Source organism: Cygnus olor, chromosome 4 (genome assembly GCF_009769625.2).
Source record: "Cygnus olor isolate bCygOlo1 chromosome 4, bCygOlo1.pri.v2, whole genome shotgun sequence".
NCBI classification, from domain to species: Eukaryota; Metazoa; Chordata; class Aves; order Anseriformes; family Anatidae; genus Cygnus; species Cygnus olor.
Window position 1 is genome coordinate 14,849,105 of NC_049172.1, and position 60,948 is coordinate 14,910,052.

At 44.3% G+C, this 60,948-nt stretch overlaps 1 long non-coding RNA gene across 2 annotated transcripts; it reads right to left on the reverse strand.

Annotated features, from left to right (window-relative positions):
* Window positions 1-41,457: 41,457 nt before the first annotated feature.
* Window positions 41,458-59,734, reverse strand: LOC121070033. 2 transcript variants are annotated; one of them, XR_005819843.1, is made up of 4 exons: window positions 59,652-59,734; window positions 56,603-56,729; window positions 44,983-45,127; window positions 41,458-41,743 (listed from the first exon to the last, which is right to left on the reverse strand). It is a non-coding gene; the product is annotated as an uncharacterized LOC121070033 (long non-coding RNA). The 2 variants fall into 2 exon arrangements; XR_005819844.1 differs by lacking the exon at window positions 41,458-41,743 and adding an exon at window positions 43,266-43,463.
* Between the last annotated feature and the right edge of the window lie 1,214 nt (window positions 59,735-60,948).

The following is a 60,948-nucleotide window of genomic DNA, read 5'->3' on the forward strand; positions in this document are numbered from 1 at the left end:
TGAATGTGTCTAGAGTGTATTGATAAACAGATCTATTGTAACAACCAGTGGATATTATCATCGTGCTAGTGTTAATCTTTATACAGCCAATTTTCCTCATGGTACATTGGGGAAGCCGGATGCACAAATCCCATTAACCTAAATGGGAGGCGAGGGCAGACCAATGCCTGGTGTAAATCAGCGTACCTTCTCCAAGTCAGCAGGCCTCCAGCAACTCACACAGGCTCAGACACATCCCTTGGCATCTCCTCTTCCAGACTTCATGTCTGCGTGACACAGGCGGAAGGTAGCGCTGGTGGGAACTGGGAACGCCTTCGAAGTTTACTGAGTGGTGTTAAAAGTAATGAATACACATGTTAAAATACCACAGCTCAAGATATTTCTAAATGTGTTCACTTGATTTAAAGAAACACTGCTTGAAAGGGATGGATAATCTTTGGAGAAATAAGCCTATTTTTGCCTATCAAGATATAAACGAACCCTTAACCCAGGAGGCACATAGAGTCGTGCCTGTGAAGGGCTCGTATGCCCTCTCAAGGGAGATAATGACCAAGCAAAAGTACCCGAGAGCAGACAGACACAGTGCACAAATCTGTTCCTCAGCATTTATTGCACAGGGGAATTTCCACCACTGGCACCCATGGAAATAGGGGTGGGGGGGAGTACAGGTCAGTGTTTTCCAAACTGTTCTCCAAATATTTGCTGAATCTTCATAGCTCACTAGTGGCTACAAGTGACCAATGAGCCTGCATCTCTTTGGGCTACTCATGGTAGAGATTTCTCTGTAGTGTTGTGAGGAGAAGCAACCCAGTGGTGACTTATTAACACAGCCACACAAAAAAATAGGCTGCTTGTTAGAGCAGACAAACAAGAGATCAACAACCCTGATACCATGTCTTAATTCAGCAGTAAATGCAGCACCTGCCCTGTAAAGGAAAGGAGCCTTTGCTTCTTAGATGTTCATATAGTATCTGAAACAAAAAAGTTTTCAGGTTGAGAAGTGGTCATGCCTGGGATCATCCATCACTAGCGAAAGATACGCATGAAACATTAGCCAATGGCGCTAATCAAAGTGGAGATGTTTTTCTGAGACTTCTGGAGGTATAATGCCCATGGCCAGAGAAAGCTGCCCTGTCCACACTTGTCTCTCTCACCCCCAAAATCCAGCCTTTGCTCTTCCCTAAGGAAGTGCCGTGCTGGCACTGTCATGACATTGGGACCTCCCTACCCTGGTGTAGAGACACTGTGGCCAGCACTCATGGATGTGTCCCACCACCATTCTGACCTGGACAACATTTTCCACATATCCATAAAAGGTGATATTGCATTTTCTAGTCTTATATTTTTTTTTTCAGCTACAGTGTTTGAACTCTTATTTGGGGAGGATTGTGAAAAGGAAAAGACGACAGCTCTGTTAGACATGCGATTTTCAAGCTGACAGTTTCCCTTTCATTTTAAGGAGCTGAAAAACATTTCTAGTGTCAGACAGATTGAGTTTTAACAACATGACAAACAGACCCATTTGTTGATCTCAAGTCCTCACTATCCATCTTCAATTAACATGGTAAAAAGGTGGCTTGCATCCAGTGTCAGACATTTGTGTAAGCAGCACATGCCCTCGCAGTTGGAATCAATGTTTGCCATTGATAGATTGGGAAGGATAATGTATGGTATGACACTGGGCTCACATAATCAGAGGAAATCAGATACCTTGTGAAAATCTCTCTCTCATACAATCCAAAAGTCCCTCTAAGATTTAGAGAAGAAAAAAAAAAAAAAAGAATCGTGGTATTATAAGGAAATATAAAAAAATTACCGTGAATAACCATGAAAAAGTGCAAACAATTTTGGAGCCAGAATAGCAGCACCACAGTGATGGTGCTAACGCAGATGTGCCAAGGCCATTTCTGTCCTGGACCTGTTCACAACAGCCATTCTGATTTGATTTCTCTCTTATTTCCTGATAAAATTAGGAGTGGCTGGTTCTAATTTAAAACCTCCTTACAACATGTGAGTTTTCACATAGCAAGAAAAGAAAGACAGAAAACGAAATACGTTTCACAAGAAAGAAAATAACTCATTGGGAAGATTTGGGGTTTCACACAACAGAAGCCCGTACAGAAGTTTGGGGAGCTTTGTGCAAAACATATGTTCAAAGTACAAATACTAGAAGAATGAAATATCATGAACGGTAATCTAGATAGTAACACTGCAGATCAGAAAGATGATTTTAATGGTACTACTGACTCCAAAACAACAACTGCAGCTTAAATGCCATCTAAGATTAAGGTGCTTATTTGATAGTTAAAACTGTAAATGGCCAAACTTTTCTGATGGAGACAGCAAATTCTGAAATCTTATTTGTTTTCAAAGACCTGAGGGCTTTGAAAGATAATTGGAAAGAATGCAATAGTCTAGCAACCTGTAGCAGCATAGAAGTGACAAATGCATTCTCTAAATCCTGATTTTCTGGACAAAATAACTGTTTCTCCCTCTCTGAACACAGACATTTAGGAACACTGCAGTTAGCAAAAACTGTTCTCTTTTTTGTACAATAGCAGTGACTTAACAGACATTTTAATATTAAAATCAAATTTAAATGGTGTTTAGCACATACACTTGCCAACTGTCTTATACAGCAAATTGCGCCATCTGAATATTCAAATATCCCTATTTTTCTATGCAGAAAATAAAATTTCAGACCCAAATGTCTTGAGCAGAGTCCAGGAGATGCTCATTAAACCAGCACTCCCAGTCACCACTGCCCAAAGCTGACAGTGACTGTCCCTTCAGGATCAAATCCTGCCCCACTCCATCCTGCCCCAAGGTCTGTGGGGATGATGCACACCATGCTCAAGGGTACCTGTCTCCTCCTCACCATCCAGCAACCTCATCAGGTCAAGTAAATGTCACTGTTCTGCAATGGATGGCTACAGCTGGTGGAAGGCAGATAAGCCCAAAGGACAGCCCTACAAAGACTCTTGTGATGTACATGCTTAATTATTAGGAACATAACATTAACTAAGGGTCCTTCTGACCCTGTACCCGGTCTCTGACAGTGGCCATAAGGAAAGAGTCATAAAATAAGCATAGAAGAACCTTTCCCCAAGTAGCCTCTGTGCCTCTATCTACCTTCAGCCAAAGGGATTTCCTGCCCCAGTCAATATTTCTGGTTATTCAACAGCCTCCAAACGATCTCTCATCCAATCACTTGATTGCTTCTGAAAGAAATTCTGGACAAAATTCAAGAAAGCAGATACTAAGCAGGCAGGCTGAAGTAAAGCTTGGCTGAGCACAGACTAGTAGTGACTGAGACCCTTGCGGGTACATGGCAGAACCATGAAGCATGTAAATTGAATAAATGAGAAGTTTGCAGACTGGGTTCCTTGTGATGCAAAGAGCTGGCTCGTCTTCAGAACTTGTGGTATTTTTAGACCAAAATAAAATGTAAGTAGAATCACTGACTCCATTCAAAGAAGCACACTGTCAGAAGCATCAAAAGCAATACCAAAATAACCAGTTCAAGCTACAGAGAAATAAGAAAATGTATTTTCTCTTTGCATTTAACTAATAAAGGTTTCTGACACCTATACAAGTGAAACTAAAGGACCATTGACTCAGCACAATGGATAAAAGTTCCCTCCAGTGTACCACTGGACCTCTCTTCAACCAGTTCCTCTCTATCCTGGCTTCCTTAATGCAAGGCACCCTGCAATAGCTGGTGTAAACAATACTGTTATTGCTCTTCTTTCCCTCTTTATTCTTAACTGCATTGTCTGAACTTATCCTTCCATCAGAAGTTATTAATAAAAACATACTAGGGAAAAATCTTGTTCCTACCCTATCTTACATACTTAACACAGCTCAGCTGAACACTTAATCTGGACCATGGTATCAAGTCATGCTGCGCCACCATATAATAAATTCTTATAAATTGTGTGATTAAAATAAACAACAAGCTATACATCATGCAGACAGAACAAACTACTCAAGTCAGTTTACTGATATTACACACCTAATCCCCAATTTGTCTCATCTCAATGGTTTGGTTTAACATTCAAAGGCACAGATTATCAGATTGCTCTCACTGAATTCAGTTGCAGCCCTTACAGCAGAGTGTTTTAAGTTAGTTTTGAGTAACTCCATTTAAAAACCCAGACATCACCAATTAATTTTGGATACAAACAAGCAAAACCTAGTATTTTCTTTCTGCAGAAGGGAATTCATATGGTTGGCAGCCTTAATTATCTCATAGTAATTACGTAAAGCTATTTCTTCCAAAGATGTGACCTTTCAAGAAACTCAGAACTTCAGATTTATGAGAACTTGCTGCATAGACTGCTCTGTGGCCATCACTGATCCTCCTGTTTTAGATACACGATCTCCTCTCCTTTGACTGCTCTCATTTGCTGCTTTCCACTATTGGAATGGACCCCTGTAACTGTGATTTCCTATGACCTTGAGGGTCTCCAAACCCCTGTTGAAACTGCACAATGCCATGTCTGATCACCTGCTACACCTATTGAATCACAGAAGATCGTAGAAACACAAGGTTGGAAAGGACCTACAAGATCATCTAGTCCAACCATCAAAGGTTGCTACTGCTATTGCTAGGTCTGGGCTCGTGCTGAGCCTGCTCTTGCCCCACTTTTCTTTTAGGATGTCGCCAACAGCTGGGGATGTGCATTTGTTGCACTCGGGTCAACGCCAGGAGAGCAAGTGGGAGATGGAGAGGGAGGCTAGATGAGTGCCAAGAAGCAGGGGTGCTATTGTCCCATGACAGCAGGACATTCACCACCAGCTTTTGTAACGCCGCTGGGGCTGAGTCAAGCTGCCTCTCCTTCTGAGATTTACAGTCCATAAGGCATGAACGGGCCAAGGAGCTCATTGTCCTGGGTGGCTACGTTGCCCTGAGTGAGGAGGAGGCACGTCGCAAATGAATGAGGCACAAAGTCCACGCTCGGGGGAGAGCCAGGGCTCACATCAGGTTACTTGGTGCCGCGACATAAGTTATGGGCAAAGCTCCACGGTGTCTCTTTGCATCTCCCTGGTGCTGGTTTGCTCATTAAACAGAGGTAGAAATAAAACTCCTTTTCAACCCTGGAGGCAGATGCGGGGAACTTGCAAGTCCTCCATGAATCTGACTGCATCATTATGCTAACTTCACCTTACATTTTTGACAGGAAAATAACAAAAATACATGACACACAAATTTGCTTTCCCTTAAGCAGCTCACAGATGCAATTTTTGCTCAGTCTTTTAAAGTTATCTTTTCTCCTCATTTATGGCACGGATGGCTCCCTGCTAGATACAAAGAGGACCCAAACAAAACAGATCTGTAAATCCTTTTCTACTGCTGCTAACACAAAGCTCCTATTTAAGGAAGATAAACGTAACTCCTTGCAAGCCCTCCTCCCCTCTATGCAGATATCTCCAGTAATTATGCTTAGCTTCATCGTTAAAGCCCACCTGCCATCTGGATGAATTGAGACTTAGCACGATGGTTTGTGTGCTGTGGGTAGCTGGGGAAGCAAGGGGAGACTGGGTGCTGCATGGGAATGTGAATGCTAACTCATCAGGAATGGAGCAAAGCCTTCCTTGGTGAGAAAAGCTAAGCATTCAGGAGGGATATGCTGCCTGGGATGGGGTTGGTCAGAAATAGTTCCCGTGTCTGAGGAAGGTGGGTTACAGGGGCAGGCAGCTTCACAGGGACAGCAGACAAATGGGGAAGATGTTTTGTCAGAGGCTGATCTCCAGGGCAGTAAAGGTAATAAAAAGACAGCCTTTCAGGAAGCTTGGGATCTGATTGCTGCTTTCCCCAAAGGGGCACCTCCCATGCAGCAAGGAGGGTGCAAGAGACTGAATTGGTGGCACCACTGTGCCAAGTTACAGCTCCGCAACCAGCAAGGGAATACGACCCTCATGCACTCCCAGCTGCTCACATCCAGCTCATAGCATCTTCCACCTGGGCCCCAGTGTGCCAGTCAAAATTCAATGGCTTTGTCTTGCAAAGACAAGGGCACCTGTTTCCCTTGACTTGGGGGAGAGACCCTGGCTGTTCCCTTCCCATAGTCAAGGCAAGGGGTTACCACAGCACAGGTGTGTTTTGTGTTGCATGGCACAACACGAGAAAGAGCACTACATCTATGTAAGGAAGGAGATACAGACAACAGCAGAGCCTGGCTGTGTTACAGCACACACGTCTAAATATGAGAACAAAATGTTCCAATCACAGCTGTAACATCTGGCACTTACGCTGGATCCAAGCAAAACAAAAGCAAGCAAACAAACAAATAAAAAACAAACAAATTAAGGCAAACTGACCAGGCAAAACACCTTTACTTGTGGGAATGCATTTTGCAGATTTTATGGATATGGAGAGAAAGGCCAGCTTAGAATCTTTAGCACAGCACACAAAATAAATGTACACTCAATCAAGTGAAAAAGGCATCTGTAAAGTTTCATTAGTAGTAGCTAAACCTAACAATAGATTGAGGGACTTACAGTTTAGGGCTACTGTGTCACTAAGAAACTCTTCATTTCATTCCCATCACAGGCAGAGGAACCCACCAGCAGTTCACCCATTTTGCCTAAAAACTTGTACAGACCTAGACCAACTATTTTTAAAGTAACAGGTTGTCTGTATTTAACAATTTGAAGTCCATAAAGATCCGTTGCATCTTCTGGGAAACTGTTCTGATGATTAATGTATCCCTGTTAAAAAAAAAAAATAAATAGAAAAGCATACCTTGGCTCCATGTTGAACTCCTCTAGCTTCAGCTTGCAGCTCCTGGCTGGTGTTACATAGTTCCTGCCAATTAGAAAAACTTTTAGTATCTGGTAGCTTCTCTTCCAGTGACGTGTATATAAAGTACATACACCCCAGTATCATACTGCTTTCAGCTTTCTCTTGACTGGTTTCAATCCCTGGCACTCCTGGAGCACCTCACCAAAGGATATTTATGAAGAGCACTACTGACTTTTGCCAATAGGACCTTCCAGTATGAATGACCAGATGCCAGCTGCCTTCTTTCTCCACCAGGAGAGATGGCTTGTCTTGGAGCCATGCTTCCATTTAAAAGAGAAGAGGACACAGGAGGATTTGGAAAAGGGATATTTCATAGAAGAGCCCAGGCCATTGTCCTAGCCCACCCTGAGCTATGGGATGTGGGGACAAGGTTAGGGGAAGGGACAAAACAGAGAAAACCAAAAAGCGGCAATGTAGAGAGGAGAAAGTGAGAGGCAGACTAAACCTAGGAAAGACTTTTTTTAGCGCACACAGGCAGGCAGTCTGAACTCCATGTGCTCCAAACGCAGGGCTGTTGACTGCTCTGGGGTGTAATGGGGGTCACAGGTTTTCATTTCATCTGACATCCATCCATCCTGGAGGAATCTTTACAGTGAACATTGTATCAAACCAATACATTTCATCAAAAAAAAAGTTGTTTTGACAAATCACTACTTTGCAGTGAAAAAATACCACTATTTGGAAAAGTTTCCCAAACAGCTCTTATCTAAACACAATTAGCAATAGTCAGCTACTCAACACTTAAAGACAGTTAAATTAAAAAAAAAAAAAAGTTTGATATTATACTTTTTCTCTTCTAATCAAGCCTGGTAAAAACATTCCTTTACATATATTAGTATACAATTCACATTTGCCAAGGCAAAGACATGTTTTTGTTTTTGAAAAAAAGGTGAAGAAAATACAAAAACATCCTGAAATTATTTATTGCCAAATTAATGCTGTTTCCTGGGTTGTCTGAGGGGCATTGCTCATCAGCTGATGGAGAAGATGCAATGTGGTTTTGCAGCGATCATCACAGAGCTGACAGAGTGTTAGGCATTGTCCAAAGAAGAAAAATGAAAACAAAGAAATCGCCTGGAGAATTCAGCACCTCTGTGCTTTCCAATCTGCAATAGTCTGATTTATGGGCTTTAATGAGTGGGCAGCAATGTCTACAAGCGCTGTCAAATCCTTTAGGATGGTGCAGGATGCCATGTATTAAGGTGTCCAAACATGGATTTGGAAGCTTAGTGATACCCACTTGTTCTGCAAGTTCCAGCCAAGAAATCCAGATCGCATTCTGGTAATCCTGCAGGAAAAAAGAAACAGAGCAACACATGCATTTGATGAGTACCTCTGTCCATCATTAAGCCTGGCACTTCTGCACAGCATTGCTTTTCAGTTCTCTGTCATCCACACCCTTTGTGCTCTCAGGCTCTCAGACACACAACATCTTGACTAAATTTTGTTTCCTATTTGCAGTAAATATAATCAACCCAAATGCAATTTTTCTGTACTTGCGTGACCTACTGATACAGGGAATTCCTAAAAATCATTAGGAAATCAGGCACTAGAATCCCCATGAAATATTACCTGATTTGGCAGTCTTTACCAATGTATCTCAAATTCATGTTCTGAGACTTTCGTCTCACACACTGGAATAAGTAAGCCATTACCCAAGACACACTTGAATTTTGCTGCTTCCCAAGCACTCATTTTCTGCAGGATGGATTTTCAAAACCCTTCCCTGCATTAGGAGCCTATTATCATTTCTGGACGTGACTCTGCATCACTGGACATTGGTTTCTCCCAGAACAAGTCAGAGAGGCGGTATGTGACCATTTAAAGATGCTGACAAGGGCCAAACTCAATTTGCAAAAGCAGGGAAGAAAATTAAGTCACATTAATTTTTACTGACATAAGTTAATTTATGGAGATTTAAAATCATGAACGTGAAAAAGAAAAAGGATAAAAGGATACAGAATTAAAGTACAAGCTCTGCTATAGCTAAATGAAGGTACTGAACTGGGAGTCATGGTTACTGGCTCAGTTTTCACTCATGCCCCACGCAGGGTTGCAGGGCCACCTTACACAAGGTACTCTCTGCTCCCCATTGCCATGCAACAGCCAGAAACCCCATCTCACCTTAGACTAGAAATCCCTCAGAGCAGGCATCATCAGCATGCTGGTACAGCACTGAGCACAGTGGCATACTGCCCGCTTTAGACAATGGTGGAACACAATTATAAACAATGGTAAAAAAAAAAAAAATCAGCGCCGTGTCCCACAGCCCCTCCCAAAAGCATCAATAACTGAAGAAAAAGCCCCAGGATTGCTTGTAAAAGCATTGTTTTCCAGCACAGTGTACTCCTCAAGACCAACAAGTACCTGCCAACTTAGAAGCCTGCCTTCCCCGAACCTTCCCATGGGGAGCTGTGCCCACCATGGCACAAAGACATCTTGGTCTTTCCCAGGAGAAATCCTGTTTTTTCCCTCCCAAAGCAAGCACCTTGTATCTATTCCCAGTGAACTTGAGTCCTTCTAGACACCAAAAGGTAAAGAGCTTGAATTAACTGAGCCTCACCTACAGACTTCCAAGTGCAAAGAGCAAGAAGGACATTATCCAGTGGTTGATGGAAAGGGTAGAGATTTGTTTCTAAGCTCTAGGAGTGGAAATCCACTTTCTTGATCTCTTTTGGCTCTAATTCCTTTGCCACTAGGAGCTTGCTTTGCGAGCCTTTTTATTTTTTTACACAAATCTCATGAGATCACTGTGCTAACAGAGAGGATTTTTATTAAATCTAGCAACTCACAGTAGTGTCATAAGAGTGAAAAATATCAATCTACAGAGCATGAAAGTGAGGAAGAAGGGTGAATTGGAGGCAATTACAAAATGTTAATTTGACAGCAGAGGAACAACTTTTGAAGGAAAGAACAATAAAAGGCTGACAAACACAAAAAGAAGAAAAAGCGTAGCATGAGCTTACCAAAGAGAGATCATACAAGAATTAGTTGGTAGCTTTCTCTAGAAAGATAACTCATTTCTTAGATAAAGGACATGCAAGAATGGAGTCTATTCAAACTTCAATAAAGTGTTGGTTATAATGCCACAAGGGAAATACTCAAAATGGAGAGAATGGGGATTAGCAGAGGAATTGAAAGCAGCTAAGAAATCAGCTCAAAGGAGGGACAGCAACAGATTGCACTGGGAAGGAATGAACCAGTCTGGAAGGTAAAAAACAGTTTGGGGAATCATTTTCTGTATTATTTAAATTAATAGCCTCTGCGTGACATTTGGAGCGTGCCGATCCGATTTGCTGATGATAAGAACTGCCATCCCATAGCAAAGTTGGAACATTTTGCAGCCAAAATCAATGGGGTATGCCTCGGGATGGAGCTGAGCAGTGTCCATGGTGGTAATTTGGAACTGCTGACAAAAAAATCAGTTGATGCTTGAAATGATGGCTGAAGAAGGCTCTGGAGGATAGGAGGTTTGTGAAATTACCAAGCAGCAGTCTGAAGGTGCTGTGAAAAAGCCAAATCTGTGCAGCTGACGGCAAACAACGGATGGGATTGCCATAGGGTGGGCACTGCACAAAGCCAGGGCAGGGGGGAACGGTATGGACTAGGGCTACTTGAAGGCTAGTAGTGGCCAGTCCAGTTTAGGAGAAGAAACTGAAATAACTTGCTGTGTTTGTGTAGCAAAACAACAGTTGAGAGGGTCCACAGCTTCTCCACATACTTACCTCACAGAAAAAGCCAGAGGTGGCTCATTAAACCAGCATTCACATAAGCATGGCTGGATCTATCTCCCCTATAAATAAATTTAACCTGAAAGCATGATGGTTTCTAACAGGAAAGGTGCTGATGTCTTCAGACCCCTGCAGTAGGAATAAATGGGGATGGAACAGATGCAGATGGGGAAAGCAAGGATGGCACTTCTCTTCCCCACTGCAGCATATCATTCTTCTTAAGCTGTGGAACCCGACCTGCCTCTGAATTCTGAAACACAGTGAAATCATGACTTTCTCCAAACATTTTTAAACACAGAAATTATCGATTGTTTTGAACTCAGGCTTCTGAAGACTGAGAAAGCTTTTCTCCTGTATTTAAGACTTGCACCAGCAATTGCTCAAATGACTACTCGAAGATGAAGAACATGCTGCTAAAGGGGGAAAAACTCTGACAAAACTGTCGCTCCCTCGCTGATCTCTCAGTCCTGAGCTACTCCAGGAGCTCTGCAAAACACTGTCCAACAGCGAACGTGAGAACAAGACTGATAGCTGTACTGGGAACCAGAAAACATAAAACTCAATAAAGATATTAGTCTCATGGAACAATATAATCTCAGCCCCTCACTAACCTTGCCGTGTTTCACAAGCTATAAAGGACCTGGCTCTCGTTTTCCTTCACGAGCTAAGACGCTTATCACCAGCTCTCCCTTTGCCAACGCTCCCACTATGCTACAGGCACCAGCTTATAGCATATTATTTTCTTTCAAAGATACTCTAACAGGTACACATCCAACTGAACTGTCAGCAAATGTCCTCAGCTTCGAAACCTAACTTCAAGAAGGGCTTTTGCACCCAAAACCATCCTAATTTTTTTTTTCAAATACATTAGACAGCTTAACGAAAGGTGTCCTTAGTTGCCAGCATCCTTTGGCCATCAGACAGCACTTCCAAGAAGACTTTCAGACTGCAGAAGGTGATAACTTGGGGTGTGCAAATTGAAAAAGCCACACAGTCCTCCAGACAAAGATGGCTGGAGTTTCCTCATTTATCAAAAAATGCCCAAATGCCCGGGGGAAAAGTTTTGAGGTTCCAACCACCAGATTTCCAGTAGTTCAGACAGGCTTTTACAACAAAAACTGCTTCCTCCCATTACAGAGTAAATCCTCCAATGCTGTACGCATACACTGGGTTTAAAATAAACCAATAAAAAGTGAGACAGCTAAAAAAAAAAAATCAAATGTAGTGGTTTGAACTTCACCTCTCAGGAAAGGTTTGGGTTGCTTTCAACCTGCAGTAATAAAACAGAGTAATAACCCTCCTTGGATGTGTAAAGCACCACCAAAGCTTCAGATGCCAGCATTCATTTCCTGCTTCGTTGCATAGGTGTTGCTTCATTTCTTGTTATTTATGAAATTTCCTCCCATACATTTTGATGGTTTCCTCATGACCAAGTCTTCAAAGGAGCTGGTAAAAATGTTCTGACTCAAGTCATCCTCGTGAAATGTGAAGTTTCAAAGAAAATAAATAAATCGATTTCCATCCAAGAAAATGTCACTTTTGACAGGATGTTCAGTTTTTCGATTGATTAACTCAAAAATGCTTGCAAACAGGTTCTGGGGACTTTCTGTCTTTGAAAACTGAAGAATAGAAAATAGGGGTTGTTTTCCTTCTACACATTTGTGTCTGGACCAAATTGCAGGAGGCCAAGAGGAGAAGGGGAAGCACAAACCAGCTCCCCTCCCTCTCTCACAATGGGTTTCAAGCTGATCTTGATAGAAGTCAGAGGAGGAAAAATGATTATCAGTAACTTGTAACACTCTGAAATTTCCACTATCAACCATTATGAAGGCACTTAATTAAATGGATCCCACTTATTACGCTATCCATTTTCCAACACTGGGTAAGTATTGAAAAGGCTGGAAAAAGGTAAAAAGCAGCAAAACAAAGTCACATACGGATGTCTAAAATTTCACTAAATTTAGGAGGGTGAATATCTCCAAAATGAAAGGACACAGAAGGTAACAAGAACGGGATGTCTGGGGAGAAGGAAAACACCAGCTCCTCTAGTTCTCCTTCCCCTTCTGCACACACACATTTAAGTAAGAGATGCGCCTAAGAGTGCAACAGAAGATGTGGCTATGAAGTTACAACAGAGTCCCCATGTCCTGGCTTAATTAGAAACTACAACCCAGCATGCATCCTCAAAGTTCATACCTGGACGATACTGCCATATACAGGGCAGAGAGACCTTCCAGTGCTAGTTCCTGGGGACAACCTGAAGAAATCTGTTTTTTCTCCAAGGCACAGCCTGGGATTTTGCGACACGACATTTCTGGGCATGCTGTTTTGCCAGGTTAGAACCGCTCAGTCATCCACCAGTTAAACCTGGATCAATACTAAGAGGGATTTACTACCTGCCTCAGTGCATAAATCTGCAGTCATTAGAGTGTGTATCGGAAAATCTGGCACTCTGAGTGGAGTTTTTCTTCTTTCCACCAAGGAAGTAAACATTTTCCCCCAAAGTAGCTTTTTCTAGAAAATTTAGCCTGCTTTTCTTACGTTTATCATGTAAATGTACATATATTTAAATTTCAAAAAACTTTTCTTAGTCCGGTCTGGGAGCATAGGTTGTTTGCAAGCAGCTGGAGATATTGGATAGCAAAAAAAGGAGAGAAAAATCAAAGCAAGGATAACCAAGCATCAAACCAAGCAGTTGGTGCTTATTGAACACGGTTTGCAATGTTGTAACTTCTCTTATTGGACAGATAACATGGACTCCTGCCCCCCAGAAAGCTGGACGGAGTGGCAAAGCAAGTCCCTCACCCACCCTGCCACCAGTACAACCCCTTAGGGCAACCATGATGCAGATTGCATGACTGGAAAGAGTTGAGTGAGAAGTGACTTTCCAAAAAAAAAGGGAAAAATGAGGAGGGCTCAGCAAGCAAACCCAACGGGCCTGAGAACAGACATGAAGGCAAGGTAACATTTGTCCAATGGGGGCTCTGTTTGAAGTTCACTCTTCCAAAAGAGGTCAGCTGCTCTTCTCAGGAGGAATTGCAGGGAGCAGAGTCCTCTTGGAAATGTGGCTAATGAAGCCAAAATAATAAAAATAAAATAAAATAAAAATGTGTGCATTTTCTTGTGTGCTTCCATATTATTAACAATTTCATGGGAAACATATTTAGACCAATTTTGTACCTTTTTAATTTATTTTTTTTTCCCAATTCCTACACTCTCTCTTGCCATCTAAAGGTCTATGGCACTGGTAGGAATTTTTCCCTTGATGGCAACTTGAGTCAGGATGAGGCTTTCCATTTTCAGCTCTCTGCTACTACCTTCCCAGGGAAATACAAAGCCTTACATTTTCAGTTCAGCCAGGCATATAAGCAAGGGTGTTATCAAGGAAACGAACAGATTTCCCCTCTCTCTTTTCCACCAGGAGGAGACCTAGGTAGATCTCCATCCCTTTGCCTACAAAAGGTGGTTCACTACTGCTAGCCGGTCTCAGTGGATCAAAAAGGAAAAGTCAGGAAAAGCCCCCAAAGTGGCTGACCAAAGCCCCCCTCCTCTTCGTTTAACCCCCGTGATCCTCTGCATATGGGGAGGAGGTCTTTGCTGTCATTTTAATTTCCTTCCCACTCCAAATCACTCTTAAGAGTTAACTTTCTCTTCCCAAAGTACAAATTAAATGCTGAAAAGACCGACTCTGATGGGATGGAAACGCCAGGTTTATCTACTGAGCCCCAAATGCTATTCCCCAACATATATTTGCAAACTGGCAGTTGCATAAGAGCAAAAGAAGCCCTGAGAAGTGCGTGTGTGATAATCACAGCGTAATCACTGCTGATGAAACTTGATGTTCCTTCCATAATCGCTGTAATTTTAAGTGGATTGAGTGCCATTTAAGTGACAAGAGTGTTATGATGGATGAAATATATGCTTCCAAAGTTATATCAGCTTCTTTGACATTCATGGCATGGAATGCTTAGTGGCATTTCATGTTTGTAAATCTTTAGAAATAAGTTAAATATGTTAATTACCACTGGAAAAATCTCTCAAGCTGAAGTACTCAATGACTGTATCGCAGTTGTCGCTAGTGCTATATTCTCTTCTTCCTTTTCACTAAGCAAGCATGACATCTTAGGTCAGCGATCACAGTCAGGATTTGCATGTCTTGATGTTAGCCCTTCCAGGTAAGTCAGTAAGCTGGCACCCAGCTCACACTGGCTGCTTTTCCCCCCAGCCACAGTTTGAGCACCCCGATGTGCCGGCTCATCCTCCTGCAGGCTGGGGCTGAGCTCAGCAGACAGCAGGTCTCAGCAGAGATGTGCCAAAAAGTGGCACCAGCCTGGCTGCTGTGCCAGCATGCTCAGCAAGCAAGGCAGGGGCTGCCATCCCCTCCCCACACGGTTTTTGCTGGCCATCACATGGGACAAAGATCTGGGACCAGAATGAGTGAAGTGGCTACGGTGCTTTAATCCAAGCTTAACAAGTGAGGATCAAGGCTGGGGGCACGCTGAGCATCATCTGATGATGGCAGCCTGGGGCACATCGCAGTCAAAATGGGTGACAGGACAAGGCAAGTATTACTGATGGCATCACATTTCTGTCAGGTTTGAGGTTCTGAATACAGGCAGGGACGGAGAGAAACCATCACCAGCCTTCCCTCGAGGAAGCGCTGCCCATGTCTGCTCTCCTACTGCCACAAACCCTGGGCAACGGATTTACACCCCAAAGACATTTCCTGCCCAGAAACAAAAATCAGATTTTTTCAAATGTAATGCGAGGCAGTTGCTCCGAACCAGGAACAGAAGTTACCAGAACAAGTGATGAGGACATGAAAAAATTCAGCAATATATTCACTTGTTGGCATCCTGGCAACAATTTCAAAAATGGTCCAGGTGAGATTCCTGCAAGAACTGCAGGCAATGAACAACAGGAATGGTAGGTCAAGGCAATTGACTTCTTAAAAACTTAAAAAGTCCTGACAGAAATTGACTTGGGATATTATTTAACCATCTTAAAAACAGGTAAAAATATCAAAATGAAGAAGAACGTTTTACAGATTAAACCCTCACAGACCCTCGGTGATTGCTTTACCTCCCCTCATTACTGGCTTCTTTAGAAGGCAAAATTGCTTCATTTTACAAAACTGTCACCCCCAACTTCTTATTTTTAAGTAAAGGTAACGAGAGCTAAGAGTGCACAGTCCTGAGAGTGGAGGATATCTGACTGGCATGCCAGCCTGTCAACTCAACTCTTCCATTCCTTGAGCTTTCACGAAACTGTCCCAAGCAGCATGGTAGAAGACTCCCAAATCTCCTACCAGGGCGAGGAACAAGGGAACAGAAAGCCATGATCCATTTTAAAGCAGCAGATAGGTCAAGTACTGACCAGAAACACAGCTCGCCAAAGCCAGCCCACAGCACTGCTGCACAAAGTGACCTGAAACTCATGAAATGAACTATTAATAAGTTAATGCACTCATTATTTGCTCTGCTGTCATAACTGTCATCAGTTGTTAATTGCAAATTATGAGCTGTGACTCCGATTTTTGCGCTTTGAGCTGAAAGACCCACTTGCCAGCAGCATCATTAAATTCAGGCAGGCTCCAGGCAGGCAGAAGGGCCCAGGCACGTGGCCTGAACAGGGGACAGGGCCCCTGACACAGGACAGGGACTAAAATCGTCCTGGTTTGGCAATGAAAAGCACGTGCTTCCCTTTGAGCATGAGCCTGTTCCTAATTTTAAGCATACGCTCAAGTGTTATGCTGAATTAAAGCCTTACATCCCATCCTGAAAACTCTCAGGCACGCTACATTAAAGCAGCTTCGTTGACATTGAGAGGATTTTTGTAACCTGAGGTAAACCACTCACGAGGATGTTTGCAGGATTGGGTCCTACCCAATTCTAGGCCAATGAAAGATTCGTAATGCTGATACTGCCTTCGGAATATTTCCTTTGTAGGCTGAACCCATTTCCATCAGATATAGACTACATTTTACGAGAAAAGTATTGGCCACTTTGATATGAAGAAAAACCCTCTGGGCTGTATCATTCCCTATAATAAAATAAACTAAGATAGAAGTGAGATGGAAACCTGGAATCAGTAATGTGACCGAGCTGCACCATAAAAGCTATTTACAGGCTTGCAATAATCAGATCAACGTGTAAGTCGGAAAGTTTTCCAGTTAAAGGCACAGATTTCGAAACCAGCTCTGCACCAGAGTCAGCAAGAGGTTCCTAAATGAGCTCCGTCCCCATTTGAGGCTAACGTATGAAACGACAAGATTACCCTATGGGCTCGGTACCGTGTCTTTGTGGCTCCTGGTGCTTGGCGTGGCAGCTGCTCGACACTGAGCACTTCTGAAGACCCCGAGGGGCCTGAAATGGCAGTCTGTGAACATTTTCCGCAGCAAAAACCACCCCTCCATCCCTCAGGTACAGTATCGCCCCACGCAGCAGGCAGGCAGCCATATATATTTGGCTGCACTGAACCTCATAGGAAAGAAAAATGTTCCCGGTGAAGGTTGTCCCCACTAGCACAACCCTGTCTTCGTCTGTGCTCCTAACCCAAAGCTTTGGACTTTCTAAGGCTGATGCAGCCACTTCATTCGCTCCAACCAGTGAGCAACACGCCATCAGCTCAAAAATGGGTTTAATAACATTAACAGGAACACCAGCTGAATAACCAGCTCTTTTATTAGTATTATTTGAACACGGACTCCAGACGCCAACATATTTCTGGGATGGCAGTGAAGAAATTGTTCCTGCATCTCGTACTGTTTAGTGGTTGCACTAAAAATTACAGAAATACTTGCAAGACTGAGGGGTTCATATAACTGTGTGGTCCCAGGCACCCCTTAAGTTACCCCAAAATATACTTCTTTTGCAGCATCTGACTAGGCCTATGGCTCCCCGTGCAATACCTCCAAAGCCTGCAGCTACACAACGCATAAAGGATTGCCAGATTTGGTTTTCTCAAGAAAAGTGTTATTTTGTGAGAGACAGGAAGCACGGCATATGTGGCTCGTGAGATATATTACTTTAAAAAAAAAAAAAGAAAGAAAGAAAGTTGAGAATACTTTAATGCAATGTGTCATTCTCCACAAGGATTTATCATAACTCTGCTGAAATCAGTGGGGACTTTGCCATTGACTTTAAGAGGGATAATATTTCACTCTGAGTTCTCAGATATTGATCTGATCAAGTTAAAGTTTCAATGTGTCGTTTTCCTGTTTGTAAAAAGGAAAAAAATAAAATAAAGAATTCCATTTTCATGAGGGTAGCTTGCCAAGACAATTTTCTAACTCCAAAGATTTTTCATTTTAATCTGTTTCAGAAGCTAATGGCTTCATTTGATAACATCCAAAAACGTACAAAAGAAGTCACAGAGGTAGATTCTTAAAGACATTTAAGAGCTGCACCACAATTTCTCCTCCCTACCCATACCTGGCTCCAGAGATAGGCTCAAGCACCCAAAACCAAGAAAAGAGATGATGAAAAACATTTCCCCAAAAAAAACCAATCTGCAGAAAACGAAAGCTTAAAGAAAGCAAGAATTTGAGGAAGATTAAAATGCTGATGGTTTTCACTGATAATTAAAAGTGTTCAACTATTCGCTTTTGCTATTTTTACAGCAATGCAGCTGTAAAAATGTCTGCCCTATGTGAGCAGGAACCATCCCACTGCTGGCTGGGCTCTCTGTACTCTCCTAAATAGAATCACCCATGCTATTTTTGTAGAAAAACAAGAAACAAAACAAACAAAAAAAGTACTGAGTTAAACATAAAACGATGTAACTAGTTAAGCCACCCACCAACTGATGAGGATTTTAAGAGGAAAGGTGATCAGAGATACAAAGGGAGGAAAACATAATGGCTTATTTACACCCTCTTAAACAGAAACGCTTGCTTGTGAGCCTGGCAAATTTCAGAAGCTTAACTGTAGAGAGGACAAAGGGCTTTGCTGTATAACTTAATAGTGTTTAATAAGTTCTGGCAGAACATCCCTCTTTCCCCACTCCAGTGTCTCAAACATTGCCATCAAGATAACAAAATAGGGAAGCCCATAGGAAGCCTCTAATGGTCCCAGTAAAATTCTCCCTGGTCATCGTGTGGCAGAAATTCCCAGGCGAGAAGCTGCACGAGGAGCCTGACTGAGCCATGCCATTTCCATCACAAGCAGAAGGAAGAAGGCACGAGGGTGACAGGAACAGATCCAATAAGGAAACTGCCTGCAATACAGGTAAGCCTACATTACATCCTGAGGGGACTACCATGGAGTCACGAACCACAGCCCCATGTGCCTGAACCCAAGCCAGGAAATCACCTCTTAGGGCTGGAAATCTCACGCTTTACCCTCCAAATCATACCATGAGCCATTCCCATTCAAATCTAGCAATCGAATTGGGAACTCACAGGGAAACATGAAAAGAAAGCTACTGGATGCACACAGCTCAGCCTAGGTATGTTAAAGCAGCCCCCCTTCCCATGCGCACAGACCTGCCCTGAACACGTTAGCGCCGCTTGAGGTTTGTTGAGTATTTTCCAGCTTGTCTTGTGAGTGAGGCTGGCACGTGCAGTGCTCCAGCTGGTGAAAAACCTGCAGCTTTACTTAGGGAAAAAACACCGCGGTTGGGAGATTTGCTTTTGTGGCAGGAAAAAATAAAAGGAGAGAGTCTTTCTGAGAGCTTTCATTACAAGATGTGAGGTAGAGCTCCCTGAGCTGGCAGCAGCCTCCTAATTAATCAGTGTAAGGGTGGTGGAAATTTTGGCACAAGTCCTTGCTCTGCCTTGCTTATCCCTGCAGGTTTTGACCTGGAAATGGAAAAAAATCTGAATTTCCCCCCATTTCATCCCTCCCAAGTCAGGTGAACTCAGAATAAACAAGCCATTTTTGAAATCTAACTTAAGAACATGGAAAAGAGAGAGGAGAAGACAGACGAAAGGATGGCTTATAAAGAAAGCATTTTCTGAGCAGGAAACCAAGAATCCAGCCCAAGTGTGCTACTAGTCTCCTGTGTCCACACGGCTGAGGAACTGCATTCTGGAAGGGCCAGAGCCTCAAAACATCATAAGCATTTTAATTTTGCAATTAAAAGCTTTCCTGAAATAGGCCATCGTTGTTTATATCAAAGTCACTTCTTTCAGATGGGGATTTTCTCTTGGATTTAAAAAAACCACCACCACCACCACCAACAACAACCCACAAACATCTTTTTAACCTGGCTTGAACGTTTTCTTTTTCAAGATAACACACTGTGGCATCCACTTATATACACACCCATATAACTGCTCTCTGGAATTCAGTTTAATTTCTGCCCTTGCTTTTAATAACTCTTTAGATAACAGAAGAAGTTTCTCATTTCAACTGTGCCTCACTTTAGAGTCCCATTATTTCCTCTTGGCCTTAAGACTTTTGTTTTTAATATACTGCTTCTTTTCAACCGCCTTTCTGGGCCTCGGGCTTTGGCAAAATTCGGCTGTGATTAACAATGTGCTGCTCACTTGCCCTCCGCCCTTGGATGTATCGAGCTCCGATTTTTTGTTTCCAGTCTTCACTGTGTTAGCTTTTTTATTTTTTTAAATCATCTAACTCTGCTCTGAATGCTACAATACTTTACAAACCTAGGAAGCACTTCGTTTATTTTACACCTTGAGGTACTCTTCACCCTCTGAGATTATTAAGCACGGTGGCTATCGTGCGTTTGGCTAGTGTTTGAACAACACAGAATTCAACAAACTCATAAGATTTTTCCAAGGCAAGCTGAAATCATATTGGCCTGCTCTCACAGCCTCGAACTTTTCTCGTGACTTCTTGCCACACATATTTATTGGCCTTTTTCAAAAGCAGATCAGTATCACCAGCCCTGTAATTTCAGAGAAAAATGAATCAAAGGGAAGGGGTTTGCAAGCCAGGAGACTGGAGCCATGGGCACCACCAAGATGCTGCGGTGCTGTTGGACAGCTGACCCCTGCGCTCCCTGACCAGTGGCTTGGCTGCAACAGAAAAATCCGAGCAGGAAGATGAGGAGAGCCCCCCAGAAAATGAATTAATTTACCCACCAGCACTAGGGGGTGGTTAAAAATAAATCTTGGTCCTGTTTTCTGTTTTCTCTCAGCCCCCACCCGGGTCTCGCAGCGGAGGGCAGATACATGTAAGCCCTCCTCTCACGTCCCTGGGGCCTCCTTGCAATCAGGGCAGAAAACCCCCACTTTATCGCTAGGTCGCAAGCTTAGTAAGAACAGGGGAAATCCAGACTGCCAAAATCAAAACGGGGTCTTCACTTTGGACATACTTTTGGGGGAAAGGAGCCACTCCCTCTGAACTTTCCCACCTCTACAGCAGGCTCTGGGGAGTTGCTGCTGCTCACTCATTCTGCTTCCAATAAACCCGACTGGCTTCATGTGACATCCAGTACAAACCTCTTTTTCCTCCTTTTTTTCCTCTACCCTTTCTCCTTTGCCCATAAATCAAAGAAGAAAGGATCAAATGGACAAAACAACAAAGTGGTAAAGTGCTCACTTTGGGGTTGTAGCCAATCTAATTAATTTTTCATTTAGGTCTGATGTATTAGAGGCCAATCAATCAGGGATTATGTTTACAGAGCTGTAGAAAGAGAGGAGACCAAGTCCTCATTTGTTGTCTGGGCTGTCCAAATTAGTCAGTTAAATGATCCTAAGGGAGATCATAAAGGATATGAATAGGTTCTTGTAAGTACCTTTCTTTTAATTACAGACCAAACAGTCAACACTTCCCGCAGTCCTTGACTTCCCGCCTGAAGGGCAGATCCAGCTTCTTGGAAGCCAGATGGACCATGGTGACTCCTGCCACCCACCTTCAGGACACCACAGAGTTACTTCAACCCCAGAGAATCCCTCTGGGCTGGGGCTGTGTACCCAGCAGGAGCTGGCAGCCAGTAAGTCCCCATACCTTCAGTGGGACCCAGTCCCTCTTAATTCTTTGGGAGCGCAAGAAGGGGTATAGCTGCAATCAGACCTCACTCCCAGGACCATCTCTACCTCCAAAAAGGTACAAAGAAGTTTCAAGAGAATCAGAATCAAATCCGATCATGTGGTAGTTTTACTTTGGTAAAAAGGGTGATTTAGCAGATTGTATCCACAACAGTCATGCTTGCACTTTGCTACTTCAGCCTCCTCTGGTTGACTTTAAATTACTGCATCAACACAAGCCATCGGGGTTTATTCCCCCAAAAGTGTATGAATTTGCAAGGCACCTGTTTTGTCTCTTATAATTATCTAGGCTACAGAGAGAGTGTATGGCTCTTACAATATTAATGGTCCTTAATAGCAACGAGTCAATACAGTGACAACTAAGTAGACAGATGGCTTCAAATGACCTGATAAACACAGGAGGAAGACAGGAGGAAGAGAGCGAGTCACTTGGTTATTCTGTTGTGACCTTTTGCTACAGTCATTTCATGTGGCGAGTTACCAAGGACATTTTTAGACCTGAGATGACCGGTGCTGAAAAGTCACTTTCTGTGTTCGAAAGCCAAGCCGGACATGGGGCTCCTGCTGGCACACGCTGCTCGGCCGGGGGCAACACGTGGCAAGCCCGAAGGCAGCTCCTCTGCCTTGCCACTGGTGAACCACACACCTAGCGACACCTGCACGGCACAACGGGTGCAAGACAACCATGACTAGAGCTGTAATTGCTCAGGACAGAAGCTGCCCTGATTGCTGCAAATATTTCAAACCCTTCATACTATTACGACTTCGAAATTTCAGCAATTTACTCCATTAAATCTCAAATTAGCAATAAGCTTAGTACATTAAGGCAGCTTTGACCCAGACTTTCATTCCTTAAGCTTCCTCTTCACCTGCCACAGGAATATACTTGCTTGCAATACAGTGTGTTTCCATTTTTGTAAGCTTATGGAGTGCTATCATTTTGTGCACGAGCTATACTTAGTATCTCAGGGAATTGAGGGCACAAGGAGCAATAAATAACACTGAAATAGAGAGGAGATTGGGCCTTTTTTTTTTTTTTATATATGATGGACTTTTATATATGAGAGTGCTCAGGTTTGGCTTTTATTACAAGCTCACCAACTAGCCAGCCTAAAAACATGAAAAGCAGAGAGCAGAACAGGCTCAAGTAGCTGCATCCCAAGGCCACCCACAACCTGCACAGATGCATCCAGACACACAGACACACAATGCCGCCCCCTTTCAGCCTTGCCAGACCGGAGCCCTCTGTCTTCCTGCAGGACAGAGTCCAATCTGAAGCAGTTCAAGCTGATGCAGAGCAGCTCTCCGATGGAGAAATCCTGACTCGAGAGGGTCTAAAGGTCTTATAGAAAATGCCTGGATGCCTAATTACTCTAAGTACTGTGGAAAATACAAAAACTGGTGAGATTTTCTCAAATGACCAATTTTATTGGATTCAGAACAGCTGTTCAAGCAAGGTGACTGTACCTGCTGTAAAAAAATTATTTACATTCTTTGAAAATATGGTCAAATACCATCACTGAGGTCAAGCTTCCCTGAAAATCTAATGCCTATGGACACAGCAAAACCACAGAGCTCTCAACACTGATGCTTACGAACCTAGGCTTAAAACAGAAGAATCCATTCGAGAACAGCCACGCTCACACAGAGTGCAACACACAGCACCAACACCATTGGTCAAAGCACATTTTGATTTTTAACAAGTTCCTTTGGATCAGTAGATGACATGCTCCGGTGTTTTGTGTAACTAATTACTTTTGTTTATAAGAATGAAGTACAGGCAAAGCCTGGCCCTGCTGCCCCTGAGGGAAAGCCAGTTGGCCTTTCCTGACAATTAGCCCAGGGAGGCAGATGGGGAATAGCTGCAATTATTCTGGCAGGACAAGGTAGGAAGGGTCAGGACCTGAGTCCGCTCAGAAGAGAACAGATAAAAACAGTTCGCCGTGCTTGAAGGGATGGTGACGTGGTGGTAGGATGCATTTACCTAAACTTGCAATGCTTTTGCTGTCTATTTTTCTGTTTCCCTGATTTTTTATTTTTTTTTCTTAGATGCAAAGGTGCCTCTCCAGCTTAGGTGAATGTGCTATAAAGCATCCCAGCTGGTCCCAGACTTGAGGCCAAGTTGTATCTGTGCCCTGAAAGCGAACCTTGCGTGATAAAAGAGTTGTTGCTGGTGGATTCATCAATATTGAGGCAAATACAATATGTGCTTATCCCTCTATTGTTTTATTCTGGGTATTAAAAGCTGGAGATGGAAGATCCTCTGGTGCCTACTGGCTGCTACTGTCAAAAACTCCTCTTGGAGAGCTCTTGGCTGGAAATTTTGTGCAAATGTCTGCTTTCCTTGTCAGGTTGTTTATTGGGAGTAAAGTCCTTTCTGAGAAAAGAGAGTTATTGATAAATAACCATTGATTTTAAAAAAGAAGCAAGAACAAGATAAAAGGACTTCCTGAAACCGACATCTTCCATCTTAAAGTAATAATAAAAAATATATATTTTTCCAGTCTTTAATGCCTCTCCTTTTGGATTTAAACAAACAAACAAACAGTAACAAAAAGCACTAAGATTCTTTAAATATGGAGATTACATCTTTTACTAGATTTGGTCTTGTATTTTGGTTGGCTCCAGGTTTTAGGGCACTCTGTCCAAAGCATTTTTGAAAAGCTCCCTTGGGAACAGAAAGCTGTTTCTAATCCAGCTTCAGCGTAAAAACCCAGTTTGCCACCCAAAACAAAGCCCTATTTAAACAGCCAACAGGAGACCCAGCCTCACCAACCACAGTCAGTGAACCCCCCCCAAGATGCTTAAGCAAGCAAATGGAGAAGGAGCAGCTTCTTGCCTGCTAAGCACGAGCCACAGGCAAGAGCCCATCAGTAGTTTGCTTTCCTTGCTGGCTTGTGCTGGAGAATAAGGAGGTGGGTAATCCAACCCTGCTCTGCCAGCCATAATGAACAGTGGCATGGTTTTCCTCCACTAAATGTACGTGATGCACCTGATCTACGGGTAGGAGTAAAGGCTCTGCAGCAGATGGGAATGTCTTTTGTGCTTATGCAGGTCCATCCACACGACTGTTTGTCCATAGTTTCTCTGTGCAAAGCAATGGCTACTCAAAATCATGCCAGTGGAGAGCTGTGGCATGATGCCGTGCAGTTCAGTGTCTGCTATAATAGGATTCATGACGAGATGGGTGGCTATCAGTTCCCAAAGCCACAGCAGAAATCCCGATGGGCTCTAACGAGCAATCCTCTTCCAGTCATGTTAGAGTTGTAATGCTGTATATATATGGGATTTAGCTTTTTAATTACCAGTCTGGAATAAAGCTTTAATCCAGTGTTCCTGTTCCTCAAAAGGAACTGCTTTTGAAGTGACATAAATCCACATTGTTAGGCTGAGAAAGTTACTTTAATCCTCACGCATTTATACTACCTTTTTTTATACGACAAAAATAATTGATTAAAATAAAGCACACACAAACACACAGACAAAGACGTAGTTGGCAGAATATTAACTCCCTTCCATTTGTGGAGCTATTGATCAAAAATGCTAAGGTGCCAGTAAAAAGTCAATCCAGCTCTTCCTGGCAAGAGCTGTCAGTAATGTCTCGAAAGACGGCAGTTTGTAGTCTTTGCACATGGGACTGTGCAGGATGGGAACTAAACGCAGTTGTCAGAGTAAGCGCTTCGTGCTCCTTGCTTTGCTCTGTCCCTCACACCCTCTCTTCTGGCAGAGCAGTTGGGTATCTCCCCGAAAATCCTTTCAGTGTTTTGCAGTCCTCCCTGTCTTGCAGTCACTTTTGCTGGGGACAACATTAGGGCCACAGAGGCAGGCTTTGCCTACACTTGATCCTTAATTACTAGATAGAGAGATAACCAGTTGCACAAAAACCAAGAGTGTGTCATCTGCCTCATCTTCTCTCACATTTTTTGCATGCTGGCCCCAAACTAACCACGTCTTGGGGTGCCAAGGAGCCTTGGAGCAGGCCTGGTACAGGGAGGGTGCAAGTGGTGCACTCAACTCAGAAGAATGTGTCAAATGGAGTGGTGTGGGGCTGGAGAGGCTGCAAGCTATGAAGAGGATGTCTAGAAACTCATTGGTTTGCCACACCTCGCTGGCTGGCGTGTGGAAGATGAGGAGCTGCTGGAGGTGGACCCTCCAGAAGATGACCCTGTGGAGGCTGACCCAACTCCAGCTCCTCCAAAGGTGGTGGGACACACAGTGGAGGGGTCAGCGCAGCAGGCCTGCACGTTCTCCAGCCATGAGCAGAAGAATTATGGAGCTTTAGGTGTTGTCTGAGCCCTTCTCCATCATGCACCAGCCTCCCCCTCACCCCGGGGCCTGCAGTTGGTATCTCTTCTGCACAGAGCCCTGCCGGCGAGGGGAGGAGAAGGCCTGGCTTCCCTGGGGCTGCTGCATGGGGGTGACAGCATGGGGGTCACAGGGCCACCAAGGCCCCAGCATACCCAGCTTTCCTAACCAAAAAATATACAATTAGCACTAAGGCTGCTCTGAGTCAGGAATACAAATCTTGCTGATTTGTAAAATTCAGTTTAAAGTCCAGTCAGTAGCTTTGGGCCCTCCAGCAAGCAGAGGAGGGGGCTTGCTCTGAGAGACATCCTTTACTCTCAGACCCTGTCTGAAAGGCACAGCGTGCCCAGGAACTTTTTTGTCTTGACAATAAACAAAGAGACAAGGCTCAGTTCTGAAGAATTTGAGTTTTTCACACTGGCCACGCCAGTACATCAAGCTGGGTGGCTGGTAGGAGAGCTGACTGACATCCTGACACAGCACCTTGTCAGCACGTGCCCGGACTTGGCACGTCAGAGCTCTTTAGTTATGATTTTAAGTAGAAAGCTGCACAACTTTGTTTCTCATAACGGCATCTGACACTATACAAAACTAAACTGTTTCTGCACACGTTTGCCTACCACTCTTTCATCACGACTGTTCAATCCATATGAAATGCGAACAGGAAGGAAAAATGCCAAGGAGATGAAAGGAAGAAGGAAAACCATTCCACAGCATGCTAACCCACTTCAATATGTGATATAGAAAAGAAATTGCTACCCACTAGGAGCAGATGTTCCTTACAGCTCTTAAGCACCCATCTAACATTAAGTCCCCGGTCATATACACTCTTGCTTACAGCTTTGATCTCTAACGTTACCCGTGTGAGTAATTTCAGCTACTTAAAATAAAACCTGTAAAGAAGCACCTGTTGTTATTTGCATTCAAGCAGCATCCACAGATTGCAGGTAGGGATCATGGCTCAGCAGTACTAAAGCATGCATAAGGCACCTGCACGCACACAGAAAAATGGATCGGTCTCCAAGAGCTGTGAGCTCTAAGGTTTTCTCTTCAGTTCCCATAGCAAAATGGACTTTGTCTCACATATCACAGGCTCATCCACCCTAAACAAGTTCAAAGGACCTTATATCCAATGCTACTTGAAACAGTCATGGAAACTGAAGAGCCTTCAAAACACCTTCAAGGCCTTATGTAGAATTTCCCAAAGCACCTGGTTCACACTCATCCTACTGTGTCATCTGGCTGTGGCTCTCTACTACTAATGCCTCTCTGAAAACAAATGATTTTAATTTCACCAGATCTCACATAATGTATCTGAGTGCCAACCACAGCATACTTCTTGCCTGAGTGGGCATTTGTTTGATAAGGTAACACAAAAGCTGTGCTTCTGCAGGCACTCAGCAGCACTGCAGCCCCAGGGATGTCCAAAGGATCGAGTATGCAGCAGATCCTAATATCTGGTCTGCACCTAACGGAGAGCTGAGCTCCCATGAGGCCAGACCCAATCAGAGCCAGTAGATTAATCCTCATTTCCAACCCAGATTATATGAAGAAAGCTGAACTCCATTAAGCTAGACACACGTATTTCACATACTTGTGTTTTATACATTTTTCAACAGCAGAAGCAGCCTCCCCTATTGATAAAACAGTTTTCAAAGCCAGCCTTTAAGGAATGAGAATTTGGACAAAGGAAGCACGTTTCAAGCAGTTCACCATATGCAACCTGTCATCAGAAGTGATGGATTAACCAGAACATACATTTCTTTGACAGCATAGCTTGAAGGGCTTGATGAGCCCAAGTTCTTTTCCCTTCAATCACACTGGCCTACACGAGAGATTTCGTCTTTCCTCCCTTATCCATGTTCACATCCAGCCCATTGGCAACGTGCCTCACCAACTCTGCAGTGACTCCCGAGCTCCCAGTGAATTGCTGTCATCCTCCTAGTCCAAAACCCATCCACTTCCATCAGCCAGACTGAGTGTGCCACCCAGATAAACGAAACAGATCGCTCAGCTGGGTTTGGTGGCATCACCGTGCCTTTTCTCTGTCTGACATCTTAAAGGATACAAAAGGACTGTCACTGTAAGATTATGCTGCTATCCATGTCTCATGTCAGAAAGCTTTCTTCCTGCTGGACAGCAAGAAAGTTTCAGACATAATTAACCATCTGAGGCCATCCATTAGTTTAATGAGTCTGCTGAAGAGCACTGTTCCTTGATAAAAGGCACGTGGAAGACAGAAGCCCTCATTATTTCCCAAACAGAAGCAAACTGCAACGGGGGAAAAATCCTTGCATTAATACCAGAGAGAAGATGTAGACTGCATCTGATGCATGTTTTGATCGTGTGAAGACAAGGTGATGGTAATGTTGCCATTTTCCTAGTGATGACAGGTGGAGGAAACTCCTCTCACTGTGATGTTAAAGGTGGCACAGGATCTGGAGTTACAGGCTTTGACAGTCCCCATCCATTTGCAAAAGTCATCTTCAGAGAAGAGAAAGTTAGAACAAGGAGCACACGGGCTCGCTGTCAGCAGCAGAGTTAATCGCCCTAAGTAAGACTGATTCCCTCCTCTCCGCTCCTGCTCTGTGTCAAAGACACATGCCGAGCTTCCTGTCCAAAAGCACTTCTGCAAGGAGATGAGGGAATTTCCCCTTCAGGGAAAAGGGGCCTAAAGCACAGTCAGCCCCAGTGCAGGGCACAGCAGCACTGCTCACCATCCCCAGCTGCCTAGCAGGCCTCCCACCGGGCGCCTGCCACCCTCAGCACAGGGCAGACAAACCTCTGCCAAAACCCAACAAAAGCGCTGGCTGTGGCAGTGTGACTTCAGGTGCCCTGTGCAGATGAGGAGGCGGCAAGACATGCAGCAAGAAACATCCTTGGTAAGTACAGAATGGTGGGAGCTGAGGGAGGAAAACAACCACCACAGCTAACAGCAGCATTAACAGACTCACAGGGCTGCAAAGGCTTCAGACGGTGACCAGAAGAAAGGCTCGAGGAATCTGTGAACGCGCTGCATTTAGATGAGCTGACTCTGCGTAGACCTCTGAAGTTTACCACCTCCAGCTTCCAGCGCCCCTGGGGACATCTGGCTAGCAGATTTAAGGGATTACTGAGCTACGCAGAACTCAGCAGCCACACGTATGGATGCTGTAAAGACAGTTTATTAGCCACCGAGATAAGGCCAGGCCATCCTCCACACGTGGCCCATGTTGGTAGAGTTCCTCCAGCAGCCCTCCATGGGGGCATAATGTTCCTTCTGCACCTCAGAAGCCAAGAAGGGTCTCTGTCAGTATCAGCTAGAAAGACCCAAATATCTGATGTGCTGCACCCTAAACAAAGCAGCTGGGGTAAAGGCTCTCGCGTTGGTTGCGGTTGAGGAAAGAAATGAATAAGCCAAAATTAATAAGCTCAAATGTCTGTTTTGTTTGTAGCAGATCTGAAGCGGGACTCAACCCAAGAGAGTCCTTGAAATGGCTGCCAGTGTGCCCAGAGTAATTGTGCCGTACTGATTACTGGCTGAAAGGTTAGCTAAGCAAGAGCAGTTCTGAGTGGAAGCACAAAAAGAACATGTTACAGAGGTCATAAAAGCACTAAACCTATTATCTCAGTATGTAATAAACATCATCCAAAGCAAAGAGATTATAATGCCTAAGAAGAGTGGAAAATCCTGATGTGCCAAGTTATTTTCAGCTAATCTGCATTAATACGGTAAACCAGCACATTAGCACGTAGGATTAAAGTGGAACCCCAAAGCCAGGCAGTTAGAAACGTTTTGTTTCGAGAGCAAAGATGATGGTATCCAGCATCAGAAGAGCAAATACATCACAGCCTACCGGGGGAGCATCCTGCACTCCTATGTTCCAGGCATCAAATTGTCTAAAACAGTTTGGGTATTCTTCTCAGCCATGCACTGAGTAAAGCAGGATAAGCGCAGAAAATAACGTTATGAACCATCTAGACAAAGAGGCTTCCAAATAAACTCCTCTGTAGTCCTGACCTCTGCTGGTCACTCCAAAAGTTTTTACGCTGTCAGCATGGTTTGCTCAAGACCCTGCTCCCTGCTTAGCCCTGGCCTCTCTCTGTTTTGCTGCTAAGCCTCTGACCCCTGATCTTCCACATACACACAACAGCAGCTGCCAGGCTCTTCTCCCTGCTCCAGAAGGCCACAGACTGCCTCACAGTCTCAAAAAAATTTCAAGACCACCAGAACATCACGTGGGAGCTCCAGGAGACCAGGGTCCTAGTTCAAAGCTGGCAGAGGTCGAGAAGGGAGGGTTTTAACTGAATAAACCTTGCCACTTGGTATCATGAGGTGGCTGCAGCAGTTTGCAGGGTTAAAAATCTCACAAATGTCTGTATGAAGGTAATGGGTCAGCTGCAGCAACAGGAGGTCTGGTGCAGACCCCCATGTGTGCACATGCCACATAAAGCTCTGCCGCATCTTCAGTAACAAGTCTTTCAATAAGCCCTGCCAAATTTAAGAATAATAATAATAAGGTGGGATCCTACCTTGTTTCCACGCCTAACTGACTGGAGTCAAAGTACCAGGAGCTGGAGCACTGCAGAACACTTTTTTCTCAGCTTGCAAGCCATGCATCAGGGTAGCAAGGTACAGCAGACCTCCTGCCCCCAGGGTCTACCCAGACATGCAGCATCTCCACCAGTAACCTCCACCAAGAAGAGCGCAAGGTAACAGCCAGAATCCCCTGGATTACTGGCTGGGAGTCCAACCCTCCTTGCTGCGACATTAAATTGAGGCTCTGTAAGAAAAAAATAAAATATTTGTTATGCAAACAGGATTAACAGAGTATATGACAGCCTGACAAGAATGTGCTGACTGCCTGAAGCTGCAAGAACCTACCTAATTCACTCGTGGTTTCACCGTTTGAGTGTGTTATTTTGATTTTAGTCCTATTAGGCATTTAGACAACTTGACAACATCAGTACTTATTCACCCATCCACCCTTAACTCTACGAAGAACTGAAGTTATCTTTGCTGTAAGCATGGGAAAACAAGCATAGCTAAGACAGTTTTGCACACAGACCCTATGGCCTGAGCAGCTTTTGAACCAGCTGTGGACTGCATAATCGTGCTCTGGATTCATCTGTTACCATTCAGAGTTTGTACTCTGGGAATGTATAGATTCCCTTCTGCTCTTTTGGGTTCACCTGCCTCTATACAAGCTTACAATATTTATTTTTTATGTTGCCTCAAGGGGATGTGTATGATGTCAAGGAGCCTGCACTTTGATGGTTATTCGATAGGCACACAGGAACTTAGGTCAATAGACAATACATCATTTTATTCAGCCTAGTATACAAAGGAAATACCCCTTATACTATGCTTTATATTACATTAAGCAGATGTTCCTTTTAATTAACCAAGATATATAGCCTGGCCATAGCTCCTATTCTACACGTGACAATAAATAACTGGTGAAACCATAAGCTGGAGAGGAGTTCTGATAAAGATGAGGACCACTTCAGTACAGAACTGGAAGGAGGAGTCCCCTGGGTCTTCACTCCAAAATCACTCATGGAGTTTTCATTCCAGTAAGTAAATGAAGTGCTATCAATTGGACTGGTTTGAGTGTCTTTTGTTGTTGTTTTTTTTTCTCCCCCAGGACTGTATCAGACCTTCCATCTTACATAGGGGTGGAGGAAGTCAATGTTTTGATGGGATTGCCAAGACATAAGCAAGCCAGGCAACAGTGTTGTTCATACAGTGTTCAGTGTTGTTCAAAGCAAATCCCCCTGAAAGAAAATGCTCAATCTTTTCAAAACACCTAGGAGGATTTTATTATCGCAGTACCCCTGTGGCAGGAAGATCTGAAAATTATCAGTTCCTTGCTCGCCGCTTGCTTTGACCCCTTTGCACAGGACACAGTCTGAAATAGCAAAAAAGATCTCCAGCAGATAGAGACGGAGGCTGCAGAGGTTTTCTCCCCCCCCAAAAAAAAACAAATAAAAAAAACACTAAGAACTCCTACACGTCCCTGGATGAACCTCAATGAGGCACAAGGGACAACACACTGAGCAGGTAACTGGACAGACATAGTATGCATCCATCACATCCCAGGAAACACCAAAATACCATTCCCCTGCAATTAAGTGGGATCTCAGCGCCATGCAATTTTTGAAGCTGTTTTTCTTCCTCTGTGTTGAGATAAGTGAGTTTATCTACAGGGAGATGCAAGAAATGGGAAGAAGTAGGCCTTTGAAGGCGGCCTTTGTGGCATTCTGCCTAATGATTCACCTATCTATTAGTCACCCAATTTCACAGTTCATAAACTTTAAAGGTTGCAGTTATGAACAGGTCCAGTGGTCCTGGAATAAGAAAGTACTTGTCTTCCATAAAGAACATGAAAATAGCTTTACGTGCTGCTGCTCTCAGCTGCTTTTAATTCTCAGACATAGGTATGTGTGAGAAGAGAGAAAACCCATTTAAGAAAACCCATCAGCTCCAACACTTTGGGATCCAAAAGGGAGAGATGCCGGCGTGCATCAGCTTGCTGGCCAAGAGACACGATATGTCCATTTTCAACCACTTCCAAGATAAAACTGTCCTTTCTTACAAACAATGGCCTACAGCTGCAGTGTGAGCACCAGACCCAGTACAGCTGGATTTATACGTCACCACTCCCTTAGCTACAAGACTTTTTCCTTCACTGGAAGATGACTATGTCTGTTTCCTTGCTGTTTACACTTCTACATAGATAATGGGATTTGGGCTCCACATTTAAAAACCTATGTTGCAAGTACAATGTAACTTGGAAAATGAAATCCTAACGTTATTAGTAGACCGTGATCCGATGTCACAGATGAGGTGCCCATGGCACTAGGCTTTCTATAACCAGAGAACATGAAAAAAACACAATGGGAACTCATCAAGTTCACCACTCCTATTTCTCAGGAGGATTCCTGCTCTTCTGTAATCAGTAGTTCCATACAAGCAATGATTTAAATAGGAAGAGTTAAAAGAAATTTTATTCCAGAAATGCTTTTTAAACCCTGCTAACAGTTCACTGTTAATTTCCCAGGGCACATGAACAAAATTACTTTGAAAACACAAGAATCAGCTGGCAAATGTCAATGGCACGGTAATGGATACATCCTGGAATTTACCCTATAGGCAGAAATTCAGTTGCCATCACCCCTCAAGCAAAAGCCTGAGTAAGCAGAGGGTTTCATAAGGTAAAGGTCAACACCTGTGTTCTGCTTTGGGACAAACAACGGAAAAAAGCCAAATGCCCACGTGTCCCCAGCTTACAGACATTTCAGGTGTATTCTTACCTTCAGTCCTACCTCATATCAGCTGCCACATCTACTAGCAATCTTTGTTTGTGTGACCTGCCACTGGCTGAAGCACGGCTTGATGCACTGGAGAAGCTTTAGCTCACAGAGGAGAAGGAGCCAACGAACAGTGAGTCTGCTCCATAAAAAGCACAGCAGGGCAGTGAGAATTAAACCTCTGATGGCAAGGGGTAGGACCAGCTGGAACTGAAGAAGCTTGAGACTGAAGGGAATCGGTTGCACTGAGGATCACAAAACAGAAGCCATGCTAAAAGAGAACAGGGGGTTGTTTGTTGAATTGACTGGAATGGCAGAGGCCAGAAGTATTCAAGAAAACCAAGCAGGAAGCACAGAGGCAAGTGAGTTCCTACACAGCTCAGTTTTTAGCACTGTCTTCCTCATTGACTGGGAATTCATGCCTGGAGCTCCTATATATTTGACAGAAGAGCCCCTCGGTGACTGAGCAATATACATTAGAAAACAAACCATTACAGCCATAAACTTTTACCCTCAAAAACTGCTCTCCCAATACTTGAAAGCATGAGACTGGGAATAACACACGGGAATGTATTTCAGGAAGGAAGCTGGTGTACTGCTGATGTTTGGTCTTCAGACCTGGAGCCTTCTCAGAGGTTGGACTAGGTGATCTTGGAGGTCTCTTCCAACCTAGACGATTCTGTGATTGTGTGATCAACAGACCTTGAGGCTTTATGATCAGAACAACTCAGTTACTGTAGTGCCACTGTAGAGACCCCCCCAGCACCACTTGGAATGGATGGCAAAATGAGATTTCTTCTTTGTGAATGATGAGGATGTTTTGCTGCCTACCATTTAGGAAAAGAATAACTGCCATTTAGAGGCTTAGTCTAAATGTAGGTTTCAAAACAAGCATCCCTATTTTCGAAAATATACATTTAGTACGACAGGCAAGCCCCATTTTTCTAAATAAAGCATGTTAGGTTGGGCACTTAAAACAATATTTTTATTTTCGAAAACATTGGAAACCTGATGGAAGCTATATTTCCAGTCCACCAATAGCTGCTGAGTTCTAATCGTCTTTGCAGATAGGCTAAGTCATTTAGCTCTGCAATGAAAACCAAATCTTTTCAAAGTTGAGGCCTCAAAGGTTAAAGGAGATGCAACATTTCAGTAATGTCGCAAGTGATTCCCTGAAAACACATGCAAAAGTATCAGAATAGATGCCATTTCCAAGAAGAAAATAAACTATCAGAAAGAATGCAAATTGACAAGTGTCATTATTCTTTTCTTGACCAGTCCTTGATATCTCTCAATTGTCCTACTTTTTTTTTTTAAAGGATGTTGCCATAGTGATATTACAGAACCTGCAAAACTGTCCCAGCTATTCATCATTGGAGATTAAAATATATTATGAAATGGGTTTTAATATATTATAAATTATACATACTGCAATACCAAATTCTATTATAAAACAGGCTTTAAATAACATATTGTGGAGCTAGAGTAGCTGTCCTGCAGTTCAGGTGGAAGATTGCTTTGTATTATAAAGTCTGATTTTTCAGTCTCACTAATGGCCCCAAGAAGGAGTCATCCAGTATGAAATTTTATCTCCAGTGTTTTATTCATTGCCGGGATTTTTTCAAGCAGCTGGAGCTGGAGGGAGACACAGGGTTAGCTTCAGTGCGGCTGCCTGGGCACCCAGTGTCATTCAAGGCGCTGTTAGCAGTGCTGAGACTTTCATGTGGGGCCAAGAGGGGCAACAAAGAAGCCGTGGCAGAACTTTGCTTTTCTGGATGGCAGCCAGAGGACCAGAAGTGATGCCCAAGGGCATCTCTAATGGCTCTAGAGGCCTGCTTTAAACTGAACTGAGCCAGAAAAATGTCTTTTGGTTTACTCCAGGGAAAGTGAGGTTAGAAAGAAAATAATCAGATTTGCCTTTATAAAGGGTCTTACCATGGCATTTCTTTTCCCTGTGTTTAGGAGGGCAATGGGAATAGACACACTGAAAGGAGACTTAAATTCCCTCATGAATTCTTCCTTCCATCCCACATAGCGGCACATTTATTGACTATGAGCCACTTTTCATTTCTGGGTTGGAGAGCGCCTCTCTGGACCTAAAGCTTGGCAAGGAACATCTTTTCATTGCCAGGTCCCAGCCACAAACCACCTGATCTTAAAGTACTGGGACACCTTGCAAGGCACTGAGGGCAGGAGCCCACTGCGTCGCCTGGAAGGTAGCTGGTGTCCCACCACTGCCACGGTATTAACTCCTCCAAGGGATTTCAGACCTACAAGCAACAGGAAGAGCGAAGGGGTTTAATTTGAAAAAAAATAAAAGCCTTCCCAAACCCCCAGATTAGCACAGGGCTGTGGTCGCTGGTGTCGAAATGCTCGTCAATTTTATATCCGCTTTACATGAATATTTTGAGTTTAAAAATCACTGCTTGCAAGAGTTTGGGCTGCTAAAGCATGAACACTTGCATGATCCTAGGAAATGCCAAGAGACACCCGAGTGTCTTATCGACTCCGTGCCAGCTCCAAGGTGCTTTCATTAACAGCCAACTCTTCTGGGTGCTCTCCAGCAGCTGGGTGACTAGTGGCCAGCCAAACACGTGTGAGCGCCTCATATGGCAGGATTTATGCCGTTCCTCAGCATGCTGTGGCAAATGCAATTTTCCTGATTGCACTTTAGGATTGCAGCTCTCAAGCCAGCAAGCAGTAAGGGCAAGAACGCTGAACAGACTGTGTCTCTTAGCAAGCAAGTCACAATCTTTATGACTAATGCTATCTGTCACCACGAGACATTGGGGGCTGGGGGTATCGCTGAAGCTAGGAGATGACTTCTTTTCCCACAGAAATGCAGTGTCTTACATACCGAGGGCTCACACGACTGGAGTTACCCCAGAGCTCTGCATAAATCTTGGTGGCATTTGCTGTTTTTTCTGAGCAGCAGACAAGTTGTTTCCTGACTTGCGAGCGGAGCAACGCATTTCATTAACCTGGCTTTTATTCATGCTAACTCGAAAGGTCAGAACCAGCAGCCTGAAAGAGTTTCCTCATTTTAAGAGTGAAGTTTTCCTACTGATGAGCATCAGGCACTGCTGATGCCTCAAAAATAAACATTATGCTCATAGGTCTCTTAGGCACGGTAAACTTGCTATGTATCTTGTGGCTGCCAAGCTGGAGAATTTCGCACTGAGTCCCCTGCTTGCTGCTACAGATCTGCCGCTTCAGATCTAAGCTCTCCCAGCCTTCTCTGTAGTTTTAATTACACCCCTTGTGCACATGACACACGAGAGCCCTGACATTATCTGAGCTCATCATCAGTCTCTTCAGGAAGACAAACCCGTACGTATTTGACTTGTGTGATCCACAGGTTGTTTATGTCTGTATCAGAGACTCATTCTAAATAAACTCTAAGCCTGAGGTTTTTATGATCTTATGCCATCCAAGGGTTCAGAGAGACAACAACTTCACATTCAGAAGATCACACACGCAGCCAACAGAGTCAATCAATCTGCTTTGCCTCCTTGCCCTGCCTCATGAGCAAGACCCATGCTTGCATCCTTAAACTGTGTGGCACCGTAGGTCAGCATTGTTACCTGAAGAGAAATAAAGATGTACAACGCATAGGAAGCTCAATCTACTTCTGGATAGGCAAGAAAACAAGAGATTGCTCCCTTAACCAGATTATGGTTCACGAGGGTCAGGCTGGGTGTTAGGGAAAGGTTCTGCACCCAGAGGGTGGTTGAGCACTGGGACAGGCTCCCCAGGGCAGTGGTCAGGGCACCGAGCCTGTCAGAGTTTACAAAGTATTTGGGCAACGCTCTCAGACATATGGACTGATTTTTGGGTAGTTTTGTGCAGATCCGGGAGTTGGACTCAGTGATCCTTGTGGGTCCCTTCCAACTCAGGATATTCCCTGATTCTATGATTCACTTATTAGGCATCAGACTTTAATAGTCCTGCTCCTTAGGGCAAGGCTTTTCTTTCCTGGGGTGTCGTGTGTTGCCCCTGGCCCGCTGCTCAGAAGGACAATCTCAGCAGCCTCACGGACAGCAGACAGCTGGGGGAAGAGGTGAATAAGGCAGCACAATACAAACACAGACCTCCAACCTGGGGGCACGTACTACAAAGATCAGGAGTTAACTTTAAAAACCCAGGCTTTTGTTACCAGCACTATATCCAGGGATAAATCAAGCCATAGTTTTCCCTGGTTCTCTCCACCTAAGCTAAAAACCCCATTTACATTCAACCAGAAGCCTTTCTGAAGCATAAGGAGGAATGAGGAAAAAGATGAATCAGCGATTTTGATCAACAAACTTCTCAGACACAAAAGAAATAAAACACAAACTTGAACCGATACAGATCAGATAAACCCTCAGCAGGGAGCACCGACTGTCTGGATCGAGCCACTTGATGTGTCAGCTTGATCATCATTTCACACGCACTAAATAAACCCACATGAGCTTACTGATATTTAAATTAAAGCAAGTACCATTTAAATTGCAAACCGACTCTAGTCAAGCATGTACCTTTGAAAAATGTGAGAAACTTAGCCAAAATAGATAAGCAACAAAACCAGCAGTAATTTATGGAGATGCAAGGTTGATGAGTCTTCCAAAAGAACGTCTCGATCATGTTAGAGCACTCCCAGGCATATGGGAATGGGGCCATGTACTTCTCAAGGCAAACAGGAAAAGCATCAATGAAAAAAAAAAAAAAAGGAAAAGAAAAGATAATAAACATGTGCTGCTTGGCTTCTGGCTGTCATCTCATCCGATTACAGGGAAGGGTACAGCCTGGGCAGGATGCTCGTGCTGTCCCAGAGACAGCAGGACGCAGCCCGTCACGGCGCAGCCCAGCCCACAGGTCAGCGGGAGGCACCTTCTTTGCAAGTTGTATGATTACAGACAAACCCAAGAAGAAATGATCCTCTGAAGCCACGAGTTAACCTATGAACACACCTAATAGCTTGTGCAGTTGGCAAGGTACTTACTTGGCTTACTCCAGGTGTGAAGCACGTGGCTCTGCACGTGTTTCCGACAGCAGCTTCGCTGCCTACTGAGGCTGGAGAAAGCACCTGGGTGGTCACTGGGTGTTCAGAAACACATCACAGAGCATGCAGATGAGGGTGAGTGATGTCAAAAGGCTGGTAACCAGGTGTGAAAGGTCCCACGGCACTGATACGTGGGGAGAAGAACAGAGCTTACACCCAGCTGCCACTTCTTGGGCACATACTGCTGCCACTGCCCATTGCTGTACCAAGGATGGGTCCTTCCACGTTGCCACTTGCTCATTTTCAGCATCTTCGTTTGAAACAGGAGGCCCTGAGTTCAAAACTCCCTTACACGGAGCCCGGCACCGCTCACTGTGAGAAGAAACACAGGATGACTATAAGGAACATTTGCACTCACCTTAAGGCCATCTCATCTTACCAAAGAGAGATGATGTGACAGGCATGTAAGTGACAGTTCAAGGTTTTCTCTGATTCTTTAAAAAAAATAAAAAGAAAATTCCCATGATATAGTTGGGCTCACCTAGAAAGGGAAAAATAAAGGGGGAAAAAAATAAATTTCCTATTTTCCTTTGCTTTGCTTCTAGAAATGGTTGAATAATTTTCAGCTCCAACTTTTCCAAAGCATTAGCCTGAGGCAGACAGCAAAAGGCTGAACACTGCAGCACCACAGGAAAGCTCTAAATACCTGCTCCCAGTTCAAAGTCTCTTGCAATGCCAAACGCTATTATAAGTAATGCCTCGCAGCACTGCCAAAATTACTGCAGCAATGCGTACCCTTCCTCACCACAGCCCCGGTACCTGGGACAAGCCCTCTGAAGGTCTGAAGGTTGCATTTTCTTCTCTCCATCTCTTTGTGTGCCACCAGTGCCCATCCACATCCAGAAAAATTGTACTTCTCCACAGCAGCAGAGAACAAAGTGCAGCACAGGTGAGCCCCGAGGCCTCCTGGAAGCTTCTGTGGGCACTGCGAGGGCAGAGACCTCGGGGAAACGGAGCTCAAAAATCTGCAAACCAGCACGTGCTGCTATATTTTGCTTGTGCCAAGCGCAGATTGCCCCTGTGCAAGTGGCAAACAGGTCTCACTTGATCGACCAAAGCACACAATACCCAGACACCCGAGGCTGACAGCCTCACGAGCAGCAGGTTTGTGTATTTGCTGGAGGAAATGCAGCTTGTGGTGGTGCAGTGAGGGGCTTTCTCGAGACCTGGAAACAAGAGCTTGCATGAGCAAGCACGCAACTTGCTATCTGCGTTGTTATTTTGCAACCCCTAAACTGCATTACTATGGAAATGAGGCTGACAGCTCTGCAAGACTGAAAAATTCCAGGAAATCGTGAGCTGTTGGAGGACTTTTTTGTTGATTTTTTCTAAACGTGGCTGTTTTAGAAATGACAGATGCTGAAATTATATAGACACATGAACAATTTGTACACATACTTTGCAAAACTGAAGAAAGTCAACCTGGGGATTAACATTTTTAACTCCTCATTTTTGTTCTTAAAAAAAAAAGCAGAGAGGAGCTCCATCTTGAAATCTAAGGCACATACTAATCATTTTCAGCACACACAGTTATATCTGCTAATTACTTGCTAATTGTTCGTATTACTATAGAATTCCACTGAAAGCAAAAGTTTGTGGCGGGTGAAACATTGCTGGAATATTAATTGACTTGTAACACAATATACCAGATGATCAAGGACCTTTTCTTAGTAGACATTTCCATTTATGAAGACGGGATTCTGAAATTTTCTGTGCTATCAGCCGAGTTTAATTGCACTTGGCTAGAAAATAGATGGAGGAAAGAAAAATCCTGGTCATGTCTTAGATATTCATTCATTTCTCCTGTAATTTAAACATTCAAAATTGCATTGAAATTACAGAATAGAAAAAAAAATGCCACAGAGCTTTAAAGGCAAATCATTCATCTCCTTACTCCCATCAGATCCTTTCACACTGGCAGCATTTTATTATGTGAAGAAGAAAAAAAAGAAAAAAAAAGGAGGCTGAAATGGCAAAAAAAAATCTGAAAGTACAAAAAATTTGTACTTAACCAAGTGAACCACAGCTGTAGAGGTTTCTCTGATCTCTGACTAATTTTTGGAGGCTGCTGCCTGTTCTCAGAGGAGGACTGGAAAGGGCTCACAGGAGGACTGAATTTCCCCTGCAGCCCCGGCACGTCAAGGCAGACCGAAACCTCCGCCCAGAAATGGGACCCACACGGAGCAATCCCAAAAGCTTCCTCGGCACCTTATTCCTAACATCAAAACCGCAAAACGAATTGGGACTGATGCTGTGGGAAACGTCTCTGGGTTTTCTACCAACAAATCAAAAAAAAAACCAAAAACCTCAAGGTATTTACATTGCAAAGTCACTTTCGACTAGTCCAAAAGGCACACGAGGCAAGTTCCTCCCAGCTTCATTTTACACCAGCAGACACCCTTTGAAAGTTTACTTCATTTACTGAATTGCTGATATCCCAGGTAATGCAAGCATTCAAATACGAGTCAGGTGCTCCAATCTTTATTCCAAAACTAAGGTTTTTCCTCCCACGTGCATTCAGTGAACCAGTCATAGTTGGAGGATGTGGCCTCTGCAATATCCTACAGTTTCACTGTCAAATTACCACAAAAGATGTGGAAGGAACATGAACTGCTGCCAATGCAACTCCTTGAAACAAAGATTAAAATAGTAGAATGAGTTACTTTTTCAGACCCTGCATTCAAATTCCCGGTATCTCATTTTTTATAGAGAAGAGCGTAAGAAGAAGGAAAGTGACACAGGCATGAATCTATCTGGGTGACTGTGATTGACAACGAGCTGGTGAAGGACAGCACTGAAAATGGATCTATGAAGAGACCACAAAACTAATTCCTTTTGTGATATAATCCTGACTCTAAGCTACAGGAGAAATGCTAATACATTAATCTATGTCTCTAATGTCACCATTCTAATTTAATACATTACTAAGGAGATAAATCTCTGAATACATCCTGCATAAATAGCACGCATTGTTATGATTTTCTTAATAAGCCGTGGAAAATTAACATAGGCATTGCTAGCAGCTTCATATCCTAACGCAAATGCAATTTATTGTTTTGTGAGATGTAATGCCACACACATATACATGCAAGTTATGACATTACACTAATTTTTGCAGGCAGCCTTGAGACAGTTGACAAACTAGAAATGCAATGTGCTGCCTGATCGTGTCTCTTCTCGGTGCAGCTGCTCAGCATGAGGTGTAGCAGCACTGACACAGAACCAGCAGAGGACATTTTTAGCTGACAAAGCAGGGTGGAAGACAAGAACTTGTCTTTACATTGAGGAAACTGTTGATGGAAAATAATTTGCTTTTTTTTCCTCGATGCAACTACAGGGCAGTGAGTCTGGGGAAGCGCTGCTCCAGCCCTTGCAGCAGGGACAGACAAACAGTGGCAGGACAAACCACAAGTCTTACACACTCGTACAGCTGCACTCACAGTTACCACCTCATTTCTCCACTCAGTCCACTGGTGTAGTAGGAAATGGCTCCTTCCATGTGAAAAGTTGCAGAATGTTTTTGCTGATCCCAAAGCACGATGTCAAGAAATCTGCTGGGCTCGCTGACAAGTCTGCCCCATGGCTGGGTACCCCAAAACATCTGGATGCTGAGACAAAAAAACGTACCTTGGAGCAGGGGACACTGAAACAGCAGCCTAGGGGTAGGGCCAGCCCAGTAACACCCTGCAGCTGTTAAGCAAATTTGGATGGGAAAGAAATAGGGGTGAGCAGAAGCACCATTTTATTTAATCCCACAGTCCTCCCTGCTGGACAGCACTGGAGAAAATAACAGGAAACATCCTGGTATTACCATACAAATCTGTGGTGCCTTGAATAACACAAGCAGAGCTGGTCTCACATGCCAAAAAATTAAAGCAGAGATGGAGAAGGTATAAACAGCAGCAAGAATAATTAGAGAAGTGAAACGGCTTCTGTGTAGAGAGATTTAAACAGAAAAGGACTTCAGTCTGGAAAGTACGGTACAGTAGAGATCTATAAAATTGTGAGCTGCATGGAGAAGAAAGAGTGTAGGGAATGACAGATCATCAATTTCAAATGCAAAAACTCAAGGCCACCAAATGACTCCAAAAAGCACTAAGTTCAAGAAGAGACCAAAAGAGGTGCTTCTTCATGAGATGCACGGCTGAGCTACAGGATGCTACGGATGTCAAAATCTTTGTGGGAATTCGAGAAATTACCGGGAGAAAAATCCTTCCCGGCTTAGGAAAGACAGAAGCGCTACCTGTGGCTCTGGAAATCCCTCAGCTGCTGATCAGCAAACACAAAGGATCATCATGCTCTGCCCAAGCACCCTGGCTGTGCCAGTCTGACCAGGACAGCCAGCCTGATCCCATAAGGGATGTTTCCCTGCCACCACACTGAGCAGCATTCGACTCTCCACATATGCCCGAGCCTCAGCTCACGTGGAAAGCAACTACTTGCCGGTAGACAGCAGTGAAAAGTCACCGTCTTGCTACACTTGAGGCTTTTGCATTCGTGTGTGGCACAGCAAAGCCCAGCTAATGGGCACGGACACAGCAATGCCAAGGTATCAGCATGCATTACATGTGTGTTACATGGCATACATTGCTGCACGACAATCCTCCCACCCCCAGAAAATAAACAACAGACCTACAGCTCTAGCTCAAAGAAAAGACCTAGCCTATCATTACTGGTACACCTCACTCATTTGCAGACACTGCTCATTGCACTGCAGCCCTCAGCACAGGGCATGCATCTGATGTGGGACCTGCTGTCTGATATAGTGATGCAGAGAGGGAAGGGGAAAAAAAACAATGCCTTCTCGTAAGTGCCACCAGCTAGTAGGTGGAAACGGACTAGGAGCAGCAGCTCCTCTCCAGCAGTCCCATGTGTAGAGCACAACAAAGAAATGAGGAGCTGGAGGAGGGCAGAACGGGTGGTACAGGCAACTGCTTCTCTTCTGCATACCCAGAGCACAACCCCTAAGTTATGAATTATTTCAGAGTCAAGACAAGACAAAATGGCTTTAAACTCATGTGCCTATTTAGCCTTCTCCATACCAGTGAACCTAACTTGAAAAACTCACAGCAATGTACTACAACCCAAACATCAGCCTTCAGCTGCTGGCAGTGCTGACAGTACCTGCTCGGTACGATGCTGCTGGCTCCACTCTGCTGCAGCCTCGTCACTGCTCACCTTGAGGATGGAGCGGACTCAAATCCAAAAGGCTCCACCACTGAGCACCACAGAGGTCCTCGCTGCGTGGGACATCAGCAATGCGGTGCAAGGTGACAGATGGATTTCTCCTTTTATCACGTATGGCGAGGAAGAGCAGAAAGGACCCCTCTGCAACAGCAAACCAGCAGCGGTCAGGTAGCACAGTTTGCAGAGCCAAAATCCAGCACGGGGCTGGCCAGGAAGCAGAGCAACAAGTCAGGACTTCCCCCTTCCCTATACAAAGATGCAGCCGCCAAAAAATTAATCTGCGCTTGGTTTTGCCTTCCTTGATCAAATGCTGCGCTGCCATACTGCACAGAACTCAAGTCAGCAGGGCATGTTTGATCTTTGCCAATACCATGACAGGTTTGATTTATTCCCAGCTATAATACACACTCGGACTGTGGCTTCTGGCAGCTTGCTTTACTTCCAGATCAATGGGAAATTATTATTGCAGAGAAGCAGACTTGGGGAGTGGATCTCCTTTGCTTTCAGGCACAGGAAGCCCACATTACTTACATGTGAGCAACTTTCTCCAGGCTGTATGAGGAGCATAAGGGCCAAGTTTCACAACTTTCTTTCTTTCTCCCATGCATTACCAAGAGCCTTTCTGGAGCCATTTTGCACACCTGTGGCCTGAGAACCCCTTTTGATGACCCACAGTATGCACAGCTTAGGGAAATTTCTGCAAACGATTGCAAGAGAATGAAGAGCTACCCAAAACCGGCTCCTCAGGGGGTTATCTCAAGTGGATGGACTGTAATAACAAGGGTATAATTGAAACCACCTGCATTTTCTGTCTCCTTGTGGGCTCCAAAGTTTAAGAGAGAAAAAGACTGGGAAGCAAAGAAGTAGAAAAATGTATATTTCCACATTTTGGGAGACTCCCGTAATTCCAGCATTTCATTTCAATTCAGACGGAAGTGGTGAATGTTCAAGTTTGGAATACAATATGAGCAAAAAGTCTCAAATGTTTTATTTGGGGCTAACTGAAACATTTAATCCACCTTCAAAATGTTTATCTGCCAGCAAACCAAAAGAAAAAAAAAATTGTAAAAGGAAATCTCTGAACAGAAGAGGAGCTCCTAAACCAACCAGCACTAAAAATCAAGATTTTACTCACTAGAAATCTATTCTGGAGGAAGATTGTTTGTGAACAGATATGTGAAAAAATAAGCTTCTCAGACAGCTTCTTTGAGAATCAATTTTAGATAAATATTATGAAACCACAAGTAGCATGATAAACATGCTCGCTATGTTTCTTCACCCAGCTATAGCTGGGAAACCAAGCAATAAATACTATTTATTTATTTTAATAGTATGCTTAGCGAAAGTATTACCAATATTTCCCAAGCTTAAAATCATCCACGAATGTATTTTACCATGAGGCTCAGCATTTTCATAGTAATTTACAACTTTAAAAGGGTAAACTCTATTACTCTCTGTCAAGCCAACAACTGGGGAAGTGCGGAGCGTTACCGTATGAAGTATGACGAAATTTATTGCTGCAGTCATTAGTACGTATCGATTTTGTTTATAACAACCCAAGGGGAATACTAAACCGATTACGCCTGTGCTGTGCTCGCTCTCGCTCTCTGACAGGAAGCAGACACGGCAAGGCCAGTTTGCAAATCCCCCTCCCGCTCACCTTCCTCCAAGGATGGCTTCTTGCAAGAGGTCGGTGTTGCTTCTTCACTAAGGGCTTCGGGCTTTGCTCCATTGTGTGGCTCCATGCACTGCTTGATTTTTAAGACTGCAGCTCATAGACCACGAGGACAGCCACACGTAGCGATCTGTTATCAGTAAACATGTTATTAAATATATCAACCCCTTGCTAAGCATGATTTAAATCAGGTTTGGGGGCTTTTTGCAACGTTAGATGCCCACACCCAGCCTTGAATCACAGGTACTAACAACAGTAGGACCGGCTGAGGACTTCTCTTAAGATCACTGAACTATTTCTGAAAGATACGAGTAAAAAGACTTTTATTCTGGAAAATCTGCAGACAAATGTGGTTTCTTGCTTTGACTTGTGTGGTGAAGCTGCATTATAGGCAGATGGTGATTACATTTTTAACTGATCACAGACATGGCTTTTCATACTTGTGTAAGAAAACTAAGTATGAAATTCGATTTAAAGAATCAGAGAGTTTCACTTCAATATTTAATTGAAAAATATTTAATTATTTTCCCTCTGCAATTAGGACAAAAGAGGTGCTGAAATAGAATTTCCCACATTCACATGATTTTGAACATCGGGGTAGCTCAGAAATTTCCCCTAATTAACCTGAAAGGACTGATATAGTTATTTCATTCCATTCTTCCTACCATTTTTATTTAAAAGGTATTTCTTTAATTGAAGAGAAAAAGCAATTTCTGTCTTAATGACATGAGTCCAGGGAACGGGGAGCTTTGTGAAAAAAAAAAAAAACTGCTGAATTAACATGCAGGAAAAGGGAAATTACCGAGCTTGTGACTGCAGGGCTGGCTTAGGAATCGCCTTCCAACAGACCAACCCAGCAATGGGAGGCAGTGGATGTGCTTCTCAGACTTTGGAGCTGCAAAAAAGTTACTTTTGTGTTCACGTTTTGCTTTTTTCTGCCCCATGATGCGTGGGCAGCAGCCCAACTCACAGGTACTCACCACGCTACTCAACAACAGGCACGATGAACCAAATCCCACAAGCAGCCCAGAACGCCACCTTTGGGCAACTGACGTCACTCCTCTCTGCTCAGAACAAACGGCAACCTAAAATCAGGTCACCTGTTGCTCAGAAGGTCCTCATTTTCCACCTGTCTTCCCAGTTTTGTGGGTTTTCTTTTTTCTTTTTTTTTTTTTTCAGGGCAGGGGGTTGTGTGTATGCCTGATCTACATTTGTTTGTGTTTTTCCCCCTCATTTGCTGTCATTCTCCCCTTACAGACAGCAGCCGGCTGCTGGACACTCAGAATCCCTCCTGAAGTCACTAAGTAATGCCACCACTTACTGCTTTCCACCTGCAGTCCCATCATCGCTAATTACAGCTCCCATAAATTAGTTCACTGGTGACATCTCGACGAAGCCATTTACAAATTGCTGTAATGCCGGGCAGCCCAGCTTCCCGATACGGGTAATGACGACCTGTAAACACCGGCAGACTGCACGGGAGGGATGCTGTGGCAAATTCCCCACTGTTACTGCCCAGCAAGAGGCCAGGACAGCAGAGTTTTAATTTTATCCCTTGCACATAGGATTTTCCTGGGCTGATCGAAGCAGACGGCATGTACTTTGATTGCTAGTGCTCCCCACATTCACTACAAGTTGAAGGAAAGGGGGAAAAGCATCCTGGAAGTGGAGACCTTCAGTTCCTTGCTGGAGGAAGCATTCAACCAGGCTGTACATATGCAGGGAAAATCGGGGCTTGCCAGCCTTGCTTACACACAGCACTCCCTTACAACACCAAGATGCCTTGAAGGGTAAAAGCTGTATCTGGAAAGCAGAGCAGGCAGAGGAGAAGTGTATTTGTGGCCTCTCTGTAAGATGTGGGATGGGATCTGATGCCTTTAGAGGCCTCAGTCACCCCAAGCCTTCCCAAGCAGCCATCGAGGTGCAAGAGGAGGTTCGTGCTGCCAAACTGCACCCAGGTACACCTCAAAACGATCCTCTCAGTGAAGTCCCTGCACTCCCTGACGCAGTTATATTTCACCAACCATTTGGGGAGTTTGGTAACCATAGCTCCAGCCTCAGCAATGCTCCAGGCTGCCTCAGGCTCTGCTAGGCCGTGCTGCAGAAATGCAGACCTGCACTGCCAGCAGTAGGGTGCTGGGGTGGCGGCCGGGAATCCCTTATGGCTGCAGGAGCCTCCGGGACCATGTTCCCAGTCAGCTGACCCATCTGAAATGAAATCACCGCTCGTGCTGCAGGACTGGCAATCACGGAACAGAGAGCTGCCGTTTTTCCCTGCGAGCCAGAGTTAATTTGGTAACCATTTGCTGCTTCAAACCCACACTCTGTGACCCAAAGCATCAAAACAGAATAATCACTAGGTAGTCATCCTGGAAACACCCACACCACAGACCTTCAGTAACAGCATGGGAGAAAGAGCAAGATAAATAAAAAAAAAAAAAAAACATTTTTTTTTAGAAGAAAAACAACAGCAAGTCCAAACTATTAGTTTTTCCATGGGTACGACTGTAAGGGTGTAAAGAAAGGGGCTATTTGAAAACAAACATCCCAAGTGCATCGATTGTTTCTTGCTTGCAGAAAATCCCAACTTAGGGCTCCCATTGATTTATGTCACGTTTAAAAGCCTGGTTCTCTTGAGTTATTCCATCACACTTTGAGCCGAGCAATTAATTCTTGTTTTTTTAATAACCTACTAGTGCATAGGAAGTTTCTGGAGCTACATACAGCACTACAGAAATGAGTCTCTTAGAAAGATGATGAGCACCCCTATTCCCATGTATTTCAGAGGCTGATCTGCTCTGATATTGGTGGCCTTTCCAGCACAAGGACATGTACACAGGACATGTCTGGAACATTTTGTCACCCTGGTGGCATCTGGATGCCTAGCGTGAGGAGCCTGTCAGCAGGTAGGAGGCACATCCTATTCACCTTCCACGTAAGCACTTTGTATGTGGAGGTAACCCAGAGAAAAACGGGTTAGTTTTTAGCAGGCAGCCTTTCCCCAAGGCCATTTACCATGCTCCAGGTGCCTAGTTAACAGCAACACAGCAAGAAACCAAACCGCCAGTCACCAATCCACCAGCACAAAGACCTCACCAGTCACCCAGGACTGCTCAAGTCACAATTTTGTGCTCAGAGGTAAAGCCAAAAGCCATGGTGGCATGCAGACAGAGCTGATGCCCCAGCACCTCTTCCACCTGACACTGCGATTTTACAGCCCCTGCACACAGCACTGGGCTGAGAAGCCTGAAGTGACCCCAGGCTGAAGTCTTACAAACCAGCCCCCAAGCCAAAAAGCACAAAACTGACCTTTTTAACTGTGACTTCAAGGCAACGATATAAGACAGGCAATGTATATGGTGTTAAAATCTCAGGACTGGCAGTGGTTCTTCAGACCGTGATTTTCATGTTGTCCTGCTAAGTATCTAAAAAATCTCCAGCGTTCCCCCAGTAGGGAAGCTTTTTAAAAAATAAAAAATAAAAAAATACTATATATTTTTTTAAGAGTTCATCAAGGATTCTCTTAAATTTCCCTTTTCGTTTCCATTTTTTAAGCTTTCATTTGCAGCCACAGTATCTAGAAATGAGTATTTCATTTATTTGCTTACGTTGCGTGCCGTACAAGTGCAGGAAACCCTGCAGCTGCAGGACTCCAGCAGACCTTCGGGAAAGCAGCAAATGCCATGAGACTGAGAGCTGGTGACACGGCAGATCTGTCACAGTGCTAACAGATTTCCCCCCATGATTGAAATGAAATTCATGAAGTTACACGAAGGATGAATTTCTACTCATCGTGTTTTAATCTGTTCATTAGAAATAAGCCTACAAATTTAGCTCTCGGGAGACACACGGCCATGTCTTTGGGCAGGACTGCTGCTCTTTTCCTCATGCTGTAGGAGCGAGGAAGCCCCTTGAGCTCAGTACAGCTACAGCCATTAGGGAGCAGGACAGTGCTGTTTGATTTGTCCTGATTTGGGTCATAACCTCAAGCACTGCTGGGGATCATGAGGGATTACCTCTGGGGAGTTTGGGTTGTCTCCAGCACCACAGACGCCTGTGCTGGAGACAACCCCACGTACCTCCAGGAGCAGAGTGAAACCTGCTCCCGAGCCTCGATCCTCCAGCAGAAAGCCCCCATCTCTGCTTCCAGCACTGGAAAATGCATCTCTTCACCTCGACACAGGCCTGTGTCACCTAGGACGTGGGTACGCAACCCCTTCGGCAACTGCATGAAAAAGGCATGACAACTACTGCAGCCTTCCTCCCAGTTACACCAAACACATTCCTACTTGCTTGCCCTTTGGGGTTCAGATTTTCATGCTGTGAAGTTTGAAAGAGGGTGGCCTCCTGCGTGGGTGAGGAGGAAGCCTTTTGCAAAGACAAGCAAAGTCTGGCAGCAAAGCTTCCTTTGAATTATGCTGACATACTTCTCAGCCCTTTGTTCCCCCATTCAGTTGATGTCTTGCTAATGGTCCCTCATTCTCTTTCACATCTTCTTCTCCAACCATGACGTTTAAATCTCAGCCATAGTGATGCTGGCGCTGGGCAAAAGCAGATGGCAAGGAGGGGGAGAATAAGCGAGAGTGAGCACCTGAGCAAAACTTGTCACCCGTTTTTGTCCAGTACCGATACGTTTCTCCAGCTCTTGCAGCTCCTTTCGGTTTGCCACCACCACTTGTCACAGCTTCCAACGGAGTGCAACCACAGCTGGGCTTTGCCGTCACCCAAAGGACAAAGCCTGGCGCCGCCTGGGGAGGCTGCACGTGACTTTGGGTCCCTCCAGCCACAACCACGTCCGATTTGCAGCAGAGGCTTTGGCTTTTCCACCCATGTGTATCCTTTTGCTTCCTAGGCTCACGGCCAGGTTTTTTGGGTGTAGGTGGCAAGGACAATCTCTCCTCTAGACCAGTCTAAGAACAAGTCAGAGGCAAACCTGGAGATTTACCAGTTGCAACACTTTTCCAGGGACATTTGTGCTTGTGCCCCCACTGGCAGAGAGATCACTGCAGGCTTGCTGCTTCTTATTTGTAAGGAGGCCAGCACTGCTTTTCTTTTGCATCTGTTTTGGGGGGATTGGAGTACAGCCTGACTTACTGCCTTACTCTAAATTCCAGAACTGTGGAATAAAAATCATTTGCTGTTAGTCAACCAAAGCTGTCTTTTCTCTATATATATTGATTACTCCTGAATAATCAATCGACATTTGGCACAGTCTTATTTATAATAATTCAAGTCAGCAGCAACATAATTTAGAAACTGGCTACTAGGCATGTGTTGGTAATGAATCGAATCCATGGATAATTCAAATTCATAGACTAAAAAATTACATTTAAATAATGTTAAGGTTGTGACAACCTGACAAAACACTGCAAATTCAATGTGAAAACTTTGCTTCCCTCTGTGGCTGGGAGGAAAGCCTGGAGAACACCGGAGAAGGGACCGGCATTTGCTGCCTCACCTGCGACCACACACCACCTTTCAGTCCCTACCTGGATGACACCACCTCTGTGCCGAGCTGAACTGCAGCCCTCCTCCTCGGCAGCCACTTCTAGCGGTGTCCTTTCATCCCGTAGCAGGGAGAGGATTTGTATTTTTGCAAAACAGATTGCTCAGCCTGGTACCAAGCCAAAGGAGTGGGGCGCACAAACCTCCCCTGGTTTTGTGGGTTACTGAGCTGCTGGTGTGTTCAGCCAGTTGTTGCACAGAAATGGGAGAAAACCAAACCCCTGAAGCTCCCACTGATACCCAGCTGCTGTCACAACCCTCAAAATGGTCCTTTTACTGCAAACAGAGCCTGAATCTAGCTTGGAAGGTTATCCTTAAGCCTGCAACAGGAGACACCTGCAATTTGTAGGTAACCTCACGCTGAGCAAACTAATGGCTCCTTAAACAGCTGGCTTAGGCTGCTCATTATCCCATAGGATTTAAAAGCCACAGAAGCCCATCCAGATGGACGCACATACCCACAGCCAGCCCCAGAAGCACAGGTATCCCCCAGAAGCTGGCACTGCCCGTGACCACCAGCCCCTGGCACTCCCCCATCACATTCCCGAGATGGGTTTGTGCTTTCAAATTGCCGCGGTGTGGGACAAATTATTTCTGTTTACTCTGAAAGCATTCCAACAAATTATTATTTCTCCAAGTGGAAACCACGGGGAGTGCTAGTGATTGACTGCGGCACTTTTTTTTTTTTTTTAAATGGGATTAAATAGCTAATAGCTCATTAAAGCCATCATGCGGCCAGGCCAAAGTGGCAGAGCAGCCCGGTTGGGCAGAAGCCCTCACCCCAAAAAACAGCACCCAGGACTCACCACTTGTACTCTGAAGACGCAGCTGATACCGCATTATTGGCACCTGAGGTCTCAGAAGCTGTGGAAGTAGAGGTTCACTTCAGCCAGAAATGTGAAAGATCAGTGCTTCCTCAATATTTTCAGCCACAGACTTAGGGCTAAATGTGAATCCTCTGCCCTTCCCATGTTAGTGGGACCGACACCTGGGTTTTGGACCCACAGCACCATCATCTCCCTAAGTGCCTTATTAACACTGAACTATCCAGATGGACATGTTAATGAATGATTAGACACCTTAGAGATTCAGCAGTAGGCTGATATAAAGCAGCCTTTCATAACTGACCTTACATCTATATTGCCACCAAAAAATAAAATTAAATTAAAAAATAAATAAATAAAGCAGAGAAAGCTTATGGCTGTGTGCTGGATCGCAAGCAGTATGGTCTTTGCAGTAGAATTTCAATTATGGGAAAATGCACTGTCAAGCCCTCATTCAAACCCTTAATTACCAGCGCTTAACCACCACATACTATTGAAGGAAACTATAATTCACTTTGAAAAAGACCTGGTTTATACCTATAATTAAACTAATCATAATTAATTCCAACAGCTACTGGTAATAACTATTGAAGTATTAAAGAAATGCATTGTCAGGGATTGCTTATAGCATTGCTGTGCTGGAAAACAAGCGTGCTGCTTGGAGCACCGGAGCCCAAGCACCCATGCTGCCATGGTTGCAACTTGGGTGCCAGGTCATGTGTTTAGCAAAAGCCACTGAAGTTTCCACCTTCGTTTCACCCTCACTTTTTCACGTGGCTTTCTCTCCAGCCTAAGCCATGTCCAGATCTTGGACTTTTACCGGCTCTAAGATCTCTAACATGTCTAAGATCCAACCTTTCTCCTCTACCTGGCAAGTTCATCTTTTACACTTTTCCTGGAGCTGCCCCGCATGCCTTTTGCCAACTCAACCCATTGCCAAGGCTCCGCTTTCCAACCTGTTGTTCCAAGTACACTGCTTCCCCTGCAGCTGGACCCCTAATCCCACACAGAAGAGCCTTTCCCATGCCCATACGGCCCTTCACCCTCTACTGCAGCACAGCCTCGCTCCCTGACAGCAGAAAATATTAACTTTCTCTCCGCCTACCGCTGCCTTAGTGCCTCTGCTGCAATTTTCTGCGTGTTCTTGCCATCCCCTCTGCAGTCTCTGAGCGACACGGGGAAGGCTAAGTGTGAGGAACACCCAGCTGGGAAGAAAGCTCTCAGGGAGCAGCAATCAGGGCCGGGGGATTGTAATCAGGAAAGAGAGGGTGGAGAGAAGTTGCAGTTTCTTCTCTTTCTTTAAACAAAATGACAGGCAGACTGAAGGGAAGGGAAATACTCCCCTACAAATTCTGGGTTATAGCAGCGGTGTGGTGCACTACCAGATTATAGCGTTTTATTGCAGAGCACTGTTAAACGGCAGGAGGCTTTTCAAGCATCAGTGTCAAATATTGTGTAATCTGCTAAGTAATAAACTATTAAAAGAACATGGAGCACATCATCTTTCTGACTTGCACAGTTTGCTTACTGGCTTCTACACTTGTCTGCTTTTTAATTTCACCGCCAGAACACATCCAGCTGCTTTTATTCCTTCCTTTCACAGGGCTGGCTGGGTTTTGTTTTGTGTGTGAAAGGCAGCTCCTTTCAAGTGTACGGGTTCGTATTCTTCAGCAGCCTTCAGACAAATCCGAGTCTTCAGGGCTTTTAGCACATCATCAGCCAGCAGAGCTGAGTACCTTTCTTCTCCTTCCTTGTAGCGCTGAGCTGTGCTCCTCTGGCTTTGTCCGCAGCGACGCCAAAATCTTATTTATTCCCTCATGGTTTCCAGGTGCCCTCTCTGCTCCACGAACAGGCTCTCGGTGACAATATACGGGTCTGAATTTTTTAACAAGGTCAAAGAAAGGACATTTGGCGCTTTAAGACCATCTCGCAGGGTAGACTTAAGCAAAGTGCTCTTGTTTGAAGATGTGATTATTCATTACTGTCAAATTAAGGATGAGACCCTTCACTTGGTCGAGGCCTAAGCTGCCTGCACTGGGCTCTCCTGAGGAGCAGCTACAACTGGAAGTCCCTGGCAGAGCTCTCCCGTATCTCACCAGCAGAAGGGTTATCAGCATTGACAGAGACAACCAGGAGGAGAGAATTTGTCTGGTAATTTAAATGAGAAGTTATCCCAAATGTCCTGCTTGTTCCGATGTCACCACCTTGCTCCTCCCGTAATCTTCTGCCCTCTTCCATCACTCACCTTGCCTATTCCTAAAACCACACATTTCAACAAAGTCTCTGCTGAAAAGACTGGGGGGATAATGACTTTTTTCCCCCAGCCTGGGACCTTTTTTTGTTCCTTCTGCTGAGACATTCTGAAACCAAAAACTTGAGCACTCTGTCTTCAACATGTGATGGTTTTGATCATTGTTACAACTTGGGAATAGAAATATAAAAATCTACTTCACCTCCAAAACTTTTACCCTCCAGAGAGTCCTGCCGTCCACACACACACTGGGCTGCTCCTACTCACACATCCAGGAAACAGGGAAAACAAGTCCTTTTTTGAAAACGATCCTCCTAGAACACTTTCCTGAATGTTTTATGTCGCTGCTTCTTTTTCTATTGCATTTATTACTACCACATCTTGAACGGACCCTGCAAGCAAAGCCTCTTAAAACTTTTAAGTTGGTTATGAAAAATTCTCTTTGTAAACATGTTTGGCTGTTTCTCCTGGTCCTCCAAGACTGTTTTCTGTGTGAACAGAAGCCTAACCTGACTCAAGAAACCTTTCAGACATTTGCTTTAACCAATAAGTGAACTGCGTGGGTAAAGAAAACAAATCTTCCACCACCTATCTGCTTTTTTTTCCCCCAAAGGCTTTGAAAGAGAGAAATTCAGTAGGAGGTAATATATCAAGATGAATGGCACAAGTTAGTGAGGTGTGAGGTCCGTGACTTCCCAGGGAGCTGCACACATGCAGGTGAGAGATTTCAACTTACCCAATGGGGTCCTGTGCTAGCAGAGAGAGAAAATTTCTTCGTAACCTTCACCAACAGCTCAGCAAGCCAGAGCTGATCTTACGCTGTTGATTTTAAAGCCAACCCTTTGGGAGAAAACCATGCAAACACATGGGTGGCATCCAGCAGAGTGACAACTGCTTGACGTCCCACTGGGTGGGTAATGCCTGGCCCGTCAGTATGGGATTTCACAAGAAATCCAGCGATGCAGGTACCGAATCTAAAAGCCAGTGGCCGACCTGCTCCGCAATGTCACTTTGATCTCAAAAGTACTATTAACCTTCACCTGGAGTTTTTGTTAACGTGGAGAATATTCACACATACCCTTAAGAGCCGTAATGAGCTGATGGCAGTGATTAATTGTCTGCAGCAGTTCTGCAATAGATGAATGCATATGATATCTCATTTATCAGGAAAATAACCACTTCTTTAAAGTCCATGATCAATCAGGTGAAAAGACGCAGGATTTGTTGACAATGCCAGATGCACTTAAGATGAGAAGGTCTTTAGCTGATGAGGAGACTGCTGTTTTAAAGAAATGATTTACTGAAAACACGACGCTTCCAGCTCTGTTCTGCCCCCCTTCTTGCTCTGAGCGAGTTCAGTACGCAACCTGATTATAATCAACACATCAGACACCAAATGTGAAAGGTAGGATTTTTGCCACAAATGGAAGAATCATTTGCTTATTTGCCATTTATTTTCCTCCCATTTATATGGAGGCTCCAGCAGCCAGCAAAAGCTGTGGGTAGTTTTGATGGCTTCTCTAATGTAGCTAGATATATGAGGTGTCACACAAGAGTACCAAGGAGACCATGGCTCTGTTAGGTGGCAGAGCAGCCAGAAGCCTACAAAGTACCCCTGACTTCACACCCACAAAGACAACTGCTGCCCAATATCACCCCCAAAAAAATGGATTTTATTTTTTTTTACCCTAAAACTGGTCTTGCCTTCCAAAATTGGAAGTTTTTCACAATGTTTCTTCCTTGATGATTTGGTGAATAGAGTATTTTGTGCTTTGTTGTTTTTATTTAAAAGATGTTTTTTTCAGTGGTACATTTCAAAGATAAAAATAGCTTTGAAGCACCTGCTCTAAAATGTCGCATTTATTTTGCTTTTTTAGACATGAGCTGAGACTGGGGCATGAGTTGATGGAGAGCAAAGGGCCTATCTTTTGCCACCTGAGTGAGCTCTGGGATCAAGGTTTCGCCTGCGTGACTCTTAAACTTGACATTTTATTGTGCCTTGCATCAGTCCATGTAGGAGGAAACACCCTGGGCTCAGCAGACCATTCCTCTTCTCCCTTCCTTGTTCACTGATCAAATATAGACAAAGTATTTTAAAACAGTCCAAACCCCAAGAAAAAAAAAAAGAAGAGGGAAGTCTGCAGGTCCTGGGGGGAGAATTGGTGTGAGGGAGCAAACAGTTTAACTCCTGGCTAATCCAGCGCAAGGTGAAAAGACCTAATGAAGGAAAATGACTGCTCGGTGGTTCTTGGTAGAAAATGTTATGCTCCAAATGCTGACAAACCTTACAGGCAGAGTCTGTAAATAGCAGCAACCTGTGTGGTAACCTCGGTGTCACCTCCCTTCATCTCCGCCAGACAGGTGGGATGCCCTGCTCAGAGCAGCACTGGGGAAAGTTTACCTCTTGCCTTTCCCTCTGACCTTGGAAAGGCCATCTACCCTCAGCCAGCAGAGCTCTGAGGTGGGGATTCTTAATTGTACTCAGGAGCACTCCATTTTCGTATGAATGCAGAGGGATCTGGACACCAAACTGCCTTGCTGCTTACAGAAAGCTGAGTCCAAGGTACGCAAATGGCCTTGTTAAGAGTCAAACAGATCCCTCTCAGGTTTAAAATTGGGCAGCTGCCCAGGAAGCTACTTTTTCTGAGTTCATTATTTTTTTCAGAGAGTCCTTTGTTATTTGCTACAGGCTGCTGCTAATGCACAAAATTCCTTCGTGGGGGACAAGGTAGGGTCACCCAAAGGCTCGAGCCACCCTGGCAACTACCCACCACCACCACCACCACCACCACCCCTTCCACCCAGAGCAGTCATCTGCTAGATGCCCTCAGTCAATCAATGCCGTTTAGCATCTTTGTGCAAAAAACAACAGTGGAAAATACAGCTATTTTTGTGGTGGGTCAGTGTGGTGGATCAGTGGAGGGTGCAATCAGCACCAGGATGGGTGGGGAGCTGGGGTGGGCAGAGGGAAGAGGGTGATGACCTCTCTGTTGGGCACATGGTTTTATGAGACCAGCTCACTCACCTCACCAAACGTTGCCCCTGGACTGTTGACGCCTTTGAACAGTTTCTTTCTTCTATCCACTCGTGTCAAGCATGACCCAAAGGGCCTCTTGATGGTTAGGTTGCTCCTGGCTGGTGCCTCCACATACCTGGTGGTACAAACAAGGATCACTCAGAGGAGGAACAGCTTGCAGCAGAGCCAAGGAAGGGCTCAAAATGGGTGTGGGTGTTTTGAAACCTCATCAATCCAGGGCATTTTATGACAGTGTAATTAGCACTAGAGGCTGAGAGGAGTGGCAAAATACATTTATCCCCAACAGAGGCAGATAAAACCTGTAATTCTCACCTGAATTATGGTTTTCAAAACCCTATCTAAGGAGACAGATGTCATGCCAGACCTCACTATTATAGATCGCGTTTTTCTTGAAAATAACAAATAGCTAATTAGTTATAGGCACCTCCTACAAAGCAGACAATTTGTTGCAGGGAGATGATTTGATCATAAACAATTTCTTTGTTCTGAGGTTTGCCCTTCTCCCCTCCGAGAGCACTTCCCAATACACGCTGAGTGCAAATCACAACCAGAAAATACCAAAACCCTTTGATCCTCCTCAGGAGTGTAATACTGAGACGTGCTCCATGAAAGCCTACTGTGTATGGGGAAGAGGCACTGCCATCTACACCTGTATATCACGGACAACCACCAAGGCTCATTTGCACTCTGGATGCACTCATCCCCCCCCCCAGGGTTTCTCCATTCCTCCTCCCTGGCCCTGAATGCAGATTAGGGATCGGGTTTGGGTTGGGTTCGGGAGGAGCAATTTCAACAGTGAGGGTAGAAATGGCACATGCAGAGCCAAGTCGCTGCCAGGGAAGGGCAGGAACAAGCGACAGAGAGGCGCGGAGTGAGGACAATGAGGGTGTAAGTGGGATGGAGCAGGACCGGAGCAAGATTTTAGCCAGACGAACGAAAACCCTGGACTTCTTCAGCATGGAGAAGAGAAAGCTCAGAGGGATATGAGCAAAGGTGGCAAGATCCTAAGATGGGGATAAACTCGGTTCAGTGCTGCCATTCACTGAGTTCAGTATATGGAGACTAGGGAGTATATGAGAACCTGCAGAAAGTGGTGCAGAATCTGTTTAAACCAGAAAACAAAGCAGGTCCCAAAAGGGATCTACCAAATTCACAAACAACCATAGTGGAATAAAGCAAGGTGCGAGAACCATGTAGGAATGTGATCTTGCAGTGATACCACCTTAAATGTGCCACAGCTAGTGAAGCATCCCCATCCTCTTCCCCCGCAACACACACATGCACAACTTCATGGCTACCAGCAGTTAATGACAGATTTGTTAATTAACAGCATGAGGCAAAGCCAAGGTTGATGTTCTAATAAACAGGTCATTAACTTTGGTAATGACCAATTTGGGAAGATGATTGCTCTTACAAACTGTATTCCATGGCTTATAAAAAGCAACAGTGCAGCTCTGAAATACAGCTGGCAGCTTCAGCAGAGCAGTTGGTCTGAAACACTGGCCGTTCCCTGGGAAGTTACCGTCCCCATTTTTCACCAGACACAATGTGTAACCTGGAATCAGAATAGATGTATTTCAAGCTACAGCAATTAAAATTCATACAGATGTAAAAATGAAATTGAAATCAAACAGCTTCAAGACAAGCGACTGTCTTCACCCAAGGCTGTTCGGAAAAGGCACGTGGCTTTCGTGAGCAACTTTCCCTGACACCTGCCTGCTGATGCATTTAAATCAGCCTTTTCTCTGTGTTTTTTTTTTTTATGAGACCAAAAGGACATGCCTGCTCAAGAGACTGGGCTGCTCCAAGGAGAAAAGTCTTTGTCATTAGCATGTCATTGGCGTGGACTTGCTCCTTCCCTGCAGGGCAGTAAAATGTGCATGGACTTGGGTAAATAGTCAAACCACCTGAAACAGACGCAGGCAAAAAGGGCTTTGAAACAATAACCCAATTTCCCATGGCACAGGAGAAGGGAAAGGCACCTGCGTTTCAGTGTACTGCAAAGCAATCACAGAATCACAGAACCGTCTAGGTTGGAAGAGACCTCCAAGATCACCCAGTCCAACCTCTTACCTAATACTAACAAGTCCTCCACTAAAAAAGCAAGCCCCAGAAGAGACCTGTTCACAATGACTCGCTGCCAGTGACCTACAAAAATCTTTGGGATTGGGAATAGAAGGCTGAGAACACGCTGCGAGAAACTCCCCTGTTTGCAGGACCTGTGCCGTTTTCTGATGTTACTGGAATGAAAACCAGAAGCGAAGGGGACTAACAGTAATGTGTGTCGCGAGCCAGAGGATCCATTAGGAACACTTTGGGGCCTTTTGGGGGATAATTAAACATCCTAAAGAATGGTCACTTAATATCACAGCACTTAGTAGTTACTAGAGAGTTAGTAACCAGATACCAGAGGGAAGAAATCACTCTTTCTATGGTTTATTATCAACTGATTAGAAAAAAAAAAAAGTTTCCTACATTAGAAGGGTAGGTGAATAGGAACGGTAGTCTGGATTGGACCCTTGCAGAGAGGAGTTGCACAGACATGAACAGTATTAGGGGAGCAGAGGTCATGGAAGGCACTTACACACAGTGAAGCCAAAGAACTTGAAAACGTTTGGGGGAGTTAGTCCTGATAGCGGCTTAAAGTAGCCTGTGGATAAAGGGTCTGGATTTGTGGCATGGAGATAAGAGGTATATACACACGCACCTCTCAAGTTCTGCGACTAGTAGTGCTGTCTACAATAATGCTGTTAAAACATGGTGTTTTGAAAGGCTAGCGGAAAGCAAAGTTTTCCAGAAGTGATAAAACTGAGCAAAAGGCAAATCTGCCTCTGATATACTGAAATGGCATTTGCTTGTGGTGTGTGTTATAGACTAAAAGTTAAACTACTGTGCTTTTCCTGGGGAGATAGATATCATTTATTTTCTTTCTCACACTCCCCTCTTGCATTTCAGCCCTGCTATGCAGTGTCTTCAAGGTGAAAGCTATTTTGGAAGAGGTTATATAAGTAAAACTTAGAAGGATCAGAACACCCACCATCAGGCAGGGATCTCTCAGGCTCCATGACGGACAGCTATGTAATCATGCACAAGCCCGGGAGCTGTGCCAGACATCCTCCGGCAATTGCATCCTTGCACAGTCATTTGAGTGCACAAGGGCTGTTCCCTGCTAAGTACTCTCACGGGCTCTTTCTGCCTGAAAAGGAATGAAAAGACATAGGTAACTGCTGATTCCGTCTCCTCGCAGGGAGTTCGGTATCATGAAACACTACAGAGGTAGCTATATGGATTTGGACCGAGGGACCAAAAGCATCCAAAAAGCTTGTGAGGATCTCATTGCTTTTATACGTGAAGAATCAGGCCCAATGATGCTGCATCATTTTAACAAAACAACTTGAAAATACTGACTTTCAGGGAAATCCAATTGGTTTTGCATCAAAATGTTCTTACTAACATCTTCTTTCTTAAAATACATGAAATGGGCTGAAGAGACACACGACACTCTAGAAATCCTGAGATTACTTAAGAACACCTTCCTTATTCTGATGAAAATCTTTTCTATTTTGGTAAATGTAACATCACTCTAGAAGTAAAAAATATTGACAAAATGACATGCATGAACATGATGACAAAGGCATTTTCTGTAAACAGAGCCCTTCCTAAATTTGCAACACAAAAAACATGGGAGCAGACATAGACAAAGACTAAGTGGACAGAGACTGACTGTATCCATCCATCGATACAGCAATGGAAACTCATTTTGGGTGCAGATGGGAATTTACCAACACAAGACAAACGATCACGTAAGACAGAGGAGAATGCTACTGAAAATAAAAGTGAGAGATGACAAAGCACCTGCTATTGCCTGATGTAGCAATCAGAGCCGACACGTTCCAATTGTCCATCCTAAAAAATGGGCTTTATCACTGAAGAAGATCTCAATTCATTATTTCTTCATTGATGTTATGTCAAATATGCAGGTCACATCATCAGCCTGCTATCTAAGAGTGAGGAAAAGCTAGAGAACACGGTTAAGGACACAGAATGAATACAATTTACAGGGGTGATGGAGTTATTTTCAAAAGCCACAACCAAGAAGAAATAAAATTTGGCAGGAAGAAAAACAGAGTGAGCACACACTCCCTCATTTTACTGTTAAGTTCCTGACTGTATAAATTGGCCTAATATTTCAAAGTGACTGGCACGTTTAGGTCTTTTCATCTTTGTGGACTGAACTCGAGGGACTTATAAACAGGCCAAGCACTTTGTAAAATGCTCCAAGTTGAGGCTGAGGTAGCCGAAGCTGGCCGTTTCTGGAATAAAATAAGAGATGC